Below are 71125 nucleotides of genomic sequence, written 5' to 3' on the forward strand. Positions count from 1 at the left end.
AAGCAGTAATGGAGAAGACCATGTCGCAGCATGGGAATCCATTCAGAAAATGTTCAGTAACAAAGGCAGAATACAAAATGGCATGTGCCCCCGATGCCAAGCCCGTACGCATGTCACCCTGTGGGCCGAGTCTGGAGGAGAACAAGCTTCCATGGGGAGCTTCCCACCACCTGAGAAAATCTCCAAACCTCCGCGACTCTCCCAGATTCTGATGGAACGAGGCACCACCCCGGCCTCACCCCAAGGGCCACAGAAAGACACGGGAAGAGCCAAGAGGTCACCCTCCTAAAGCAGTTTCAGAAAATAACCACATTCAAGATGGCGCCCCACAAACACGCCCCCACATCCCAGGACACACCCGCTTGGCGAGGGGTGTGCAGTCTCCACATTCCGGCGGTGACTGCCCCCAGCAGGGGATGAGTGGGGGCAAATGTGGTTCACACCCAAGGCCTAATTCCGATTCCAAGAGGAGCAGACAGAGGGATTGACAGGTGGCACTGCCTGAGGCCCCAAAATCTCAAAAGCAGAGAGGGTCCTGCCTTCCCTTCAAACAAGACTTGTTGGTTCCCTCAGAAACATCCACAGAGCACCCAGAGCCTGCCCAGCCTCAGCAGAGCGTGGGCCTCTCTGAAATGGTCTTTGTCGGGCTGTTAAGGTCCACCTTTCCCTCCGGGTGACAGCGTGGCCACACTGCCCACCTGCCTCACCCCTAGCACAGCGGCTGGATGACCAAGGGTGAGCACCAGCAGCCCCCAGAGCCTGGCCTGGGAGGACTTGCTATTTACTGCATTTTTGCACCATTTCCAAGTTTCACACATCTTATCCTAAAGCCGAATACATAAAAGACTTTTTAATGAGGACAGCTCTGACTAGAGTGGGTATCAGAGCCCCCTCAGTCAGACAGGCACCAATGCCCACCCCAATAGTTTCAGAAACATCTCTGGGGACACAGTGGGAAACCACTGCAGATCAGAGAGTGTGCAGGCCGCCGAGTTAGGGACCTGCTTTGAATAAAACGCACACAATTCCCAATGGTTTATCCTGTCACTGGGTAATCCTCAGAACCTAAGACCTGGGGGAAAATTGCTCCTGACATTTTTCTTCCATGTCAGGGAGACTCTCCCAGACTGGGTCACACCTTTACTGGGCGGGAATGAATTTCTCAGGGATGCTATTAGGCAAAAGGTCGTTTCCTGTACTCTTTTAAGGAATTTCTGACTCCCTTCCGTTGCTCCAGGGCTTGGGGATTCCTGGCTCCCACGTCCCCATGGAGGTCGTTAGTGGGGTCCTGTTAGGAAGCAGGCAGGAGCGTCGGTGGCTGAAGACCCTGCAGACGGAGCTACCATGATGTCAGCCAGGCTGCGGCTGTGGAGAGAAGAGAAAACCACTGGGAAAAGAAGCTGACCAGGACCGAAGCACAATCAGCTACTACTTCCAGCAAAGAACCCCGATATTCAGCCTCAAAGCCTCACATTGGCCCTTCATCACCTGGAAACACCACCATTCACGAAAGTGTGGAGAGAGACAAGAGGAGCTCCTTGGTTCTGAAGAACTGAGTAGTGTCGGGGATGGGGCCTCGCTCCAAGAGCCACAGAGACTCAATGCAGCATCACTTCACAGGAGTCCTGAGGGGCCCTGGGCTAATGCGAAGCGAGCCCCGCATGTTCTCTTACACTTAGAAAATAAAGAGAATCACTTTTAATTACAAGAGCAATTCATTGATTGTTTTCTAGTCAGGGACAATATTTCATTCCCATATCGTGAAGATTCCACTCAGTTCTGGGCTAAATCAAGAAATACACAGGCCATCCACTGTTTTCTCAAGCAGGATGAGAGTATACAGCTCAGGGTCCTGGAGAGGTCCTGGCTCAGCCACCAAATCCCTAGATAACCTCGGTCAATCACCGCCCCCTCTCATGCCTCAGGATTTCCCCTCAGGAAATGGGGGGCCTGAAAAGCCAACCCCATACATCCCTTCCAATTCTGATCCCAAGCTTCTAAGTTGGCCATGACCTCTGCCTGTGGTTGAAATAGCACAAATTCCAAACGACTGGGGTTTGGTTTGCTGAGCCCCCCCAAAGGTCCAAAACTATAAGTGTCCTCTTGGGTCCACTGTTTTTGGTTATCTGTTTCTTCCAGAGGTTGAGAACAGGGGACTTGGTCTAACCAAGGCTGTGCAGGTACAGCTGTCACTAGAGGGAAAGTCATAGTTCCCCGAACACTTGGCTTTCAAACTTCTTAGAAGGTACGAAAAGTAGAAGAAGCTACAGTTTTGAGTCCCAACCTGCTTCCTACCAGCAAAGTTCCCCCAAAACACAGGTCCCCTTTGGAATACTGGTCTAAGGTTTTAGTTCCTCTCCCCACAAACCAGCACCCGAAGCTTGCATCAACAGCCACGGTAGAGAGAGATGTCGGACCACAGATGCTCTGGACTCCCTGCTTGGGGTCTGAAAATATGTCGGCTCCCTGGCCCTGTAAGCATGGCTGCCACACCCCAGGCAATATACAGGCCTCCATTCTCCCGCTCCATCCACACCACAGGACCCAGACACAGACACACATGACTCATGATGTCTTAAATCGCTCCTGTAAAACCGTGGCCTTGGCCCCCTTCTCTGAGGCTGCCAGGACACAGGAAACAGGGCTATAGTCGGGTTTGGCAGAACAGCTCCTAGCCACCCCTCTCCTCCTCAGAGAAGCAGGAGGCTGAGCACAGAGCTGGAACCAGGTCCCTTTCTGCATGGGCTCTTATTGGCCTTTGAAATTCTCCCCATCCCATCCACACCCTGCCTCAGAGCTCACTCCTTCACACGCCTTTCCACACTTAAGCTACTTAACTTTGCACTAACAACCTCCTCATTGCTGGGTTTCCAAAAGGCCTTGCAGAAATCCAGGGTGCAGGCCCTACCCACTTAGGGCCCACATTCTAGAGATGGCAGTTTTGGGGGAAGCAGTGACGGGGTGCCTCCACTGAATCCCTGCCTGCCAGGAAGCTGTTGCTTTTATTTTTAATTTTATTTAAAAGGCGGATACAGGGTACCCAAGACACCACAATAAAATGACATTAACTGTAAAATTACATTATTAATTCTTTAATCTCACTTGAGGCTTCAAGCTGTTGCTATGTCCAATTATCCGTATAACCACCTGTCAGAATCCCGGCGCTATTTAGCATTACCTCCAGGACAGCGGTGGGCCCGGTGGTCCGTCAGGTCTGCCAGACACTCGAAGTCCTGCTGACAGTGATCGCAGGTGTAAATTGACTCATCCTCCATGTCTTCATCGTCCTCATTTCTCTCCTCTTGACTTGTCACGCTGTTCCTGTCTTCCAGCGCACGGCTGGTTTTCCGATCACACTCCGGCTCTCCTTCCAGGCCTCCTGCCAACAGGAAGAATACAGTCCATGTCAGCTGACGGGGTCTTGGGAAAGGGTTTTAAAAGAATCGCCCAGCATTTATTAAGATACATTTAATTACTCTACCTCCCAGGGTCCATTATTCTTGACATCTCTCAGTATATTAATATATGGGGGTTTTTTGTAGCGTGTGGTGCCATAATTCTCAACTAGATTCTTTAATTCTTGTTGCAAATCTTCTAGGGGGATTTCCTGTCATCCTCCCCCTGCACATGGATGCTGGGGGTCGTGACCCATCACGGAGGTGAAAATGCCTTTGCATTTTGTCTCCTGAAAACCCAATTCTCGTACACACTTCTCCAGAGCCTCCATTAGCTGCTCCTAGTGCACCTAAATGTTTCGTTCCCCCCCAAAGCCTTGCAATTTAAGAGCAAGGGAAATCTCTTAGCCAAGTTCACCGTCCACACAGCACGCCTCCCAGTGTGGTGATGTTGACTCAGTTCTTTGCAAAGATGTCCTGATTCTGGAATCAACGAAGCACGTGGGTTTGTAAGACCACGGATAGTCAAAATCACAAGCTAAAATGCATCTGAGCCCTCACTCATGCCCTGGGATCAGCCTAGACGGTGAGAACCAGCTTTGGAATCACTCGACCAATTTCTGTAAAATAAATTACCTATTCTGCACATAGCACTATGCAGACAAGTGGCTAAACTGTACAGGGAAGTGCGTTAATGATCATGATAATGATGTCTTGCATTTCACGTAGTATGCCACACGCTTTTTCATAGCCCCAATTACATATGCATAGCCCCATTTCCCAGGCTTACACATCCTAGAGTTAAGAGGGGACTCAAGCAATCATGCGGTCCTGCCCCTGCTCACAGAGAGGGGCAGCCTTGTTATTCCCACTTCATAGGTAAGGCACCTGGCATCCAGGCAGGGGGACATGATCTCCCCAGCACCCGGCAGACGTTTAACTCGACATCCTAACTCCTGTCTACTGCACTTCCCTGCACAGCTGGGGGAAATGGAGCACAGCCTCAATCTGAGAGATTAATAGGACACATCAAGAACTTGTAAACCAACGTGCAAAAAAAGTATCATAAATATAACACAGAGAATATATTAGTAATCCCAATAAATGTCAGTGGATTAAACTTCCTCGTTAAAGTACAGAGACTTGAACTGGAAAATCCAAGTGCATGTTACGTTTTCCATGGTCTGTCCTGGAAAACAATCTACCCATCCAGAAATTAGCACTGATGTGAACTAAAGAGAGAAATCTCTGTTACGTGGAAAGACATTAATGCAAACATACACGCATATGTAAAGAGGTGTGTGTGCCTGCATACGTGCACACGTGTATGTCACATATAACAGTGCAGTTACAGCAAAAGCCTTCAGCCCACAACCTTTAAACCCCCAAGGACTAGTTGCCAAAGCAAGAAAGAGAAACGAAGCAAAGAATGCATTCGATTCGAGGTGGAAGCCACAGTCCTATAAATATTTCAATTTAGGAACAGATCATGTTATAAGGGCTCTATTTCTCCCATCTGCACAAAACACGCACTTGCAAGCACCCGACATCAAGAACCTGCGAACACAAATCAGCTCATCGGAGAGCCAGCTGCCGCCTTCCGTGGTGGGGAACGTGGCATGACACGCTGCTTGCAACTGCTCGGAGGCAGTAAAAATCAATGTTTCCATTTGTGGCCCATCAAAACATCTCTCTTCTTACCAATTAAGGGATGTACAATTTCTAGGTTCTTTTATTATCAGAACACGCCAACTCCTGGCAATACAGAAATCCCATTAAAAGCCAGGCAGCATATTTATCTCAGGAAATCTGATCGGCTGCTGCCGTGGCGACAAGAAATAGAAAGCAAAGAAATGAGAAATATCATTTGGAGCCTTCCATATTATAAGTCATCACACAACCACAGTTACACAGTCAAGCGCCCGTCTCTGAAATTCCTAGTTTACAGTCTCTTTCCTTAATAAAAAAAAATGTTCTGGGTGGGGGGAAGAACCGTCGTTCCAGCTTTATCTACTCCACGAACTCTCCAGATAATAAGCTACGTTCGGCACCACGCTTGTGCTACTTTACTTAACACACAATTTAATAGACATATTTAAATGATCCCCTTGTTACTTTTTTTTTTTTTTTTTTTTTGCCATATTTACTTGGCAGCACTTTCCATAATAGCTCATCTAATCCACGACTGGAACCACAAACATTACAATGCATTTGATCTCTTTGAATCTGGTATATCCTGTTGACTCAGGAGTAGATAAATCAGAATGTCAACTCTTGGGTTTTTATAAGGCAAAAACCCATAAAGTCATCCAAGAGTATAAATCTGTTTTAAGGAACTGTCACCTTCCCTGCCACTGTCTACTAATGGGAAGGCAAGAAGAGGGGAGGTGAGCAAAGGTGGGGGGCCGTCCCATCTTCTGAGGTCTCAGGGGGTCACACGGCCGGCCAGCCTGCCCCTTGGGAAGCCAGAGAGGGAAGACTGGTGGCATGAACAAGTTGGGGAGAAGGACCCCCGGAAGACCCAGTCCTGGAGGGGCCTTCTGCTGCGTCAGCAAATCAGGACCTCAAAACAGGAAGCCCTCCATCTGGCTCCGGCTTTATTCCCTGCAAGGCACTTTCATTGCCCCGCAGTCTCTGAACCTCACACAAGGGGAAAAGACTAAATAGTGCTATTTTTCCATTTGCAGATGAGGAAACTGAGGCTCTAGGGGGTCATCCAAAGCCAGGCGGGGGAGTTCTGACGTTAAGCAGCACGTCCTTCCCCCAGGCCTGGGGCCTGTTGGAGCCCTAAGCTCTCCAAGGCCCAGGAGGGGAGAGTTCTGAGGGTGCCATCCCCCTTGGGGATTTCCTCATTCCCAGGCCCTCCTAGTGCAGCTACTCGGGAAGCCCCTGGAGATTGGATGAATGGACCTTCCCTCCTCCGTGGACCCAGCTCTAGCTAGCCAGGGGAACCCCTGCCCATCCCAGGTCCTGCCTTCATTCAGCCCTGCGAGTCCTTGCCTGAGTGAGCACAGAGAAGGCAAGAGCTCGGAGACCACCACCAGCCCTGAGTCCCCAGCCCAAGTGCGGCCTCGAGTTTCTGACACTGTGACCCAAACGACAGGTGACCCACTGCTCTCTCCCACCACCACCACCACCCACCCACCCCCCCGGAAGAAGCAAAGTCAGCAGGCTGAGGAGCTCATTCTTCTCTGTGCAGGCCTCCAGGACTGGGAAGGACTTCCCGAAAACAGGCCCTGGAGCCCTTCCCTCCCTCCACTCCACCCCAGTCCTCCCGGGGGGCTGCCTGGAGCAATCAGAAACTGCACCCTGGAAAGGCTGGAGCTGAGCGGCTGTGAACAGGGCCTTCTCCCTGAGGGTCACCGAGCCCGTGGACAAAACTCCCCACATCCCCAGCCTCACACTCCCCACTGGACAACTCACAGCCTCATTGTGCTCCAACATGCACACCTCTGGACACACCGATGTGCACGTGGGCACTCCTTTGGCCAGGAGTCCACCAAGAGCGGCTAGCATTTACGGAGCACATGCCACATGCCAGGAACCTTCTGTGAGGACACTGGGGCAAAGCAAGGCCACCAACGGCAGGTTTCAAACACGGTTGTGTCTGACGCGTACCCACCCTGCTACACGGGCTCCCCACCGTAGACACTCGAGAAATTTTTGAGGAATCTGTAAACCCTTCACAATCACATGTAGGATCCTTGTCCTGGCCCCAAAGGTCCGGTAAGGGCCCTGCCGACCTCACTGACTTATCACTTACCCCACAGCCACACAGACTTTCTTTCAATCCCTTCCACTGCAAGTTTGTCCCACCAAGGGCTTCACAGTCTTGCTCCCCCGGGACTCTTCCCCCAGCTAACAGGGCCCCCAACAGGCCTGAGCGCCAATGTCACGTGGCTCCCAAGCACTCCTTCCCCACAGTGCCTTTCCCTTGGCCACCAGTGCCTTTGCCACAATGTTTCCTCACGCGTTCGTAGGTTAACTTTCTTCCTCCCCGCCTCTCTGTGGCACCTGCATTTTCCAAAGACAGCAGCAGCAACACCTCCCATCCCACGTGCTCTTCTGTAGCAAGACCCTGTGCTCACCCATCAGGAAGAGGGATCTAATTCCCCTCCACAATTACCCTCTTGGCCTGGCTGGCCGCAGCGAGTCCCTTGACATTAGAATGTAACAGAAGCAATGTTTGGGGATTTCTGAGGCTAGGTCAGAAGGATGGCAGCTTCCACAGGGTCTCCTGGTCTCTTGGGACACTACCTAGTAGAACCCGGCTGCCATACCACAAGAAGCCCAAGCCACATGGAGAGAGTGTAGTTGCTCCAGTGGACAGCTCCAGCAGAGCCCCCAGCTGTACCAACTGCCAGCCATGGGAGTGCGCCATCTTGGACACCCAACCCCGACGAGCCTTCAGATGACAGCAGATTCAACCCACTCGGCAACTACATGAGAAATGTCAAGTGGGACCCCCCAACCAAGTCCACTCAGCCCACAGAGCTGTGAAATAATAATCATTGCTTTAGGCCACTGAGTTTTGGGGTGGCTTGTTCTAGAGCAACAGACAGCTGGAATGCTCCCCTACCAGACCACAAGCTCCATGAGGCCGGGAGCTCTGTTTGTGCTCGGTACTGTCTCCCCAGCCCCTGGTACAGACAGACACACAGTGGGGGTCTCAGTCAATGTTCAATTGAATGAAAAGATTGGTTTCAAAGAAACATGTCTCTGAATATCAATACAGGAGCTGATAAGTATTATTAGGTTGAACCACACGAAGTTGCCATCTTCATGGGTCAAAGAAGTCAAATATTGGCCACCTCAAATAATTCAGCCTAACGTATGATGGGGCCCCTCTGTCCTGCAAGCTTCGTCCTCAAAGGAGGAAGAGGATATACCACGCTGGTGGACCCCACTACACCACACCCATACACCCCACAGTCCCTGAGCCCAAGATACGGGTCTGCGGAACTTTCTATGAGCAGAAAGAGGAGTAACAAAACCCTCTTGATTCACCGCTTTTCATTAGAAAGTGGTGCATTGCCCTACCCGAGGCCTATAAGCAGCCCCACTGAACCACTGCTCATGAGAAAGGGCTTTCATTCGAGATGATAATCCGAGAAGGCCAGTGGGACCCTACAGAAAGGGTGCGCTGCAAGAGACACGTAGCAAGAAAAGTGGGCCCTCCATCCTCTTGCGGGAAGAGATAGTAGAAACCGAGGCAGGGATAGAGGGAGGCAGCTTGGGCAGCCCCCCTCCCCACCCCCACACCCTGAGTGAAGCTGACCATAGTAGGGAGCACTTCCTGGCACCATTCTACACTCACATCCCATGCCCTCATCGTTGCCACCCTATGCACAAGGTACGGTCGGTATCCCCGCTCTGCAGATGGGGAGGCCAAGGCTCAGGACCACACACAAGTCACACACACCAGGAAGAGCAGAGGCTGGCCTCAAACCCAGGCCTCCTGACGACAGATCCTGACTCCTAACCACCGCATGGGAAGGCAAAAAGGGGATATCTGTGAAAGGGCCAAGTAAAGGACAGCTGGCTGAGCCCAGTGCCAGGAGAAAGGGAAAGGGGATCAGCCCCAGGGGGGTGAGGGCAGGCTGCCCGCAGGCTGCCAGGTCTGGGAACTGAACATTTCCTACCTTCCCAGCGAGGCTTCTGGAGCTCATGAGTCAGGGCTGGTGCGGCCTCACCACTCCCAAGGGCCAATGGAGGGAGGCTCAGTCTGCGAACACCAGGCAGGGTCTCCTCCCTCTGGCCCCAGCCTCCAGCCAGCAGGAGAGCCAACAGGTACCTCAGTGAGAAGGCCGCCCCTTCTCTTCCTGGGAGGGACCATGGGGGTCCCTCCCCTAGCTAGCAGGGAGCCCCAGGCACCCTGAGAACCAACCAGGGACCACTGGGGGTCCCACCTCTGGGGCCCCAGGACTGAGTACCTGCCCAGTGGAGGCAGGAAGCTGGGAGAGGCCCCGTAAGTCCAGTAAAGTGAAAACAAGGGCAGAGCTCGAGAGGCACGGGATATACGAGTGCCAAAAATCATCATGGTCATTCATTCTTTCCTCCATTCATCCCACAAACATGTATTGAGTACCCACTGAGTGCCAGACATAACATGCACACATTTGCTACAACTTACAGGACGCTCCCCAGTCTTATTCATCTTGGGGGCCTCAAAGCCCACACAAAACCTAGCACAGAACAGCGCTCAACAAATACGGGCTTGGTGAATGAGCAAAGGAATATATGAATCCACGAATGCCGAAAGGAAGGTACAGGTGGGAAGTGCCGGCAGCCAGGGCCAGCATCAGTTAGGGGCCCAGCTCCCAGTCTTCACTCCAGTACCCCCACCACACCCCATGAGTGACCTTGAGCAAGTCCCTTCCCCCGCCCGACACTGGTTTCTTATTGTCAGTAAAGAGCTTGATGCTGAGAGACAGGACAGGTGGAGGTGAGGCTTACCCGTATGGGTGGCCATGGATGCAATGATTACATGTGAGGCCAGGAGCCTTGTGGGGTCTGAAGAGCCCAGAGGAGGCTGGGGCTGGGCAGGCAGGAAGAAGCAAAGGGGCACGGCAAGGGTGCAGGGGAGCAGAGAGCAAAGCAGAAGCCAGAAACGGTGCCAGAGGACGGTGGGGAGTCAGGCGACTCAGCCCCCAGAGGACCAAAGAGTACCCTCCTCCGCCCCCCTCCACTTCTCCTCTCTCCCACGCGGACTCCAACACCATCCACCCCGCACACATCAGAATCACTGGACAGTGAACTCAAGGTGCGTCCAGGGCTCGGCCGGGGAGCCCGACGGTACAGGAAGCGCTGGGCACAGCAGCGCAGGGGTCCAGCGGGGCTGACGGGGTCAAGCTGCTGCAGACTCTCTTCAAGGGAGGACACACACCAGCGCAGACAGCCGGAGTCACTCCAGGGACTGTCGGGATGACAGACAAAGAACGGAAAGGAATCACAGACTGTGGAGCCGACCCGTCTAGGTTCAAATCCACATGCCACCACCTCCCAGCTGGGGGACCTTGGACAAGTCCCTTACCCTGTCGGAGAAAAATCTGAGGAAGGTCAATTATTGTAATGAGCTAATATCATACAAAGCCTGATACCACGCCCGCAATAAAACTTGAGAAAAGCGTAGCCACAATCACGGTCTTACTGGTGCTGTTACCATTCAAACCAGTGCATGTGGCATCATGACTTACACAGCAGCTGGAGACACAGGGGAGTTCTAGCGGAGACTCAGAGGCTCCTAAGGATGGAGAATGTGGCACAGGGCCACCCAAAGGCACAAGAATGTCCACACAGACAAGAAAAGGCCCTGGAGCAGGACAGGACAGTCCTGGGCTCAAGTCCAGGCCCCCCTTCACGCCCTGTGACCTTGAATAAGTAAAAAGCCCACCTCCTCCCGGAAACAGCGTGACCTCCGCCAGGTCTCTGTCCCAGCCAACCCCCGGGGCCGACAGTGTAGACATGTTTACAATTCGCAAGCCCGTTTTCCTGTGCACTCCCCCTGTATGTAGTTGGGGGGCTCCCCATAGAATTCCTAGTCTAGGAAGGTGTCTACCATTTCCAAAGCGTTTTTCCTAGAGCCACATTTTTCTTTAATAGAGAACGCATACTCCATCCTAACAGCCTGCCTAGTTCCTAAAAAAAGAGGGGTTTTACTAGCAGTGTGTTCCCCAGGGCCGAAGGGGGAGGAAGCACTTCCAGAACCTGGGCACTAGGTCGAACCCCTGGTTTCACCTGAGCTGGCTGTCTGGGCTCTGCCTGGAGAGAAGGACGCAGTCTCCGTGAGCACTTTCTCACGCACGCCTGGGCTGGGGGGATGGAGGCCGGGAGGGGCTGGGCCGGGGCTGGGCCAGGAGCCTGCCAACCCCAATTAGCCACTCTGCTTGTGCATCTAGTGCTGGCCCCAAATTCCACGAGGCAGCCACTATTTATCTTCAGATTTAAAGTATCTGCAGTGCAGACAGCGGGGTAACATTTAACACTCAGCCTAAAGGGTCCCCTTGGCAGAAGAGCTGTAGGCAAATATTTTAACACATAATTTGCTGTCCAAGTTCTGCTTCTTAAATAAGGAAGCAACTTCCGGATGGCTGTCTGGGGGGGCGGGGGGGGGCGCCTGTTGCTCCCCTGTCAGTGCTGACAGCTCTGTGAATGGAATTTCAAAGTCACGGTCAGTCAGACGCTGAACCTGACTCGGATGCACCGCACGAGCCTTGCGGGGATGCCCTACCCTGGCTGACGATGCAGGATCCAGTACTGGGCCTCCCTCTCCACAGGCCCATGGCTGAGCACAGAAATGACTAGACTCTTCCAGAGGGTGTCTTTAGTTGCCAGGAATTCTAGAACCTGAGCCCAGAATGATTAGCAGCATAGAGAATGGTAAGCACTTCCCTCAGACCGGACCTCGTAATTCATTGGCGGCATCCCTTACCCAGTGATCCGTGGCCCCACAAGGGAGATGTTACCGTTACACCCATTTTACAGAAGGCAAAACTGAGGTTCAAATGGGGGAGTGAGTGTCCCCTCCCCCATCACTCAGCCCATGAATGGACCAAAGCTCCCAACTCCAGTACCCTCTACTGTTATACAAATGAGTAGATCAGGTGGGGGAGACTGGCGCAGACAGACAGCCACCCAAGGGGGGTGGCCCCTGCCCAAATGCTCTATCTACATGGTCACCGTATGGAAAAGTGATGCCCAGTGCAGATCCATCAGCTGACTTCTGTTGGTTTGTTTGCTTGCTTTTAAGAAGGAAATCCATATTTTTATGTGACATCCCTGGATTTTTAAATGTTGCCTTCAAGTTTTAAGAAGCAAGACGTGGACCAAACAGCAGGCCTTGGAGGGCTGGATGCAGTCTGGGGGGCCCTTGCCATGAAGCATGGCCAGCAGGAGCCGCAGGCGCCCTGAGCCCAGGACGCTCTGCTCCTCCCTCACCGGACAGGAAGCCCGTTAGCTGCGCGGCAATGGAAACGTCCCTTCTTTGGAGACTTAGAACGTGAGTTCAAGTCCACTCCCGTGTGACCTTGGTGGCTTACACTTCTGGGCCTCGCTCTCCTCACCTAAAAAATGAGGATGATATCACCTCCTCCTGCTCATGTCGCCCCAGGTCTCTGCCGCCCGGGGCCCCGGCGGGCAGCAAGCTCCCCCAAGAGCTGGAACACAAACGCCGCACACATCAAGTCAGTCAACAAACGTTTACTGAGCGCCTACTGCGCGCCAGCCCTTATTCTCGGTGCCGTCCGTGCAGCAAAGACCAAAAGCACAGCTGCTGAACCGGGTGGGGCTGACATTCTATCAACAGCACCTTGCCCTTCGGGGGTCCACACCTGCAGGACGCATGCATGACGACCCTCCCAGAGGGTGTTCGAGTGCTGAGCCCAACCCCCAAGGCAGCTCCCAGATTCGAAGGGCAAGGGAAGGAGCAGAAAGAAAAGGTGGTAAGTGAGGAGGGAACGAGAGAGGGATGGAGCAGGAAGGGGAGAAAAAGCAATCACAGGCACTCCCACCAAAAGGGGGGGGATTATATTTTTCCAGCAAGTCGTTAACAGTGTCACTCCTCCGAGCCTCACCATCTTAATAAAACTGATCTCGCCGCATGCAGTAATGAAGAGCGGTCGGACAAAGCCACCCTGGAACCATGAAAATTGTGCGCCCTGACCTCCTGAGGCTGTGACCACTCTGCCCTCTCCTCCCTGTCATGTTTGGTCTCCGACGGCTGCTGGGAAGGAGGAGATGGAGTAGCGGGGCCGGAGGTAGGCAGGAGAGGGAGGGCAGTGGGGCAGCGTGGGGAGCTCCATAAATCCAGCTAATTTGTGGCCAACGCCATGGCCTGGCGCTCCTAATTGCTCCCGGTCCTGGAGCAAGACTCAAGGCAAGGACGCTGAGGCACAAATCACCCCCTGGCGGCCAGGACAGAAAGAGGAGCCCCTTGTGGGGAAGAGAGGGGGGCAGGGAAGGGCTGTGTACCCCAAAGACTGCACCAGTGGCTGAGAGAGTGGCTCAGGGTCAAAGGCAAACAAAAGCAGTACAGATGGAGCCCAGAGCCCTGGGGCCAGGTGCACCTTAGTGACTCACCCCTGTGCCGGGGGCCGGCCCAAGGGCATCAAAGGAAGGCTACTCTGTCCGCTTTAGACTCTGGGACCCACAGGGCGGTGTTTTCTAGGAGTTCCACTGTAAAACCAGAACAGGTACAAAAGTTCCCCCAGCCAACACCCCCTCACCGTCCACGGCCCAGCTCAATGAACCTTCACCCCCACAAGGCCGGCCACTCGTGACCTCGGGACACTCCCTGGGCACCTCTCCTCCTTGCTCTGGTCACAACAGCCACGGCCCTTTCTTCACAGGACACCTGACCACCTCCTGTGTCGGTGAGCCGATCCCAGGCGGGCAAGGTCAACAACAGTCTTGCTCGCCTCGCTCCCCCTCCCCCCACCCAGCACCCAGCATAGGGCTGGGCACATAGCAGGTGCTCAATAAGTATTTGTGGAGTGAAGCCGTGAACAAAACCACCTGGAAGGGCCCTTCCTACTCTGACACTCAGAGATCCAGCCACAGGTCTGGGCATCTCTGGGGAGTGTCAAAAACGGGCACAAATCCAGGAAGAGGCCCCTGGTCCTGCCCGCCGCCCCAAGACGCAGAGGGTGGCAAGGATTCCCTGCCCCTGGTCCTCAGGAACCCCCCACCCTGGCTCCCGGGCTGCTACTGTAACCCAGAGGCTGCCGCCCGCCCCTCCCCTGTGACTCCTCAACCCCAGTCTCCCATCCGGGCCCAGGAGGCCAGGAGCCACAGTGGAAAAGCCGTGTAAAGCCTTTAAAAATTAACAAGTTTCTGGGCACGGAGACAGCCTGGTGTGCAGCGGCGTTCCAGGGAATACTAAAGCAGCGCCTGGAGAACGGGGAGCGTGTCTGATGGAGTGGTTCTCACCATGTTGTTGCTACTGAGGGAGAAGCCAAATGGTGGCACATTCAGCCTGCAAGCAGCCCGTTCCCACCAAACCCCCCCCGTCCAGGCCCCCCACTCTTCCAAGGGCCCATGCGAGCAGTGGGCTTCTCCAGGGGACCACGGAGGTCCCTCCCCGTTTAACCTCACCCACTCGCTAAGGCCTGCCAGCTTTCCACAGATTTCCCTGCAGCCCACAGAAGGGTGTCAAGTCCCACACGCAGGCTGTAAGACATTCCAGAAGTTTCCCAAAAAACCTAGATCCTAAGACAGCTGATAGAACAAAGCCAACGGCCCACACAACACGTGTGAGGGGCCAACCCTCAGGCAGGGCGCCCCCTTCCCAGGAGATGAATTTAAATGGGCAATGCGCTGGGCCTATACCCGCCAAAGCAGAGCAGAGCCTGCTTTCAGAGACACATTCCCACACAATGAGGAACGGAGAGACCTGGAGAGAATTAACCACAGATCAAAGGTCAAGTGGGCAACGCAAAGGAAACTTCCAGAACCACCCCAGGGGCCTGGCTGCCTCCTCCGCGACGGCCAATATCCGCATGATCTATGTGCACGCACACCCGCACCCCATCACCGCCCCCCGCTCATCCTCAAACTGTCACTTAACTCGGATTTCAAACTGCTTGCGATGTTCTTTAGTCAACATGAAGCAGAAACCTTTTATTAAATGCTGCTAATTTTTTATTGATCACACTGTGAATCATTTCATTTTCCATTACCGCAAATGTCTCCTATCAGGGCTCCACGATTATGCTTCTTTATTCCGTCTCAAGCAACTTGTCACTTTTAATCAGTTTTCAGTTTCAGTATCGCTCAAAAATTAGAAAGCGGGCTCTCTGTATCATGACTGCTTTTGTTTAAAAAAAAAAAAAGTTCCCATACAGGAAAGGTTATTATACTTGGAATAAATATACATGAATCAAATTCGAATGAAATTCCTCCCTGACTCTAACCAATTTTAGCATTAGCTTTTATAATTTTTTTAGGTTTATTTTCACGGGAAGACTGTTCATAATTATTGCTCGTGCTCTCCCAAAACACTTATGTTACTAAAGTGTGAAATGTCTTCTAACACAAAGACAGATCTCTGGGAAGTAATTACAGAAATGCATTCAGGGGCAATAATTCTATATTAGCTGTCAGCAGCAGACATCCTCTGAAAGGCACTTGTTATGAGGGAATTATTTGTGTTACCATTGAAGGCATGGCAGGCAGGCCCAAACTGAAAGACTGCGTCCGACCAGAAACACGGGCTTCCTCATCAAGGGTCAAATTAAGTTTAAATCATTACCTTGAAGCCAAGCAAACGCGTACCTGACTGTCTATTGTGGAGACGTTTTTGAGACGCACTCAAGCACAACGTGGCCTTCCCGTTCCCAGCGTGGTGCAATTACCCTGAGTCTCAAAAGGATTCTGCCAGGAGCTTGTCACAATAGGGAGAGAGGAGGTGGCAGGGTGTCTATTAAATGCTAACTCATGTCACCAAACAGAATTTTCAAGAATTATAAATTGCCGAGATGCCTCGCAGCTGACCCCCTCGCGTTAAGAAGAGCCCAGAATATTATCAGGAAAGCGCAAGAATTTGCATCAAAGGCAGGAAAGGACTCTCTGTGGGGAGCCCAAGGGGATGCAGCTGAGGGGATGGGGACCGGTGGACTATCTCCTTGCCCCGTGGAGGGTACAGGTGGGGTCTGGGCAGCTAGGCCGGTACCATCTGGGGCAGAGAAACAAGGCTACGATGAGGACAGGTGGAAGCGGCATTGGCAGGAACTAAGAAGATGGCCTGCATTGTTCTCTGACTTTTGTCCCTAAATGTAGGGGTGACCTTGGGCCAGTCCAGTCATCTCCCATCTCTGAGCCTGAGCCTCGCCACCTGTAAGAGCATCCTGCATCAAGCCTGTATCGAGGATACTAGATGAACAACTAGGAACAAAGAAGGGGCAGCGTTAGCCCCTCCTGCTCCAGGCCTGGTCCTCTCACCTGTAAAAGGGTAGGATTCATTCTAGGAGCCATTCAAGGAACCGCCTGGCCCCTGAGAGCCGGGAGAAAGCTTCAGGAGAAGAGCAGAGTATCTCCCCAGGTCCGACAGGTCCCATAGACACCTCTGGGAATCTACTGAGACCCCAAGAAGCCTCAGTTTCCCACCTTTAAAAAGCACACACAGATCACTGCCCTGGGTGGTACTCATAAATCAAAGAGGGAGACAGAGACATGAGGCTCTTTCATCTGCTCACTCACTGTTGTTCCAAAGAGACTGGCACTTTTTAAGACGGCTCAGGGCAAAAGGCAGGAGAACCACTTCCTCGAACAGCATGGGGCCGGGCTACCCTGGGCAGCGGCAGTGGTTAGCCCCCCGAGCATGGCCACCCACCCTGCCCTGCCCATTCTCCCTTGGAGGCTCACTGGGCGCTGGATGTTCCCCCCCCCCCCGAGTTCCAGGGTCAGGCCCACGACCCTGACCTGGCCAATCGGGGACAGACACATGACCCAAGCGGGGCTACTGAGACATCACAAAGCCATGGCATTTTCTGGAACCACGGGGAAAGGAGTCACCTAACGTGACAACGGGGAGAGCAGAGCTGATGGGTGGATGGGAAGAGGGGCCAAAGGTGTGTGTGCCATGCCCTTGGACCCAGTCACTCCGCGTCAAGTTTCTATGCTAGAAACTCCTGTACCTAAGTTCACTGTGAGGCTATCCACCTCGGAATGGTTGAGAATAGCCAAAGAATGAGACAGCATCTACATTCCCACGAAGAAGATGGATGATACAGCAAGGGCAGTACATTCACGGAGTGGACCCCATGCCACAATTAAACATGTATCAGCAAGGTCTCGTCTTCCGAACAAGACTGAGAGAGAAAGAAAGCGAGTTGCTTAAGATCAACTATGGTAAGTAAGTAAGTAAATAAACAAACAAAATAAAGATAAGCTATGATAATATGGTAAAAGATGACAACATTTACAGAAAGTTTAAAACATGCGCCAAGACCATTGATACACCATTCAGACGTTATTTCAAGAAGAAAGCCATACAGGGAAATGGTAAATGCCGAGCCCCAGACAGAGGGAGAAAAGCACAATTGGGAGCTCCATCGGTGACCCACAGTGTCCTGTCCCTCAAACAGAAGGGTACAGCCTGGGTGGTCATTACTTTCTTTTACGTATCTGAAATATGGTATAATAATTTAAAAAAAAACCTATTGCTGCAGAGTTGTTCAGATGGTGAATGAATTGGGGAATTTTTGATAGAGAAAGCTGGCAAAGAAGTCAATGCCATCCAGAGCTTTTGCAGACTGTAACACCCATGGCATTGTTCCCAGGTCGCGTGGCAGGTTAGTGGCAGTGCCGCAGCTAATCCTCAGGTGTGCGGGTCCTGCCTCAGCCCTCTGCTCTTTCCCTGCACCCAGGGTGATGCGGGCGGAGGACGGAGTTTCCAGCTTGAGGGAATAAATGGCACGTAAGGACTTGGTTCTCCCGGGGTGGGAACTTCTGTCTGTCTGATTCACTACAGAATCCCAGCACCTAGACCACCGCCCGACACATAGTAGGTGCACAATAACTATTTGCCAAGTGAATGAATGAATGAATGAACAAACGAACACAGGGCTGAATGAAATGTGTGCACCTTAAAGCAGACCCTCTTGGACTAGACCCGTTGGCTGGACAAACACCAAGTTAGTCATTTTTAAGCAAATGCAGATTTTTCCACCTTCATGTCAAAAAAACAAAACAAAAAAAAAATCAATGCTCCAACTCTGACTTCTCACCAATTTGCTGACCCTCCTATGGGGAGGCTGAACTTGTGAGTCACAGCTGAGTCTGGAAAACCACCTTTGGGGAGATGAGAATGGAAAACAGTCTAATTTAAGGAGGAGCCAGGTACTGCCTAAAATGCATCCCTGGCCCCCTTCCATGAGCACACATCGCATGGAAAAAATTACTCGAACTCTCTCTATAGGAGAGCGTCTGATGGCTGGGCCGACCAAAAGGAGCTGGTTGCTAAGAAATCACACCAGGCAACGTCAGATGATCGCTTGCTACAGTCAAGATACGGTCAGGGTCAGAGTTCAAAACCGTGTCTGGAAAGCTTTCCAGCAAAGCCCCTTTTCTGTGCAGGGAGAAGAGAAAACAAAGCCGTCTTGGCGGGCACCCACGGTGACCTCTGCCCTACAAGGTAGGTACTATTCCAGCCTCAGTTACAGATGGGGAAACTGAGACCCAGAGAGGAGAAGGTCACAGCTAGTGGGTGGCAGAGCAGGGATTCCAATTTCCAAGAGATGGGCGCTCCATCTGAGCACGCACAGGCTTCCCCCATGCCGGCTTCTGAGATCCCCTCGGTCAGCCCTCCCGTGCAGAACAGGCTGAACAGTGAAGTCTACGCCACGGCTTGACCAGCCTGTGGGGACAATGCTGTTTCCATATGGTCCAGATGCTGCCATCCCAGCTCCATTGCATTAAATTAAGAGACGAGGCAGGTGGATTGCCGCCTCCTTCTTAAGCCAAGGCACCCGCCAAAACGGTGACCCGTAGCACAAAGACCCACGGAAGACATGGACACCAGGGAGTGGGACCTCACAGAGACCTCAGCTAAGCTGGGCACAGGGACCCCAACGTGGAGGCAGGGAAGACCATACCCAGAAATGCCCCCAAGCTGGGGGGGTCTGCCCAGACGTTCCATAGGAACCCACATTCCCCAACCTCAGGGCTGATGCCAGGAGGGTATCAGCCCAGCCAGGGCTCCTACCGGCTTTCTTCCCAGAACCACTTCTGCATTTCTGAGTCTCCTTCCTTCCCACAAATAGGAAGCTTTGCTCTTATTTCTGATGACAAAGACAACAGCAACTGATGTCAGACAGATAAGCATCAAGAAAACAGTCACCATCCCCTGTGACCTCACCACCCAGAGGTCCGCGCGGTGACCACTCTGACGAAGAATGTATGCCGTTCACAGACACACGCGGCAACCACCTCGGAAGACCAGGATCCCGAGCCGCACGCTGCGTGTGACCTTCTTACATGCTGTCCCACTGAACCCCGCGCCACAGCCAGCTCCTCCAGGGACGGCTTTTAGAGTCTGCCTTTAAAGCTTCACCTAGAAGGAACCACGAAGGGTCCTGGCTCCTCATGAAATATGAACAAGTCCCAGTAAATGAACTGGGGGGGGGGGGGGATTTTTCTTAGAAAAGACTTCCTTGCTCTGCAAATCTGCAAATAGGTTCACCCCCGCGAGTTTGCATCAGAAGATTCTACAAGTGTGCACGGGTTTCTGGAGGTGCAGGTCAAAGGGCCACCTGGGTTGGCATCACCTGGAGGGAGGGCCTGTGAAAATGCAGATAACACACCAGCAGCCACTCTCCGAATATGGGGTTCAGAACTCTGTATTTTAAACAGGCGCAGTATGTCCGTAACTAAGGACTGTCCAAGTGTATTTAAAATGGAGCGGAAATAATACTGATTCTCCGATATAATTTCTCAATCACCATACTGGACCAGAAGGCCGATTCCCCACGAAAAGAACACTCTCTGGGCCTCAGCGCGGAGTCAGGTCTGCGGGACGGCACGGTCCCTGGGCTTGGCCTTCTTCTCTTCAAAACCTTCCAGGCCCCGCACTTCCCACTGCACCTGTGCAGGGGACAAGGGCCGGGCAGTGGACAGTGTGGGCAGCCAAGCTTGAAGGGAAGGCTGCCCTCAGCCCGTGACCCTGCAGAGGGGCCCGAGAGCCCCGTCCGGCTGTCACTCACACGTGCGCGCGTGCACACACACACACACACACACGCACACTCCGTTGCTCCGGGGGAGTCCAGCCGGGGCCTCTTCCTCACACCCACTGATCCCAGGAAAGACTAGCAAATGCCTACTCCGAGAATTCTCAGTTGGCAGCTTCCTCTCCTCTCCTCCACCAACCAGCAAAGAGGTTTTCCCTCTCCTAGGCATGAAACCGGGAAGATTCCTGGCTTTTGTCACTCACAGCTAAGCCCTGGGCCCAAGTCATTCCCACCCTCCAGGGGCCAAGCCAGGAGGAGTTTCCGGGAAGCTCCTCATTGTCCTGTCCTTGGAGGAGCCCAGGTGGGGGAAGTGAGCTGGATGTTTCTGGGAAGCGAGCTCCTCGGGGAGTCACCTTCCACTCTCTCTGCCAGCTGCCGGCCCTGAATCACAGAAGAACAGCGCCGGCACCCGCGGCCACAGGAAGAAGGCCGTGGACCCCAGGGCCAGCCTTCTGCTCCTCTCCAGCAGAGACTCATAGGACCATTTAAGATACATCCATTTATGCACAAAACATTTCCCAAGACCTATGATGTGCCAATGGTGTGTCACTGTCCTCAAACACAGCAGGGAAGGAGGAAGACATGCGCTCCATTGGGAGGAAGACGACAGAAAACAGAGACTCAAGCCCTTCCTCACGCGATGAGCCCTTTGAAGGAAATGAAGAAATGGGACGGGACAGGGAGAGGCCAGCTCTAGCGGAGTGAAGGGCCTTGCTGAGGGGGGCAGGAGCTGAGCTGCCAGGGATGAGAAGGAACCAGCCCCTCCATACATAGAGACGAGCATTCTGAGGCAAAGGAGCATGGAGCCCAAAGGGGCTGGCGGTGATAGAGAATCGGGTCCATTCCAAGAACCAAGAGGAGGCCGGTGTACCGAGAGTGCAGACTCAGGAGAGCAGCCCTAGGCCTGGGGAAGGCCCAGGACATGCCATCAAGTCCTAGATCAGACCGTGACTGGGAAAGAGCCCAGAACCAGTGCTAATATCTCGATTCGGGACAAACAGGAAACATCCAGACTGAAGACAGACCCTCCACGCTAGAATTCCACCTGACCCTGTCTCGTTGGCAAACATGTCACACATCAGAGTGCTGTGTTAACAGGACACACTCCGCGCAGGCTGTGAGGTCAGAGGTCGTTTCGAAACCCACCGTTACCACAGCCAGCTGAGTTTTCTGGCTTATCAAAGACAGGATTATACTGAAAACCATGCTGGCATTCCAAGGGTCAGGAGAGAAAGTGACAGCACCACACACCCATGGCCTCTGCTTACCAAGATAATGATGGGATCGGCCGCAAAAGCCCAGCTCTGCCAGGCCCGGGGGCGGCGGGTGCCTATCCAGGCAGGCCCCGGAGTCACGATCTTGGAACTCTTAAACTACTGACTTTAGCCTTGGAAAGATCAAAGCGCCACCCAAGGGGACACTGAAGGTTTCTGCAGCCCCTGGGGGCAGGGATCTTAGCCAAGACGCCACAGCAAGGAGTTGGCAAATGAAAAGCAATGGGCTCACCTCGGGACCCCTAGTCCTGCCCAGTCAAGCTCTCAGAGATCAAGCCCCTGAAGAAGAACGCAGGGCTGAGGGGCCACACCTGTGTGACAAAGCCACCCACTCTGGCCACGATGCATCAGCCTGGGAATCCAAGAACTTGGACCGCGTGGCAGTGATGCAGCCCAGGAGGGCACTTGAACCAGGTGGCCTGGTACGTCATCTGGCTTCCACGGACCCCAAGCCAACAATAGCATGCCAGGGGGGACCCCGGGATCAGGCCTGGAGGCGGGGGGCATTCAGCAGCCCCCCATGACGGAGCTGCAATGTTCTCTCCTGCCCGCACAGCCCGCTCTGGACTTCCAGCCTCAGCACCAGCTGTTTGACTGATTGAGGGGTCCAGGGGTTCCCACCTCTGACAATGGCAACATCACCAGAGAATTCTAGTCCTGGCTCTCTCTCTCTCTGAGCATCCTGTCTTTTGAAAAGAAGGGAGCAGGGAGGAAGGCAGGAAAACTGTCTACAGACACTGAGGCTCTGAGCAAGCAGGCTTGTCCTGGAGAATGACAGGCACAGAACCGGAACTTGTAGGGCTGACTAGGTTGAGAACCTGTGTCAACTCATCTCGAGGCCAGAGCACATGCGTTTCACCGTAGAGGAGGCAGCCCTGTGCCACAGTTCACGAGCTGTGTAACTGCAGCTATATAACCTCTCCGAACCTCAGTTTCTTCCTCTGTAAAATGGGAGAACAACAGTTCGGAAGGTGTGGTGAGGATGATGGGAGAGAGCTCTGGGCCTCAGCCGCTCCACAGTTCATAACTGTGGGCCTACTGGGCCATGCCAGGCAGTGTCCTTGGGCTGGGGACACAGCAGTCAACAGCACCAACAAAATCCACTAGGTAACCAGGGCAAGAATCTCAGGTGGAGATAAATGCAAAGTGGAGAACTGAAACAGGGCCGATGGGGTAGCAAGTGATGACAGGCCAAGAGGCAACTTCCCCATGGGCGTGACAAAGGCCTCTGGGGACCGGTATTTGAGTAAATGCTTACATGGCACAAAGAAGCCAGGCAATGGAAAGGGAGGAGGCCACAGCAAGTGCCAAGGTCCTGGGGCTAGCAAGCTGGGAGGCTCAAGGAACAGAAAGGTCAGCATGAGTGGGTGAGGGCCAGGTCCAGCAGGGTTATATATATAAAGACAGAGCAAGAGTTTGGTTTAATACCTCCTCCCTGTCCAAACAGGACAGCAATACTGCACACCGCACCCCATCACCCTAACTACTCGTAGTTTCCAGAAGCACTCACAACCTTATGCATTTGTTTATTGTCTCCTGACACTCAATCCAATGTAAGCCCCAGGACGGCAGGAATCTCCACCCGGGGTCATTGAGCAATCCTTACTGCCTGGCCTAGAGGAGGGTCTCAACAATGTCAGTTTAATTAAGTCATTATTGGCACTCAGTAAGTGCTCAATAAATATGCTGATTGAGGCTGCTACGAGGGCCCCAGCTGCTTTGCAAGGAGATGAGCTTCTCATCCCTGGAGGCATTCAAGCAGAGCCTGGAAGAACACATGTTGGGGACCCTTGGCACCAGGAGGGGCTTGGATGGTGGAGTCTCTAGGTTCTCTCCCCTTCCAAGAGCTGCCAGATCTGCCCTCTGCCCAGTGCCCGGGAGCAGCCAGGTCCTGTTGCCGTGAGACAGCCAGAGACAGACATCGTCTGAGTGGCTGGGACGCACGTGAAAGAGCTTGGGCAGCACCCTGATTTCTGGATCACCCAAGGTTTACTAGCACCATCGAGTGCAGCCCCATATGCTGCTTAATGAGAGAGAGAATTATTATGGCAGCCAGGATGAGAAGGAAAGAAAAACTTTCTTTTCCCAACATTGTGCACTGAGTGCCAGGCAGAATGGACTTAAATTCTCCCTCAAAGGCCACCCCCTCCACCGCGCCGTCCCGGGGAAGGGCGCTTCCTGCAGACAATTGGAACTTGGCCTGTAGGGTTCGACTTCCCTTGTGTCAACTAATTTCTGACTCGGGGTTTTCAGCTATTTATTTCTAGAACAATACGCTCACTAAAACAGCCGTCCAGTGAGGCAGTCTTCCTGGCGGTGACAGCGCGCTCTCCCCCTGCTTTTCTCCTCGGCAGGAGGGGGAGGGAGGTGTGAAAAGCCATCTGAAAGAGGTGGGTAGAAGTGGTCAAGCCTGCCCCCCTCCCAGGGCAAGTCTCATTTTTGGCTCTCTGGAGCCAGCCAGCCGGAATGCAAGTGAGCACCCCAGAAGGGTCTTGGAGACCCAAGATTTCGGGGCAGGCAAGTGGCAATGGGGGAAAAAGGGGTTTGGCCCCCACAAGGAGCTCTTCCTCCACACAGTAATTAACCGAGGCTCCCAACACCCTTCCTTGGCTCGCCCGCCTGCTTGTCCCCTCTCTAATATTTTTCTAATTTGCGTTGCCGCTTCCTGCTTCCTCCAAGCCACCTTAATTGGAAACTCTGTAGTTCACACGGAAAGTTCCTCTCTGCTCTCTGAGGACACCTATCGAGGGTAGAACCGGGCTCTTCACAATAATTCTTACCAGACACGGCTAATAATGACCCTCTTTCACTAATGAAAAAAACACACACATGCACACATTGTGGCTGCTGTAATTAAGCTTGTGACGAGTTGAGTTGGAGGGAAATTAGATTTATTTACATGCTGTTCTGTCGCTGATGAAGCGCTAGCTATCGGGAAGACTTCTAATTAACCCTCGTTTAGAGGGTGTGCTCTTTTGTGTCTCATTCCTTCCCTTTGTAAATTGCAGTTGCTTAAAAAATAATAAAAATAATAATTAGCCGTTCTTAGAGTTGAGTTCTCTCCTGCAACTCGGTTTAGTCCTCGAGTTGCGTTGCCCAGATGCCGACGGTCATAAAATGCCTGAAAGCCTCCAGTTCTGAGCTACGGTCCCATCAATTCACGCCGCCAATGAGTGTGGCCGAAGGGCCTGCCACCGGCCAGGCCCTGTCCTAGGCACCCAGCCAGTGGAAAGCGGAGCGAGAGCCAGCCCTGCCTCCGAAGAGATTAGGACGGTCAGCAAGGAACCGGGTGAATGGCCAGTTGAGGCGGAAGTGATGGCCAGGCTGGAAGTAGGCTGCATTCAGCGTTGGTGGGAAGCACTGGGGGAGCGGGGGCGCACTGAAGGGTTTGTAAGGGAGGGAGGAAAAGCAAATGCAAGATTTAAGCAAGATCAGGGCAGAGCCCACAGAGGCGACTGGAAGGTCTCAATGTCCGGGGTTTTCAGAACAGATTTGCTGTCCATGGCTGACTGCCTCCTCCGTCTGTGTGTGCACAGCTGTGTCTGGGAAAAAAGCAGGCCCAGGATGCCACGGCTATGAGCACACAGGTCCAGGGCTAGGTGTTCTCCTCCTGGGAGCCCGGCATTCTTCAAACCTGGTGCCCAGGAGGCAGTGGGCATCGGACGGCGGTGCCCATCCCCAGTTACCACAGCCCCTGGGGTCTGAGAGGCTGCAAACGCAGGACACCCACCAACTCAATGCCAGCTTGTTCTGGGGGGGAGGGGGCAGTCATTGCATTAGACAGATGCACAGCCACAAGGTTGCTCAGTTTCAGAAATGTTGGATTCCGACAAAATGCACATCTTAGAAGCAAAACAACACAAGATGATCAAGTCTTAGGAGGACAGCCAGCCTCGGGGAGGCCAGACCCTGCGTGAAATCTACAGAATCAGGCAAGCTCCCCGCGTCCCGTAGATGGCCAAGGCAAGGAGCATCCGAGCCGTCACAGCCGAATCTATGGCGCTGCCGTCTCTCAGGGTCACCTTCCCCGCCAGCCGTATGGCTCGAGTGGTCCCAGCTCATCCCATAAGGCACCGAGGAAAGCCTCCAGTTGGAAGGGAGGTGGTCACACCAGTCACCGCCTCCCAGGGCACCGCCAGGCCAGGGAATCTGATGCGGGAAAGGGGGCGCGGGCAGGATGGGCACACGGGGACAACACCCATCTTGAGTCTGGATGCTTGCGAGCGCCTCTGGTGACAACGGGGGATGTGGGGAGGGTGGACATGCACACAAACAGGCTTCAGAAGCCACATCCACAGTGCCCCGTGATTATTTGAGGTTTCTCCTAAAGCACGTGGGACTTTTTAAAAGCCTATGTCCTGCTTAAAGAACGCACAGCTCTAGACTCCAGAGGAAGGCCGCAGAGACGTCTCATCCCGTGTCCCCACACACAAGAAACAACATGACATTTGCCCTTAGACTGTGTAACACCGGGCCAGGCATACGTGGTCCCTTGAGAAGAGGGGCCCGATCCAGAGCGCTGCGCCCTCCATGCCAAAGACAAAACAGATGTTCCATCAATGTGCGTGGTCCGTGAGGCCAAAGATTTCCAATCTCACAAATCCTATTTTTCTCGCCTTTGACTATTATATTGGGGATTCCATGGGTTTCTAACGCTTGCCACTCACTCAACTTAATAACTGGCTATATTAATATCTCCCCTATTCTCCTTCCACTTACTCTCGCTTGGGAATTAATGAACTTGTAGCAAAGGGAATCCTCTAACACGCTCACATAATCACGGCCGCCTCCCCTGCCCCAGGGAAGGGGCTTCATATATGCCTGTGAGGTGAACAAGAAGACCAGCCCCGCCAGCTCCGGCTAAGAGGGTGGCATTGTCGTCCACTTGCTTGAAGCAAGTTTCCAGGACAGCAGGAGCCCCTGAGTGTGAAAGACTGCACGGCCCCCACCAAAGGGTAACGCTGTTTAATTACCCAGCGTTTTAAAATCACCATGTCCCAATCGCCTAGAACTCATCTGCCAGTAACTTCTAGAATTCGACACATTTCTGCAGGTTACTGGGGCTCCTGGGAACTTGAACCAAGCCAGACATGTGGCCACCTGCCTGTGGATCCCCCCCCTTGGGTGGAGGGGTGAGGAGCCCAACTCAGCGAGAAACACCCCCTTGCCATCCATTCTAAAGAAGAACGGCCTCGAAGACACACACGTGCACCCTGGACAGCCAAAAAAGCAAACTCAGGTTTACCTGTCACAGCAGGGAGATTAATTTCCCAAAATGCTCTGAAGGGGAAATACGTCACAAACGACAAGTCAGAGAAAGGATCATGTACAGCTCAGAAAACGCATCAGCTCCTCCCCTCCGCGCCGTCGGTCCCTTCCAGCCACCATCACCCTGGTTCAGGACTGGGCCACCTCTTCCCCCAACGACTGTACAGCCTCACTGGCCCTCCAGCCACTTGTCAAACCCTGAGCGGATGCCTCCTGTGTGTTAAGCGCTAGAATGTCCTTCTTGTCCCACCTTCACCTGCCAACAGTGGAAAATGGTTTATCCAAGAACCTCCATGTCAGAACAATCCGCTTCAGGGATTTGTTTTAAAGGATTTTTAAAATAATCATCCTTTAAAAAAAATATGTTACTCCCTCATACTCCTTAAAGAATGACACTCCAAGACTAAAGTATAACGGCAAGGAACGCACGTATGGGTGACAGAACTTTAAAGAAATGCAAAGAAGTGATTGCCATAAAAGTCAGGCGAGTGGTTCCTTCTGGAAGGAGGAAGGGGGCCATGACTGGATGGGGCTCCTGGGGTAGATGGCAAAGTTCCATCTCCAGACCCAACTTAGAAGAACTCCCTCAGTCCTAAACTGAGGCATCTGTAGCTGTTTTCATTTTACAAAAAAACAGTTCGCCCCTTAGCCCTGTTCTCGTTCACTGTGCTGAGCCTATAAAGAGAGATTTCTGGGGACACCTGGGTGGCTCAGTCGGTTAGGTGTCTGCCTTCAGCCCACGTCATGATCCCAGGGTCCTGGGATCGAGTCCCACATCAGACTCCCTGCCCAGCAAGGAGTCTGCGTCTCCCTCTGCCTGCCACTCCCCCTGCTTGTGTGCTCTTTCTCCCACGCGCACGCTCTCTCTGACAAATAAATAAAATCTTTAAAAAAAAGTTTAAAAAAAAAAAATTAAGTCTCTAGTCAAATATTTAAAAAAGAGAGAGAGAGAGAGAGATTTCTGGTCACGGACGCCCCTACTGGGCTGTAAGCTCCATGCGGGCCCAGATCACATCCGACTTGCTTACACTACAAGCCCAGTGCCTCATGTTGCTGAATGAAGGAGTGAATGAATGAATGAGCCTTCCACAAGAGCTGTCCTCTCCAGACGACACTCCAGGGATCAGGGACCACATGTGCCCTACTTACCATGGAACCAGGCGTGCCGAAGCCAGGGCTCGGCACACAGAAGACCATCGATACATTTTCATAAAATAAGTCAGTGAAAGAAACCCAACTATGCCAGGTATGGGGACACAAAAACGACCAGGCCATGGTCTTCCCATCAAGGACCTCCTCATCTAGCAAGGAGAGGCACAAACCAGACCGTGTGATGGACGCAAAAGAGGAAAATGCACAGGGGGTGATGTAAGCACCATGAGGGGGAATCGGGAAGGGCTTCTCGGAAGAGAGGACGCGGAGCTGATTCTTGAAGGAAAAGCCAGAAAGTCCCTCCACTGGGAGGCAGGACAAGCACCTCCCGGGAGGCACTCGGGATCTCCCCAGCCCTCTCAACTTCTCCCCAAACCATCTGCCATATGTGCTACTTCTGCGACGAGTCATCTCCCGAAATTCCCCAAGTCGTGCCGTTACCACTCACCTCCCTTGAAGCGTGCATGTGCGTGTGCACACCCACACCCACACACACTGAGAAAGTGCCTCCCACATACAGTGTGACCTGAGACACATTACTTGTGCACATTTCCCAACCACTCTGTGAGGCCAGACTGGAGGACAGAGGCTCACAGGGGTCAAACAATTCACCTGAGACCAGGCTGGGAAAGCAGAGAAAAGAGGGACATAAGAACACCTGAATCCCACTTTCCATGCATGGGAGAGTGAGGGGCTCACAGCACCTCCCCATCCCACTGTCACTCAGAATGTCAAAACGACATTTCGGAGTCCCCCAATACCCTGCACTCTCAGGAACTGCGAGTACTGACCTCTGTTTCTTTTTTTTTTTTTTCTTTTTTTTTTTTTTAAGATTTTATTTACTAATTTGTCAGAAAGAGAGAGCAAAGCAGGGGGAGCAGCAGGCAGAGGGAGAAGCAGGCTCCCCACCAAGCAGAGAGCCCGACGCACGACTCGATCCCAGGACCCTGGAATCATGACCTGAGCCGAAGGCAGAACCGACTGAGCCACCCAGGCATCCCTGACCTCTGTTTCTTATCTTCCGCACCAGTTTGGAATGCTGGCAGGGCCAAGCCCAAGACTGGCCCTGGAACACATTCCTCTAATAATTTCGGAGGAAAGGAGCTCAGTAAAGACCCACAACCGCCCCCCCCCCACCTCTGAAATGAAAGCTTTGCTTCTGTGCTTCTTTTCATGTCCCTTTTCTACTGAGATTTAACTTAACTGCTGTAAAGGGCCCAAATCTCTTTCTTTTAGATTTTATTTTTAAGTAATCTCTACACCCAGCATGGGGCTTGAACTCACAACCCCGAGATCAAGAGTCTCATGTTCTACTGACCAAACCTGCCAGGCGCCCGCTTGAGGGGCTCCGATTTTAAGTGATGCCGGTGGCGAGTTTTTCCAGAACGTTCCCAGCACCCTCAGGCCCCATGTGCCCCTCCCAGCCATGCCCTCCAAGGGCAGTCACTGCCCAGACTCTACTCCCGGACGCGGCTTTGCACGACTCTGAGCGTCACACACAGGGTCGCACTCCGTCTGTCCTCTTTTCTGCCTGACTTCTCTGACTCAACCTTAGGTCTGGGAGATCCATCCCATCTCTGGGTGTGGCCGCAGGGAGCTCGTCTTCCTTGCTGTGTTCCTGTTTTTCTTTTCATTTTTGCTTTCCCAAAGGTCGAGTCCAATCCAATCCTTTTTTCCCATTGGTATCACTGAGTACGCACAGATATTAGATCACAGGACCCACTCATCCCGTGTTTCTGTTCCATCATTTGTGCGGTTGCTGGCGTGAGGCGTAAAGCATTTCTATTCCTGTGGTTGGCAACCAAACTTGACTGAGCACAGAGCCCCCTCTCCTCCTCCAAGAGCCTCTGCTGCTCGGGCTCGAGGGGCTGGACGGAGGCAGGGAAGGGGCTGTGTCTATGGGTCTCCCAATCCCAGGGCCCAACTGTGGCAGGAAGGAAACCGAGGGGAATTGTCTCAGCCAGAGCCTCACCACACCCTGGCCCAGGCCCAGCCTCAGAGAACCTAGAAGACATACCCGACAAGCCTTGGGCTCTGGCCACGGGGGTCCTTCACCCAAGTCAAGACAGGAAAGGACCACATGCCCCAGGTTCCTTCTCATTCCGCCGGCAGACAAAGCTCTACGTGAAGGGTTGTAAAATGGTGCAGCCACCGTGGGAAACAGCATGGAGGGTCCTCAGGACATCAAGCAACGCAGGCGTCCATCATCGGGTGAGTGGAGAACAAAATCTGGTCGGTCCATACAAGGGAGTATCATTCAGCCTTCAAAAGGAAGGACGTTCTAACACCTGCTTCACCACGGACGACCTCGAGGACGTGATGCCGAGTGACATGAGCCACTGACAACAGGACCGACCCTGTACGATTCCACTTCTGTGCGATATCTAGAGTGGTCGGATTTAAAGACCAAGTCGGATGGAGGCTTCAGGGGCTGGGGGACAGGGAAATGGGGAGTTGGTATTCAGTGGGGACAGAGTTTTAGTTGGGGGAAAATGAAGAGAGTTCTGGAGATAGATGGTGGTGTTGGTCACACAATAGTGTACACAGGCTTAGCACGCCCGAACGGTGCACCAGAAAATGGTGACGATGCACATTTTTTGTTAGATGCATCTTACCACAGTGTTTTTAAAGTTTTCATGGGAAAACATGTCAAATGCTGACAAAGGGTATAGCAGGCAGACGCAAGAGAAAGCAAAAGAGAAGTCATGATATTAATATAAGACAAAAATGCAATTCATGGCCAAATACTGTTAAGTAAGAATAGTTTCAGGATTTTTTTTTTTTAGAGAGGGAGCGATGGGGTGGCAAGGGCAGAGGGAGAGGGAGAGAATCTTAAGCAGGCTCTGCCCAGCTCGGCGCCCAACTCGGGACTCGATCTCACAACCCTAAGATCATGACCTGAGCCAAAATCAAGAGTCAGATGCTTAACCGACTGAGCCACCCAGGCGCCCCTCAGAATTTTTTTTTTTTTAAGTGAGGTTTGCAGCCATGGTTAAGTCCAAAAAGAGAGCAAGATGAAGAAGAGAGCAGAATCTCCAACCGGGGGGTGCCTGGGTGGCTCAGTCGTTGGGCGTCTGCCTTCGGCTCAGGGCGTGACCCTCACATTCCGGGATCGAGCCCCACATCAGGCTCCTCCACTGGGAGCCTGCTTCTTCCTCTCCCACTCCCCCTGCTTGTGTTCCCCTCTCGCTGGCTGTATCTCTGTCAAATACATAAAAAATAAAATCTTTAACAAAAAAAAAAAAAAAAAGAATCTCCAACCGGAGAGAAAAAGGACAGTACCAGGCTCCTGTCTTCTCTCTTGCTTGCTCCCCACATCCCAGCCAGAGAAAGCAAGACTTGAGGCGGGCAAGAAAACACGCCAGCTTCCATCAGACACAGCAAGACCTGATGTGGAGTCAGTGAGACGCCCTCCTTTGGACAAGGTCATCCTCACTTCTCTCAAGCCTTGGAACCTTCAGAGCAAGACCCAGGCTCTGAATGACACCCCCTCCTTTGGCTTCTTTAAAAGGAGGTTTTGTCCCCGGAAGGACCCAGGACCCTCAAAACACTGCAGGTCTGAGCCTGACTCATGGGGAGGCTGCCAGCCTCCAATCGAGGACACTTCTGGAACGAACACAGATTCCTCTGCTTCTTAGCAGTAAGAGAAGCAGCCCCTGGCACGGCATAGTTAAGCCCCCTCCCTCAGAGCCCAGGCTCGTTATGGCACTCCCCCCACCTCACAGCAGTGCTAGGAGCGAGGGGCCACAGCTCCATTTTACAGAGGGGAAAACCAAGCCTTAGGGAAGTTAAGGAACTAAGCTGAGGTCCCAAGCAGGAAGCAGAGCTGGGATTCACTGTGGGATCTGACAGCCCACTTCTTAACCGTCAGATGATTGTGTCCTTCCAAGACATTCAAACAACCTGGGGGACTTCACAGGCTGGAAACCAGAATTCAGAGTGGGCCGAGGCTGAATCTGGTACACCGAGACCAAACCACCCCTTAGCAATACTATCGATTCACACGGACGGTTTTTGAGTTTTCAAATCAGGTCTAAGAATCCATTTGACCCAACAGATCAGTGAGGAGCTAGGAGAGGACCTGTTGTCCTCCATGATGGGTACGAGACGCTCTGAGGAATGACCAGAGAGGCGCGTGAACAATCAAAAGTCACACAGCAAGTTCCCAGGGAACCAGGCCTCATCTGGAGATAGTCACCCCACTAGGCCCCCCCAGGAAGGCCCCTCAGACACAACATTCCGGCGGGCACCGGGATACAGATGGAATTCTCTGAAGTCCAGGCAGCCTTTCTGCCAGGCCACCGCATGCTGCCTGCCTGCCAGTCTGAGGCGCTGCCCTCCGTTTTTCATTGCTAATTAATTTGGATGGAGATGTCTTTAAACCGAGACTTACGTCGGGTCCTCCCCACTGTCTGTGAACCAATTTCATTACAACAGAAACCGTGTTGCCAAAATGAGAAATCCCCTCCTTTTCAGGCCTGTGCCCTTGAAGGCATCTTATTAGAAAAGACCATTTCTTAATTAACATTTTTGATCTTTAATCCATTACACATCCCTCTAATCCTGTACGGAGGTGCGGCTGGCCCACTTCCGCGGGCTGGCTCTGGGCTGCGCGAGGCTGGCAATTTGAGCGCTGAGGGCTCGCTCACAGCTGGACTCCGCTGCGGACAGTCTGCTGCTCCCAGACACCACCTCTGGTCCAGCCGCGGGTGCCGTTCCCGAGCGGGAGCTAGGGAGGGGGGCCTGGCGCAGACACCCCCAGATGGGCCAGTCTGCAGACGAGAGTTCATTTCATTAACCCCTGAACCCCATCTCTTCTCGCCCCAGAACGGTTTCTAGCAAAGGCTGTTTTCGCAGCTCTGGCTCCTGCCAAGCGTGAGGGCTGCCAGGCTGGTCTTCCTTCCCATTTGCACGAATCTCAAGCAACCCGACCACATCTACACAAAGAGCTGGTCCCATCAAGGTCAGAGGGCCCCACTTCGGAAAGCTTCGGACCTGCCCGCTGACTCCCTCCTTCCTGAAAGACTTTCTTCATTCGGTTTTGGGGGTCCCGTCTTGCCCTCAATGCTGATGCCTCTCTGGACAAAGACCTCAACTCTCTCCTGCCTGAGCTCACTCCCAGCAATAAGTGCCAGCGACACACTCGAGACCCAAATACGTCCCCGGGCCCCTCCTCCCCTAGCACCAGACCATACATTCAAGGCCCACTCAGCCTCCAAGAGGCACCCCTAACTCATGGCCAAAACCGAGCCCTTGAGCACCACGCCCACCATCGTATCAGAGCTCCTCCCGGGGCACCCAGAGGCCCAGCTGCTCACCTGCAGCCACCCTTGGCCTTGGAGCCTCGGAGTCACCCTCGCTTCCTCTCCCTTCCTCACCCCGACATCCAACCAGCAACACATTCTGTGGGACCTACCTCCAAAAGAAATTCCTAATCCGATGTCTTCTCACCTCCTGGCCTGGGTCCCAGCTCCCATCATCTCCCACCTGGGCGAGGGTTTTGGTCCCCCTCCCTCTTGCCCACACGCAACTGAAGGGATCCCTTCTGCCCTTCTGCCCCAGCCTCCCATCAACTCAGAGTAAAATCCAGTGTCCACCAAGACTCAAGGCCTCCCTGTCTCCCTCCCACTCCACCCTGACCTCCCCTCCCCTTCCTCACCTCCCTGGCCTCACCTCCTCCCCCCACCCCTCTGGCCTCACCTCTTGCCCCTCTTTCCCTGGCTCACTCTACACCAGCCACAGGGACGTTCCTTCTGTCCTTCACCAGGCCCAGCCCATGCCCACAGTGGAGAACATCTGGAATGCTGCTCCCACCCTTCGGCATGGTTCATACCCTCTCTTGCTCAAGCGCCCCTCTTGGGCAAAGAGGCCTCTCTGCCCACCCTCCAGATGCCCCCTCCTCCCCACCACCCCATCACTCTCTAACCGACCACCCTGCTGGTCACGTCCCAGAGAAACACATTCTATATTTGTTCAGACTTTGCTGGCATCACGCCCCGCACGAGAACGCCGGCGCCGTGCACATCAGGGACTCTGTTGGCCCTGTTCACCACCTAGGACAGTGCCCAGCACTTGTTAGGTGCTCAGCCACACCTGTGACTGGAAGAATGCAAGCTGTCGGGATCCGGCCGGTGGGGACGCAGGCTCCCAGCCCATCACCGGCTGTCACAGGGCGGTCCTGCAACACCAACACTGATGCTCATCCAGCAGCAACTGGGAAGGTGGGTAGACATTCAATAGGACTTCCCGGTGCCGTACATTCTGAGAAACTGCCCATCATTGAATACAGCAGAGACTGAGCCCCGCACTGGATTACTAGGGAGGGGAAGGAGGGAGGGAGAAACAGCGGTCCACAGTGGCAAGGGAGGTGGAGCCTGTGAACAGTTAAGGAACAGGGACAGGCCGGCACTTGGTCCTTCAGAGACTCCGAAGGACAGGACGGGGTTTCGTGGAAATGGGAGGCACATACGCGAAGGCTGCACAGAGGGCAAGGATGGGGCTGGGCTGGGAAGGACTCTGGCATGGGGTGGGGGCATTCCAGGAGGGGGACACAGCCCAAGCGGAGACGTGGGCTGGAATGAGGATGGAGAGCACAGGACAAAACTCCTGCAAGGGCCACTTTGGGACTTGGGGAGCCCCCCGCCCATGCCCTGACTCTTGAGGTACATGTACTAGTGAGACCCCACCAGGAACCCCCTGCCTCAGGGCACCGGGACCTCCCAAGGCTGCTGGTGGCCCCCGAGCCTAGCCAGCCTCAGAGCTGGGCCCAGAGCACGGGGCTCCGGACTCCTGGTCTAGTGCTCCTGCCGGCACCACTATCTAGGCTCGCTCTTTGCCCACTGCTCCAGCTACCAGCCCAGACCTTGACCTGAGCCCTGAAGGCCACTGTGCTGCAAAGCCTGAGGTCAAGGGCCCTTCCCCCCAGCAGCACTAGGTCAAGGTGCTCTGTCCACACCCCCAGGCCGAAGATAGAGGGGTGCCGCCGGAGGAGCCATGGGGCTGGGTGTGGAGGAGCTGACAGGCCAATATCCTCGACACCAGACAGGCTCCTTTTAGGGAAACTCTGCCTCAGCCAGAACAGGCATCCCCCAGGGGGTCTGCCCCAGGATCTGGGCTGGGGGTGGTGCCAGGAGGAGCCCCACGGAGAACACCTATGACGGGGACCATTCAGCACCCGCCACACACCCCTGCCCTTGCACGTGGACCCACACACCACCCTTCACGAATCTGTGCATCAGGTCCCAGTGTGGGGTCCAGTGTGCGGTGGGGCCAGGGGGGGCATGCCAGGTTCTAAAGTCAGCCTATGAGGCAATAATGTCACTGCCCTGAGATTCGGTGGCCGTGGCTTGGGATACACACATGAGGATAACAGCCATGAGGTGCCTGGCTCCTACGTCGGGCGTGAGGGAGGAAGACATACATCTTAGAACCCCAGAGTCGCAGGGGCGCCTGAGGGGCCGCACACACCCATGGCCCCTGAGGGAGCAGCGGCGTCTCACCCACCTCTCACGCTCACTCAGGCAGCCCCTGCCACTGCAACTGGAAACTCGCTTCAAATTGTTATTGCCTTCTTTATTCAGGCAAATGTGCATCTTAATTGGGAGAAGTTGAATGAACTAGTAATGACCCATAATAAGTCTGCACACAGGCTGTCAACAAGGTAGAGAGGTGGGCTTAGGTGCACCGTGCTGCAGACTTGCTGTGTGACTCTGGGCAAGACTCCTACCCTCTCTGAGGCACAATGGCTACATATGGGAAATAGGCCTGAGAACACTACCTGTGGTCAAATGCTACTTCAGGGGTTCAGAGAGATCATGCCTGCGGAAATATCCACTGGAGGGAGGTGAGAGGACACGGTGACAAGCACACAGGCCTTGGGGACAGAACGAGCCAAATTCAAATCCTAGCCAGGCACCGGTCTCTGGAGGAGAGCACGCACAAACTCCAGGCCAGAGCCACAGGGACACGTGGCAGCCGGCCACCAAAACGACTCTTCCCTAAGGGGTGGGTCCTCGGCAGCCCCGCCCCAAGACCCTTGGGGTCCCCAGGCTCCATGGCTTTGCAAGAGTCAGGGGCTCTGGCTGGAATCCCAGGCTGGCCGTCTCTTTCTCTCTCCACATTTGGGGAAGGCATTTCCTCCTTCTCGGGGCCTGCGGGTCAGGTTTCCACCCAGATGGAAAGTCCCACCCAGGGGCCCCCAAAGGAGAACTCACCATGGAAACTCCATGGGGTGCCTGCCAGACACAGGGGCAAGTGGCCACTGGCGGGCCTTCCTGGGGCCAAGCCCACAGTCCTGCCAGCCGGAGAGGGAAGGGCCAGGAGGGGGCTCCAGCTGGACTTCAGAGCTCAGGCCCAGAACAATGTTCATACATACAAAGAGCGGGTAAGTCTGAGTGAGTCTGGGTACGCGGATATGCATGTATCTACAGAGAGACCCCAAATGAGCCCCAGCCCCCAGTCCTCCTAACACCCGCCCCCCACCGGTGGCCAGATTCTATTCAAATAAGATGAATAAATACAAAATCCTAAGAAAGGGAACAAAGGATGGGGACTGCTGAGTGGAACCCCGGCAGCAAGTCCACAAACCACGGCCACAGTACAGTCTGGGCAGAGGGACCACGGTGGGTGACGCGTCTCCCGAGCCACTGAACTCAAAACCTAAGGATGCAAACAGAGCTTCCCAAACTGTGTCCCAAGACTGCAAGAGCGGGGGTGCCTGGGCGGCTCAGTCGGTTGAGCATCTGACTCTCGGTTCCGGCTCAGGTCTTGGTCTCGGGGTTGTGAGACAGAGCCCCGCTTCAGGCTCCAACCTCGGGGATGTCTGCTTGGGATTCTCACCCTCTGAGCCTCCCCCAGAGAGCACGCACACCCTCTCTCGCTCTCTCTCTCTCGCTCTCTCTCTCTCACTCTCTCTCTCAAATAAAATCAATAAATCTTTTAAAAAAAAAAAAGACTTCATGAGCTGGGGATAGGTGGTCCTCAAAAACAGGTAGGGGCTAGTTTCTGAAGTCAAAAGTTTGAGGAGCCCCCCACCCCGAAGACTGCCCGCAACCATGGGCACGTCAAGGAATCTTCAAGGTCCTGCACTGAAGAACCCCACTCAATTGCATCGAACCAGGCACTCAGGCCAGTAACCTGAGCAGCTGTCCCAGGATGCTGCCTGGCTTTGCCCAGCCCCCTCCTGGCGGCACCGCATGTCAGCTCGCGGCCGCGGTGTGCACTCAGGCCCCGAGCATTCTTCCGGGGTCAATTTAAGAGAGAACTCTAGGAAAGTTGTTTCTGTATTGTGTGCCAAATTGTTACTGAGACAGTGGCTGCTGTTTGTTCAATGATTAATGAGGCTCCGCACAGTAAATTCCTCAGCATTGAGTGCCAGGGAAAAACATTTGTCCGTCCCCAGTGCGTCAATCAGAAAGAGGCGGCCAAGCTGCCCTTCATCTGATTTCTCTTTTGGCCTGAGCTGCCAGGAAGCTCCCCTGCACGGTGACCCCTACCTGAGGCTTTGGGCATAATTAGTTCTTTCATCTATTTTTTTCATGCACTGACCTTCGGGCCACCTCACCTTGTTTCATTAATAATACCCAGAGCCGGCGTTGAGGAGTGCTTGCTGTCTGCTGGGCACCGCGCTGAGCACATGACATCTACGTTCTCATTCATCCTTGCAAGGGTGCCACATGCTAGGGCTTCGGTATCCCCACTTTACAGAGTGGGAGACTGAGTCCTGAGAAGGTGAATAACTTAGTCAAGTGCAACCTCACAGCTAAGAAGTGAAGGGTGCTGCTTTGTGTCCTCATTCTAGAATGTGAGCCCTGGAGAGCCCAGACACTGCTGCATCCTTGGGGCCTAGTATGGCCCAAACAGACACCTGCTAATTAGGTGCTGAACAAATGGGTGGGGGACCCAGCACTGAGACAAAGGTCTGTTTGCTTCAAAATCCATGCTGTGATTCCAGGTTTGGGGTTTTTTTAGTCTTTAGGGCTTGGCCAAGCTAACCCTGACCTTAGCCTTAAACATAACCCCAACCCTAACCTTAGGCTGAAACATACCTCTAACTACAGTAGTAAATCTCAGCCAGCTTCTAGCACAAGCCCAGATGAATTAATTAACATTAACAACCAATACAAAGCTCCCTGCCTGGCCTCGTCCTTGGTTCTGGGGCGAGCCCTCTGGCCACAAAGGCTAGGGGTGGCAGAAACTCGGCTTCCAGCGCAGATGGTGGGAGCATGTGGGGTCTGCAGCAGGGAGAGGTCAGCAGAGCCGGGGGTCGGGTTTCCCCTCCTGGGAGGCCCGGGCAGACCTGAGCAGGGCAGGCCCAGCCACGCAGGCCTGGAGCAGCAGCCCGTGCCGGCCCCCTGCTCCCAGAAGCGGCTACTCTGGCCTAGGAGGGCCAGCCCAGCGGGTGGGGAGGAGATGCCCTGCCCCTCTTCCTGCCCATTTGCGGCTGGCGAGGAGCCCCGCAGCCAGCACAGGAAATAACAGGGGCCCCCAGAGGCCGCCCATGCAGGCCCTGCTCCGAGGCCGCCCAGGGAGGGAAGGAGGCCATTGTCGCTCTTTGTTTCGGTTTCCTCAGCATTGCCTGGGCTCCAAGAGGCCCCTGGGAGCTAACAAAGCTTCCCCCCAACCCGCAGCTGTCCAGCCTCCCTCAGCCCGACCCTGGGGACAGGCCCACCAGGCCCCTGGACTCTTAAAGTGGCAGGTGCAGGGTGGAAATGAAGTCATGTCCAAGTCGGGGCTGGGGGGGTGCCTGTGGGCCAGAGCGGGCCAGGCGAGTAGACAGATGGGCACTGGGGTCCGTGTCTACACGCGGGTCAGCCCAGCACCGGGCCCAACAGCAGGGGTTTGAATCTTTGGACGGAACGTATGTCTAAGGCACCGAGGGTACAACAAAGAAACCAAAGACAAGAAACGCAAGCAAGCAGAGAGCACAAAGACAACCTGAGCATCTCGAACAGCCGCACGGTCCCCATCCTTGAAGAGACACAGCCCAGAAGCAGGATTTTCTGCTCGTTCGCAAGCCTAGGGGCGTGCTGCGTGCGTGTGCATGTGTCTCTCTGTACACGTTTTAAGCGTGCGCACATGTACACTGTGTACGTGTGAGCACATGTTCCTGCACTCATATGCGTGTGCGTGTGTGTGCACGCGTACTTGTGTCTGAGCATGTGTGTGCGTGCTGGGGCACATGGGAGGTGCGGAGCCACATATATGAATGTGTGTGGACCGGGGGGGGTGGAGGAGTAACATGTGAATATATGTGTCTGTACACATGTGTTGCAGGTAAAGGTGTGTGTGCAAGCGTGTGCGTGTGAAGGTGTGTGTGCATGTGGCTGTGAGCACGTGAACGTGTGTGTTGTGCACACACGCACCTGCACCCACAATGGTTGGGGAGTCCACACGTCGCTATCGAAGAGCAGGTCAGGCTTGCGCCCACCAGCAGTCACTCGCTCCTACCCTGGCCCTGGGAGCCCTCTCCCCACGGTATGTCACTACAGTGACCCCATTAGGGCTCTTAGCACATCCCCTCGTGTGTCCCCACAAGCACACAGTACATCTCCACGGAGTCCTGGTCACTGAATTAACCATGACAGAAGGCGGCCCTGGACTCAGATAAAACCAACCCAGGCTCCAATCCCTGCTCTGTCCCACAAGCTCTGAAAGCCTACACCAGGCTCTCAACCCCTCTGAGCCTCAGTGGCTCCTCTGTGAGACGGAGATGGTGGCACTTCCTACTGGCTGTGGCTAAGGAGGGTTAAATGAGACCCTGTGTGCTGGAGCCCAGCCTCAATGCCTGGCACCACTGACTAATAGCTAGATGGTTATTATTTTTATTGTTACTGTCACTACAGCTGCTGGTAGCCGTAGCTGGCTGCTGAAGATACAATAGTGAGCAAAACGGGCACTGCCCCTGCCTCCCCAAGCTTGAGGGGTTTGCAAAGTGTTTAGCTGTAAGAAGCAGAGAAGCAGAAGCAAAAAAGTGTCCTATTTACTGGATTCAGTATCCCTCTAATGTATTAACCAAGTATGGCCAGCAGCCATCAATTAAAGCAATCGACCACAACGAAGGAGAAAAGAATTATCAGTGTGGGCAAAATAATGGTTTTTCAAGCCAGACAGGCATCAGTTAGCCAGGTTCAGACTAATACACACATGGACTGGTGTGTGTGTGTGTGTGTGTGTGTGTGTGTGTGTGTGTGTGTGTGACGCCTGCCTGCACACTCAAGGATTTTAGGAAAATATCAGCTGAGAAGACAGCAGCCTAACCCCCATGGGCCACCCACAGCCTACAGCAGGACACTGGCTGATGCTGTGCTGGCCATCCCCGACCCAGGAGCTGGGCTCTGCAGAGTGCCCGCCCAGGAAGCCAGGAGCAGCCAGGCAGCATGACTGGGCTGACCTTGGCCATTTCCTACTGGGCACTGACCCACGGCTGCACAGTTGGTGCGTCAAGCCCTGCCCAGGGAAGGAGCCTGATCATATGACATCCTCACAGCCTTTGCCTTTCAGCGCAGACCCTGCCCACCAACCCCCGGATCAGTACCCAGCCCCACCAAAGCCGTCTCCACGTAGGAAACGAGCAATGCCCCACCAACCAGGGTCAGCATGAGTGAGGATTCAGTCCTAACCCAGCCCTGCCCACTGTGGTAATGGCTAGAGACTACCAGTCAAGACGTTGGGGCAGGGGGCCTGTGGGCATCTGAGCTTCCTCTGTCACCCCCACAGATCCAAGCTCGGAGCTAAGCTCGGGTCCAAGCTTCCAGCAATGTGCTCTCAATAGCAAGTACGAGCACCAGGCACCACCCTGGAAGGCTAAGGCGAACCCACGTGGATTCCCTCATATAATCCTCGCAACGGCCTACGAAGACAATTATTCCCATTTTAGGTGAGTAAACGGAAGCACAGAGAAGTTACATAACTTACTCAAGGCCTCACAGAGCTGCTAAGTATCTGGACCTCAAACCCAATTCTGGCTCTTAAAGGGAACAAATATCTGGCCCTGGACTACCAAGGGCAAATACGGACAAAGACGCAGAGGTGAAGTTCTCCACCTTAGCAAACATCGGCCAGGCACCTGCCAGGCACCAAGCCAGGGCTAGGCTCTGGGAGATCAGAGAATCATACATGCTCATTGCCCGAAGGAGGAAGCAGACAGCAAGAAAGGAAGGTCATAACCAAGTGAAAGGCAGTGAAGGCCAGGATCAGGGCTGTCCTCAGGGCTGAAGGGCACAAAGGAAGGTGCAGTAATTATGACGGGGCTATCATGGCACACTTCTTGGAAGAGGTGTCATTCAGGCTGAGCTTCGAAGGATGAGCTCCATAGGCATGAGCTGCCTGGCTGAGAGCAAAAGTCAAGGGGAGTGGGCAAGAGGGCTTAACTCATCAAGCCCTCTAAGTCTTCACTACTCGTGGTGGCATGTGGTCCAGCAGCAGCACCACTACCCTGGAGCTCGTTAGAAATGCTGAATCTCAGGCCCCACCCAGACCTACTGAGTCAGAATTCACATTTCAATGAGATCACCAGATTTGCACGCACATTCAAGTGTGAGCCCGGCTGGCGTTAACCACACCTGGGCAACATGGGGAGACGTCCCCAAAGTCACGAGGAGCAATGTCATCCTCGTGCCTACATGCTCACACCCACATTCGCGCCTGACTGCGGCCCTGGTGTAGAGCCAGGCTTCACGTCACCGAAGAACTGCTGGTTTCCACCGTCCACCAGTGGGGTCCTCAGGACTTAGGGAAGGGCTGACCCCACAGAGACTCCTCCCTGACCTCAGGGAGCACCGAAGCCTGGAGAAACTAGGACCAGCTCCTCCCTCCTTAAAATCCTCATGACTACTGCCCCCGGAAAGGCCCGGCACACCAGGAGAGGAGAGGGGGACCCAGCGCTCGCTGAGGTGGACAGCCCCAAATCTACGGGGCTGGGAGCAAGGGTACGACAGTGGAGCAGTTGCTGGGTGTGCCACGCCACAGGGAACAGACAAACGACACAGAGTCCCTACCTCGGAGAAAGCCCAAGTCCACACAAGAGGTGAAAACCAGCAGGACGAGCCCCACTCGGTGGTTTCACGCCAGCGAAGCCATCAGCCAGGCTGCGGGGAGACGAGGGGGCTGAAGAGAGACACCACACACGCTCCTTCACACACACCCCAGGTACCGGCACCCACACGCACACACGTGCACGGGCTCTGCACACACGTGTTCACGGCAGATAAGACACAGAGGAAGCGATTAGAGGGTAGCCCGGCAGGGGTCCCTGGCTGGTCCAGAGCCAGAGGAAAGGGTGGGCAGGAAACACCACATCCGCCTCAGAGAACAGGTCCCAGTCAACCCCCGGGGGCCCAGGAAGCAGTACAGAGGGGTGCAAAGGCCCTGGGGTCCCCAGGGGTCTGAGTCAGGGCTGTAGCACCTGGGCTCACACGACACACACACGTACGCACGCACGCACACATGCACATACACGAGTACATGCCTCCGTGTGCACGCAGGGCACAGATGCCCCACACTCCATGGACTGCTCACCATGGTAACAGAGTGGCCACCTCTCAGCTCCAGTCACCCCCCGAAGGTTTCTAGGCCTCCTGCGCTGGGGGAAGCGGCTCTAACAAAGGCGCAGGCCCGCTGGCCTGGCCGGGGGTCCGAGGCGCAGACCAGCCGGCGCATGCCTGCCACGCTCCCCTGGTGAGCTCGGGGCCACCGCGTCTTCCTGCCCGGCCTGCCTGGTTCCACTTAGCACAACTCCCCACAGACGCCCCGGCCGAGCTAATGAGAAACTCCCCAGCTGGCCCCACATAAAAACGCATTTCATAAGTCTTTAAAATGCTGGGAAATTATACATCTATTTAGACCTTTTCTGCTCCTTTAAAATGTCCCCTGGTCCACATTGAGAGGATGACTGGGTTGGGGGCTCCGGCTCAAGAGGTGGACAGCTGGAGCCAAAGGAAGCCCGGGCCTTCCGTCACTGGCCGTGGCAGCTTGGCCAGAGGGGCCGGGACACACTTGCGGATGAACCCAGGAAGGAGGGTCACTCAGGAAAGAATTCAAGTGAGGGACCCTGGCGAGGGGCGGGGAGAAAGAGGGGGTCCAAGTTACTCCAGCCCGGATTTGGAGGTTGAAAGAGAAAGTCAGAAGGTGCTGGGAGCCCCTAAGAAAAACTCCAAAGGAGAAAAAGAGCACCTACTACACAAAGGTCCTAGTCATTGTACTATTTATAAGAGCCAAAAATGAAAAGTAGTCCAAATGCCCAACAGGGGAGGGGCAGCTAGGAAAGTGAATGCCCATCTACCCAATGGCCCTGACGAGGCTTCTGAGACAGAAGGATGTGTGGGCCCGGGGCTTACGTGAAGCTCGGGTCTCATGGGGGTGGGAGCTACGCGGATTCCACCAGCGGATTTCATCTAGGTAAGTTTGTTTATACAGGACGGAGCTGGGAAAGGGGCCGAGAGAAACAGAAAGGGCAGGAGTGCAGAAGCGCAAGGTTGTAGGTGGAGTTTCTATGAAGGAGTTGAAATAATAAACACGCACTCTAAGAAAACACAAGTGGGGTGGGGAGACAGCTCCGAGAAGGTTCAGAAGTACAGGCTGGGCTGCATGCAGAGGCCTCGACTCCCTGCGTGAAAGGCCCAGTTTTCCAGACATTTCCGTGCACTCCACTGTCAGAACCTCCGGGTGCAGGACTGCAGGGGTGGGGAGGAGACTGCTGCCTTTGTCAGGAGTAGGGACCCTGACCTCTCTCCCTAACCCACTGCTTACCCAGAGGCAGAATGAAAGGGAAAGGAAAGGCCTCCAGCACCCCTCTCTATGGGGCCCCCAGGATACCAACCACCTACACGCTACTTAAATTTCCCACCCGAGCAGGTCCCTGTGCCCGCAGCCCAATTACCAGCCTCCCCTGCAAACTGCACCCATGCCCAACACCCAGGTACAGTCATAAGCAGAGGGCACAGTGGGGAGGCAGTCTGGGGCCGGGCACGTGGGTATCCCCATGGACAGCCTGGCCCGAGGTGTTTTCCCGGCCTTCAAAACATGCACCTCCTCTCCTTCCGGGCAGAGGAGTCAGACTCTTTCACCTGGCCCAGGAGGGACTGGGCACACAGCGGAGTCCCTCACCAAGCCTCTGGATTCCCTCTACAACGAAGAGTCTGGACAACATCCTCACAGGCAGCTCTGCCGTTTACAGTTTTGGTGCTATGTTCATGCATGAGCTGCCCGGGTTCCAATCCTGGCTCTGCCACTTCCTGGTTGTGTGACTTTAAAACAAGTCACTAGCATCTCTGTGCCTCAATTTCTCTACATGAACCAAGAAGGAGGACCAGCTCCCAGAACTAGTTTGTAAATGAAATGGATGTTTCCATTAACCAGGACAATGAGACCCGTCAGGTGGCAGGAAGGCCCAAAATGCCAATCACACCAACAGGGTCTCAGGCGATCAGAAACAACTAATTTACATCGAGCATTTCTCTCCAATCCCAAGTGTGTCTGTCACCAGAAATAAACCTGGCTAACCTGCCCAGGCACTGACAATGAGTGTACATCAACAGACTAACCGTTTGTCATCTCCCGACCACCCCGCAGACCCTCCTCCCACTGCATCCCCCAGCTTGCTCCAGAGCTGCCATGTTGGAAGGAAGCCCAACCTGTCCTAAACCCAGCCTGGAAAGGTGAGAGGTTCCAGTGACACTGCGATCAGACAGTTATACGAAGATGAGTTCCCGTCAGCACCCGATCAAACTTGGTGATCAGAAAAAGAGAGGCAAAGCTCAGTTTGGTTGGATTGGTTCGCAGAAAACCCACATTGTAGGCTCACGATCATCCTGATGGCTGCCACTTGGAGAACACATTCCAAAGGGCTTGAAGGAAGAGAGAAGAAGCATTGAAGGGACGACAGGCCTCCTCCCTGTGCTAGGCTGGCCAAGAGAGAGGGGAAGTTGGTGGGAGGGCAGGGGGACAGAGAGGCCCCCTGGGACGGCCACACTTAGCAACCTCTTAACTGGTGGCCAGGCCGAAACCAGCTGGCAGAAGGCCTCTCTGTGACCTGAACAAGGATTTTTTTTTTTTTAAATATGAGTTGTCCAAAATGATACACCCCTTCATTTTTAGGAAGGCTAAAATAAAAATTTTTTTAATTTTTAAAGAGGGAAAATAACAACTGTTGGTGAGGATATGGAGAAACTGGAACTCCCACACATTACTGGTGGGAGCGTGAAATGATGCAGCTGCTGTGGGGGACAGTTTGGCAGCACCTCGAAAAGTCACCACACGACCCAGCAATTCCGCTCCTAGGTGTGTGCCCCCCAAAGCTGACAACAAGTATTCGAGCAAAAACTGGCACACAGAGATTCACAGCAGCATATTCACGACAGCGGAAAGGGGAAAATAACCCAAACGTCTGTTAACAGATGAACAGATACACAAAATGTGGTCTATTCATACAGTAGAACACTACTCAGCCATAACAAAAAATGCAGGACAGGGGCGCCTGGGTAGCGCAGTGGTTAAGCATCTGCCTTCGGCTCAGGGCATGATCCCAGCGTTCTGGGTTCGAGCCCCACATCAGGCTCCTCCACTAAGAGCCTGCTTCTCCCTCTCCCACTCCCCCTGCTTGTGTTCCATCTCTCACTGGCTGTCTCTCTCTGTCAAATAAATAAATAAAATCTTTAAAAAAAAACAAAAAAAATGTAGGACTGGTACAGGCTACCATTTGGATAAACCTTGAAAAGATTCGGCTACACAAGGGGCATCTGGGTGGCTCAGTGGGTTGGGCATCCAACTCCCGGTTTCTGCTCAGGTCACGATCTCTGGATCCTGGGATCGAGCCCCGTGTCGGGCTCCCTACTCAGTGGGGAGTCTGCTTCTCTGCCTCTCTCTCCCTCTCCCTCTTCCCACACTCACACACTCTCTCTCTCTCCCTCTAAAATAAATAAATAAATCTTTAAAAAAATATTAGGCTACATGAAAGAAACTGGTCAATAAACACTGCATGTTCTATGATCCCATTCTATAGAGAAAGTAGATTCGTGGTTGCTTAAGGGCTGGGAGTGATGGAAGGATAGAAGGTGATGCCTAAGGGGTATAGGGCTCCTTTTTGAGGTCATGAAAATGTTCTCGGTTGACTACGGAGATGGTGATACATATCTCTGAATATACTCAAATCCACTGAATTGTGCATTCTATGTGAATGCATTGCGTGATATATAAACTGTATCTCAATAAAGCTACCTTAAAAGAATATGAGTTGCTACATTTTTTAAATCTGATGATTTCCCACAAAAATCCAGCTATCTGGTCTCTCTTTTAAAAACTCAGATGGGGGCACCTGGGTGGCACAGTGGGTTAAGCATCTGCCTTCAGCTCAGGTCATGATCCCAGGGTCCTGGATCGAGTCCCACATTGGGCTCCCCGCTCAGCGGAGAGCCTGCTTCTCCCTCTACCCTTCCCCCCTGCTCATGATCTCTCTCTCTCTCTCACTCTCTCTCTCTCAAATAAATTATTTTTTTAATAATAATTATAATAAATAAATAAATAAATAAATAAATAAATAAATAAATAAATAAGAACTCAGATGATCTGGCAGCTCTGGGGCAGGTCCCTGGCACAGTCTGTCCCTTAGCAGGGCCTGTGTTACACTTGACCACAGACCCTCCCCAGCCTGCCCCCTCACCTGGGCCACAGGCCAGCCTCAGGACAGGGAGGACCTCAATGGGGCTCTCACAAAGGACTTTCCCATCTCTAAGGCATTCAAACCCATGAACCCCCCTGAAATCACAGGTAAAACATTCCCATTGGATGCTCAAAGGCATCTGTGGCTCAAAACAGAATTATGCTTCAATTTTCTCCTTATAAGCTATCGTCCTCCTCCTCCCCCTCTCATGGGTAAGAAAAACCAGGATCCAGCGGGGAATGATTTAAAACCCTACCCCTACGACGCACCCCACACCTAGGCTCTGAGTGCCGTGCTCCGTCCCGGGGCTCCGCTCTCAGGAGCTCAGTATCTGCTGGCCGAGGGGCAGGAGGGGGCCGGCGTGCCCTCCTCCCGTGAAGCCCCAGCCCGGCCTGAGTATAGTGCTGTGAGCTGGTCTCCCTGGCCGGCCAGGCCGGCCTCTCCATCACTGTCAGCGCCCTGACACGAGGGCACAGACTGAGCAGGCCAGGTTCTTCCTGGGGGTGGTGACCACAGGGTCCCCCCGGGCAGGGGAGGCTGGAGGAGGCCAGAGGTGAGCAGGGGGCACACAGTGCATTCTGTTTCTTTATTGGAGTTCTCCATCACACTCCCACAGCCAGGGCAAAGCGGGCGAGGGGGAAGGGCGCCGCACAATGCTCGCAGCCCGGCCGCTGGGCCCCCACTGGAAAGGAGCTGCCCCGTGCCCCGCAGCCCTGCGCGCCTCCTGGTAAAACACTCTCAGCCCACCCTGCTCGCCTCACCCTGGATTCCTTTGATCTGATTAACCAAAGACCCTCTGTGGCCGGGACCTCTAGGAACCCTCCCGAAGCCCCCACGATGCCACACTGTCAGGTTCGGCCCCACTGCCCACCTCTGGTGCCAGGCAGTGCAGAGGCGAAACCACAGGACCTGGCCGCAGGCGGACATGGGTTCGAGTTCCTTCTCCACAGCTTGCCGGCCGGGGACCGCGGCTCGGCTATACAGCTCTGAGCCTCCTCCCGCCATCCGCCAAATGAAGACGGCAATTCTCAGCCACAGTGCCAAGGGCGGCTCGGGGAGGCTTTGTTCCCCCATAATCTTCCTTGGCACCTGCCCCCATTCTCTGATGCGGCCAACTGACATTTTCTCAGCTTAATGAAAAGCGCTATACTAAAGCAGCTTTAACCAGGCCTCTGGCCCTGTGCGCCACCAGACGGCTGCCCCTAAGCCAGCCCATGGAGAGACTCTGGACCTGCTGTCGGAAAGAGCACCCACCTCACAGGGCTGTCAGGAAGGCTCGACGAGAGACCGCAGGTAAAGCGTTCGCGCCATGCCTGGCACAGACCAAGTCAACGCTCAATAATGTGACATCACCCTCATCCAGGACTGCCTCCCAAACTGATTTTGTCCCATCACCCAGGATTTGCACCATCTCATAAGCGCCATGCTCAGAGAATCCAAGCTGACTTTAATAGCCCAAGCCCAACAAAACTGGGAAGGAAAATTTATCACATGCACACGCTGTAAAAAAAAAATCATCAGAAATGGGCCAAAGAAGACCAAACAATCCATGGCTTGGCTGCGGATTATCCAATGCCCGGGATGCTGTGCCCTCCCTTTCCCCATCTCTGAGCAGACATTCCAAAGCTGACTGGCACCATGGAGTCCCCGAGGGCTGGAGGGGACTCGCAAAGAGTCATGTTCCTCCTCCTGCACACGCGTACGGGGCATGCTCGGCTCTTGGCTGGAAACTGGCGTATCCCACAACCTCTGCGATGCCCAGCTGCCCCGGAGAGGCCCTGAGGCTGGCCACTCCACGACGGCAGCAGAGAACCCAGACCGGCAGGGCCCCCGCACGGCCCCTTGGCATTGCAGACCAAGAGACCATTCCCCACCTTAGGGATGCAGCCTGGGATCCTGATGCCCCCTGCGTCGGGCTGTCCCCCCACCACAACCGATGCCACTGCCCTCCTTGCACCCCACTGCTGTTCCTGTCTGTCCTCCCTGCCTCCAGCACCACTGGCAAAGCAGCAAGGTAGCAGGACCTTATACGGACACCACGCTGGGTGCTTTCCTGTGGGGGTCTAGCAGCCGGGCTGCAAGCTTTGCTTTTCCTGGTTCAGGGGTTTAGAGCACCGTGGGGATCCCTTTCAGAGTTGGCAGAAGCCTGAGCACATGCACCCCCATATGGGTCAGGATCCCTGGAGGAGACATGGAGCTTTATAATCTCACTGTGTTTCCACCAACCACGGGGAGTGCATCTCCCTTGCATGGAAAGAGACAGGACAGGGGCTATGCAGTCCCTTCCTCCAACCTACCCAGTGTGGAACCCAAGGTTTGTCCTAAGCCTGGACTCTTCTGAAAATGTCAGCACCACCCCCTCATTCTGGCTTCAGACAACACCTCTCCTGTAGAGGGAGCCCCTGTCACCAAGGGCCAGGCACCTGCAGATACAACAGTGCCCAAACCTGAGTCCGCCAGGACCCAACCAGGACCCTTCAGACTCTCCAAGCAGTATCCCCAGGGTGCTGGAAAGAGCACTGGACAAGGAGTCCAAGAACCCAGGTGCCAGTGCTAGCTCTCCACTCCCCTTCTGTCCAATCTATACCAGGATTTCCCAAATTTCAGCCATTTGCAAACAATCTTCATGATTTTTGCTGAACCCAGGCATTAGGTACCATTACTTAAAACTGTCAACACAATTTTCTCACTTAAATGACTTCAGCATCATTGTAAGTCACGAACAGCCATAAAATCACAAATCCAATGTATAACCATTCAAGCGTTAAATGTTCATATGCCTGATGCCTCACACCCCATTTCTGGAACTACTGACCCAGAGCAAAGCTCCCTCCGTGCCTCAGTTTCCCCAGCTAGAAGACAAGGAAGCTGGACTAAATTATTTCCTCAGCGTCTCCTCAGGCCCAGAATTCATCCAGACCAGCCTGGCTCCAGCTCCCCCAGGAAACCAGAACCAGCTGGTCAGGATCTTGGGACAGGAACGAGGCCAGAGAGGCTATACCTGCTGGACTGGGCGCCATGGCCATTGCCCAGAGAGGTGCTGGCTGGATGCAGAGCGAGCAGAGAGTCATGCCCTCCACTCAGGAGCTCCCAAAGACCCCAAAGCCAGCTCTAATCCCAAGTTCCACAGCTCCAAATTACAGGAGCTTTACAGTTAGAAAAACTTTATCCCTTCACTCCTTTTTAGAGCTGGGGAAACTGAGGCACAGAGAAGCTTACACAAGGACAGAAGGGAGCCAAAAACCCAAGTCCCCTGACTGCCAAGTCACCCACATCACCCGATGGGGGCCACACACCCCACAAGTCTGAACTTCCCCTATTACCTCCCCCTAGAGGCATAAGCTCGGGTTGCCAGCCTGGGAGTGCAGTGCAGCCCATCTGGGAGGGAAGTCTGGGGACTGTGATTTCGACTGGAGTTTAAACATCCTATTAAAGTGGGTTTTATGCAATTAGACTGGAATGAATGTGCAGTGAGGCCCATAGCAGGGAGCTTCAAAGCCTGGGTAGTGGGGGTATCGTGGCCCATCTGAATGCGCCCACAAGAAGGAAACGTGGTCCCCCAGGAGAATAGGGCATATTAGTCTCCGTATGTAATAGATTTTATTGACCATATGGAACTGATATAAAAATCGTGTTGCACGGGGTAGTCTGGCCTGGAGACAGGAATGTGACATGAAGAATATGAGTTCCATAACCAGCTGGGTGGCTTCCTGAGTTCCTGAGCCCACCCCCAGGACCCCCAGCAACTCCCCCAGCAGCCCCCGGGCATTTACCTGATGCCGTCACGGAGGAATCCCAGGCCAGCGAGAAGTCCGAGGCCTCCCCCTCTTCAACTGAAAGAGAGAACAGAGATGGGCCTGTGAGTTTTGAAGCTATACAAACAGGCCATCAGGGTGGGGAACAGGGCAAGGAAGAAGCATCATTTGTGGGGGTCCTTATAATACCCACGATCAGCAGCAAGGGGGTAAAGCCTACAAAGAGGCCTTTGTTGGTTTCATGGAGATGTAAAATAATCAGAATAAAATCTGAATAGCGAGTAAGTGCAGGATCAGCATGGTTTCCCCATCTCTGGGTCCCTAGCAGACATTACAAATCAATCACAGCACTGCCTAGAGCCAGATGCAGCATCAGGATCTTACTCTACACGGTGCTACAGCCGATCACTATCTATAATCAGAGTTTCTGCTTGAGATGAAGCCATTTGCCACTCGCAGGAAGACAACAGAGCTCAGACCTCTCCCTGATCCCGCAGACATCCTCCTCCTCCCAAAAGCCCCTTACACCACCACAGACATGTGAGGGCTTATTTGTGAAACAAATAAGATCCCTCGCAGAGGTTGGAGGAGCATGGGGTGCTGTTGCACACACTGAGAGACCTGGCCCACAGACAGACCTCAGGATATGCTAAGGTCCTGTGGTCAGCAGTCACGGGCTGGTAACATCAGAAAGCAACTCACCTCTCCACCCCACCCCTGAGCCCACAGAACGAGGCTGGGTAGGGATGGGGGCGCTGCCACCCCATACCCCAGCATGTAAGACCAGGCTGGTGGAGATGGAGGCCAAGCGCTAAGGGAGCACGGGAGAAACTCTATTCGGCATAATAAAGCTCTTGTCCTGGAATTAATCCCAGTCTGGGGCATGTAATAATATTAAAGCTGGGTTATGGACTCTGTAAAATGGAACTTTGTTTAAGCCAAAAATGTGCATACACAGTATTTTTCAGATTTAACGGGCTCTGAAGTTCCACACATGTGCAGGCTGAAGCTACCGGGTCCCGCCCGTTCCCTCTGCACCGTCGCTGACCTCCATGGGCACACACAGTGAGCCAGGCGTGGTACTGGGTACTTTCCAGGCAATACTGCATGTAGTCCTCATCAACAGACTCCCAGAGAGGCCAAGAGACATGCCTGAGGTCTCACACAGCTACAGGGAGTACGTGCAGAGTTTGGGCTAAAACCCACAAGTGTATCTAAATGGCAGACCGATGCATACTGAAACCACTGTATACAGAGGCACAGAAGATGCTGTCCAGAATCGTAGCAGCTCAGGACTGATAAGCAGCAACCCCAGCCCACCCCCCGGACGGCAGGTCCACAAGTATGCTGGGCAGCCGAGCAGTGAGAGGAACACACAGGCTAGGCTATGAGCCTGGATTTGAATCCTGATTCTGCCTCTTCAGCAAACTGTTGAACCTCTAGGCTTCAGTTTTGCCATCTCAAAGAGGGAGAATGGTGCCTAAGCCATACGGTGGCAGAGAGGCTTGCACGGGGCGATGGAGGCTGGAGCAGGGGCTCAGGCACTCAGGCGGGTTTGGCGCCAGGGCTGGAACAGCTCTGGGAATTAACAAGTCCGGCTCTGCAGGGCGCGGCCCCCTTGATCACGTATCTGTCCCACTCTCGCTCCCCAGCCAGAGCCTCCCAGACCGCGTGCAAGAGGGGACATCCACGACAAGGAGCAACAGGCCAAGGAATGCTAACGGAGCGTTCGCTCTTTCCCAAGTTCGCGCGCTGAGAGTAGACACACAGAATCCGGACAATGAAACACTGGGGCGGGGCCGAGGCTCTTGCTCTACTCAGCGAGTTACAGCCGGGGTGGGTTTTCAAACACGCAGCTTTATAAATATGAATCAAGACCTCGCACCAGACGAAACGGATCTTACTCGCTAAGCTGATTCCAACCAGACAGCCTCCAAGACCCGGGCGGATGATGTTTCCGGCGATCCGAAGCCAGCCGTGCGTGAAAGGAGCGGCTGTTAACGGCGTCCACCGCCACACCTGAACATCCGTTTCCTTCGCGTTTCACCGTTTACTTACTCTAAGATCTAGGCATTTTGCTTCCATTAAGAAGCCGTTTCCAGTTTGTAAGGTTACCATGCAGCGATTCTGTTGGTCACCTTCAACAAGGTCTGCGTGGGTCCCTACAGGTACCATGTCGATCACGGGCACCATGACAATGCTTGACCCCAGTTCTCTCTTCGTCCACAGCGTACTCTGGATATCAGGACTAACAGCACCATGCTCTCTGGATGAGAAGTGTGAGCTTCCAGATATGAAGGTCTGGAGGATGTCCCCAAAATGCCAAATCCTTCCCTCCCTAAGATCTGGCTTCCACCATCGTGGGAAGGCTGAAGACATCTGCTGTGTTGGAGCTCTTGGGAGGATTCCAGGATCTCTTCCCAAGCCTGCAGAGGTGGCAAGAGGAGAGCGACCCAGAGCAGGCCAGTGGGGGAAGTTCAAAGTGGCGGACGTCACCATAGGCAAGCGGCCGCACCACACCCCGGCATCTCCAGACCCACATCTCTCACAGTGAGGAGCCCATGGGCCAACCCACCTGGTACCTGGGGGCATGAAAGCACTTTCCTACAACCGCTAGCATCCACTCCCCTAGCACCACCCCCCACATTTCATTTATCAAGGGTGTAAACACACCATCCTCTATGCATTCCTGATGAGACAAAGCCGTGCCCTTGCCCCGCTGCCACCCCGCAAGGCTCTGTGCTCCCTGACACCATGAACGTGCAGATGCTCTCCTTCCCTCCAGCTGAACCGTTACTCTTCTGTCCAGACTGGTCTCTTCAACAGCCAGATAGCCGGCAGGGGCAAGCAGGCACTGAGGAAGGAAGGCCTTCCCGACAGCCAGAGCCAGGCACTTGCTGGGCGGCCTGAATCCACAGTGGCAGCGGGCACTCTCTGGGGGCCTGAGCCATCCCTGGGCGGAATTCTGCCTCAGGGGCACAATGGACACCAAGGGTCGAGCATCTCAGAGAAAACTCTATCAGCACTGTGGCCTGTATAAATAACACCCAAATGGAGGAGTGAGATGCTTTCTGGAGACTTCCCCAGACTCTACCTCTAACTTTTTAACTTAAAGGTGTTTGGCACCACTAAAGCCAAGACACACCCTCACCCTGTCCCATCCCTAGGGGAACACAGGGACACCTGCTCCTATGAATGATGGCCATTTGCAAGGGCAGGGTGGGTGCACAAGGCCAGTGTGCCCACAAGGGGAGGGGGTGTGGGCACAAGTGTGCAAGCATGGGGAGAGCGCGCAGTGAGTATGAACACACAGGGTCGGGGTGCAGCAGCGAGGACGTACACGCAAAGGAGGGGCAGGGCCTGTGTTCCCACTGGCGAGTGCACCGAGTGCATTAACCACGGCTTTTAGGGTGTGTTAAGAAGGATTCTGAAGCTCTATCAGGGCTTCAGACAGATCAGAACTCTGTGTTCTCTCTCTGCTCTGGGATCACAAGTCGTGGATACCTGCTTGACCCACAGCTCGTGAGCCTCACCAGACACTGTCTCCCCAACTCAGCAGCAGGCTCGTAAGAGACGATAATGCTCCTACTCTGGAAAGGCCCGTTGCCTGCCCCTGGGCACCGGGATGGCCTTGCCATCAACGACATGCCAGTGAGACCCAAAGACTGGGTGCTGGGCCTCTGGACTTGGGAAACCCAGCAGCATGGGGCACGTGGCGCCAGGTGACCACCTGTGAAAGCCACCTCCCCAGTGCCACTTGCTCCGGCGGGGGGAGGGGGTGGTCAAGGTCAGACAGGACCTGGGTTGGCAGACAGGGTGCAGGTCAGAGGTAGGAAAGCTCCGGGACAAGTTCTAAGGCAGACAGTGTCAGGAGGTGAACGAGAGATGAATAGAGGCACGTACTGACCCGAGGGCCAGAGGAAGCCCCCAGCAAGGTCAGCAGGGCCCAGGAACCCCCTTCCCTACTCCCAAAGCCACACCAGGCCAGTTGCTCAGCCTGGCATCAAGGATCTGAGAAGCCCCTGCCCCTGGATGTAAGCCTCCAGACATGTGAACAGATAGGCATTTTTCTGGGAAAAGGATCCATGGTTTTCATCGAAAAGATCTAGAACACCACCACCACCCCCTGCCTGCCAAAGAAAGGTTTAAGAACCACTAAATGATTGGCTTTTATTTTGAGAGTATTCTCAGCTGGTGTTCCCAGAGTCTTAGGGGACCTCTCCGTGTTTTATTGGCCTTGGCCCCACTGATCATTCCACCCTTAGGGAAAGGCTGGGCCCACACTGGTCTGAAAGAGGCTCCCTAGAGGCATCCCTGTCCCAGTGGAGGTGGTGAGCCATGCAAGAGGCACATGACTGCCTCTCCTGGGCTCATCCTTAAAGAAACCCTCTCACTTATACCAAGCCAGGGCCAAGGAAGGTCAAGGATATACCTAGAGCCCAGATTCTCCTTCCAAGCATGAAATGGAGTGTCACTATTCCCAACTTTTAGTACTAAGAAATCTCAAGGAGTGAAAAGGTGTAAAGCAAGGAGGACTGTTGTGAATGGTTGAGTGGGTTGTGCACTGCAAAAGGAGCCCAGCAGAGGTAGTGAGAGAGGGCTGAAATTTAGCCCACACTCTGTCCACTAAACAGTGTGTCCTGGTGCAGGGCTATGAATGCCTAGAGCAAGATGTAACCAACTTTTGCCCAAAGGCATAGCCAGCCTTTTGCCTAACTCACACATTTATGCTGTAAAGTGTAGCCTATGACCATCTCTGGCATCAGGCCTCAGGGCAAAATAATCAGGGTCAAGTGCAAACAAACCCAACCAGTAGGCCTACGCTCTCCGGGGTCCTTTCAGGCAGGGATGGGTTCTGGGGAGCGGGTTGAGTTGGGCGGAGTGATGGCATGAGAACACAAAGGCTCTCCGGAGCCGAAGCTAAAACCACCCCAAGACCCCCTCATGGCAGCCCCCTCAGCACCAAGCTCAGACCCTCCGAGGAGCCAAGATCTCATAACAGGGTCACATCACGACCCATTTATTTAGCTCTCTTGATTTCCCAACCACTTGCCAAAAAAGAGAGTAAACTAACAATTGAAATGGCTCGTTAAGACCACCTGCCTTTTCTCCAGAGAGCCCAGCCCAACAGAAAGGACGAGGACTCTGCACCCCCTCTCCTCAGGCGTCTGCACCTCACCACCAGGAGGGTGAGTCTAGGAATTAAAGAGATCTCTGTTTTGGACAACATGGCTCCTAACCAGACTTCTTCCCCCTGATCTAGTGCTTTAAACAAAAGGCAGCGTGTGCCGATGTGGGACACAAAGCTGTTGCACAGACCCATCAGGAGAGTGTGGGTGGGGCTCCAAGTGGGCGGCTTCGTAATCAAAATTTACAGCAATCTTGGCAAGGCTTGACTTTCCCCTTGAACACTGGCACTAGACGGAGCACCTACGAAAAGATGCAGCTTTGCTGGGAATTATTCATAAATCGTCCCCCTGGCCCATCCTGGGCAGAGCGGTGAGAAGCCTGGAGCTTGCTCAGCCATTGCCTTCCTTTTCTCTCCCTTGCCTTGCTTAGCAAGAAAACAGTGAGAACAGAAAGACATCCAGTAATAGTCCAAGAACTCCAAAAAAGAAGCTGGTCCATCCATACTGGGAAGGTGAACCTTCCAGAAGTCACCCACCAGAGCTCGTCTAGCAGGACAGATGGACTAGATGAGGGTACCCAGAGAGGAGCTGTAAAATGGAGGAGTTCAGGTAGGGGGTCCTAAAATAGGGTTCCCCAGGACTATTCTCCAGCTTTGCTACTTTTAGGCCAGTAGGTCTGGGACAAGATGCTTGATCCACTCTGACCTTCATTTTCCTCCTCTGTGAAATGGGCATACTATGAGTACCCCCCAGACGGGAGGGTCCAGAGGACTGAATGGAATGAGCTGGTATTCCTAACGCACACAGCCCAAGGTAAACAGGCAATCAACATCAGCATTCTCTCCCCCAGGTTCCCGGCTGACCACTACGGTCTCACTGCACTTGTGACGACAGGACGGCTCCAACAGTGAGATCAGTTTTCCCGTGAGATTCACCCACCCCACCCCCAGGCAGGGCCCAGTGACAGCTCTGCATCCTTTGGCATCACCACCTCCTAGCCCCTGCCACAGTGCAGAGACAGTGTCCCTAAATGTGGAACCCTCTGGTGGTCATAGCCAGGGGGCTCAGCCTCTGTGCCAGCTCATCTCCCCTCCCTTTCCGACCCCCCACCATCACCTCACACCACACATCCCAAAAGAAAGGGCTGGGAGACATCTGTGGAAGGAACAGGAGCGCCAATCCCAGCAGAATCTAGATTTGGAATAACCTTGCAGAAATGGGGTTCCTCTCTTCCACTCTTCCCTAAAAAATGAACATGATGACAGTGATGATGTGAAAAATAGGGTGATGGATGTGACGCACTTCAAGTGTGCTGGAAGGATGAGAGAAATGGGTTCTCACTGGACCCGAGATAGAATACATGCGGTAAACCAAGCCCAGCTCTCAATCCCGCATCCGTGGCAGACATCACTAATCGATCAGGGCTCTCTTTCTCACTACACATGGATGCAGCTTCAAAAGCCTCAACAAAATGGGCTAAAATCTATTGGCCTTCTCCACCCTGGTCCATACAGCTTCCCCTGCCTCAAGTACCTATGCATGGCACACGCTCACTGCACACATTCACACACACACCTTCCTCTACACTTGGATGTATGTCCAACTGGAGCAGATCTGGGCCAGGGCAAGGATTGCTCTCCCCTGGGGAAAGCCAACGTCCACTGAGCCCCTGTGGCACCAGGCACCATGCCGAGCATCCCACCTACTGGCTCCCGCTCCACCCCCCAGCCTCCCCCTGAGAAAGTCTTCAAAATCCCCACTTTTTTGATGAGGCAGTGGGGCCTCGGGGAGCCAGAACATCTGTTCAGAAGCCCGCTCCTGGGCTCCCAAGGCCAGTGGGGATGTTTCCAAGTGTGGCTTCAGCGCAGAGCCATGAACACCCAGCTATGCACCCCTCGCCCTGCCTGCTGCAGCCCAGCCACGGGGCAGGAAAAGAGGAAACTGAATGTCACAGAAACACCAAAGTGTCCACTTTCGTCGATAACGGAATCAGGAACAGAGAAGCAACGATCATAGCACAAGGCCAGGCACCCAAGCGAATTATAACAGCTCTTTTCTCATTTTATTGAAAGAGTACCCCAAAGCTGTGTCGGAGGAGGCGCAAGGCCCGGGGAGGTCAGGAGCCTCCAGGGACTGGTGTGCTGCCACAGCCTGCCCTGCTGGGCCTCTCCCAAGTGGGTGAGGAGGCAGACAGAGGTCAGCATGACCCGGGGTCCCTCAAAGCTCCCCCCCCTCGCACTCTTAACCAGAATCACCTGGTATCAGAGGGCTTTTACAGATGCTCCCTCAGCGGCTGCCTGAAAGTCAAAGCCTTTACTGACCCATTTCACAGAAGGGGAAATAAAGTCCCAGAGAAGGGAAATAGCTCACCCAGGAGGCGGCGGTGATAACAGAAGCAGACCTGGAACCAAGTACCCTAGCTTCCATGCCGTGGAGCCGCACACACAAAGCTCCCTGCGGCCGGTGTTCCTGAGCCCTCGCCAGGCACCAAGCCCTGCGGCTTCTCTGAACGTAGTCCCTAGACCACGTGGAAGCTTGTCAGAAACGCAGCCTCTCGGGTCGCCTGGGTGGCTCAGTCGGTAGAGCATCTGACTCTTGGTTTCGGCTCCGGCCACGATCTCAGGGTGGTGAGATCAAGTCCTCTGTTGGGCTCCGCGCTCGGAGGGGTATCTGCTTGAGATTCTCCGTCTCCCTCCGCCCCTCCCCCCGCCCGCGCAAGCGCACTTGCCCTCTCTCACTCCTGCCCCTCCCCCTGCTCGCGCGTGCGCACGTGCATTCTCTCGCTCTCCCTAAAATAAATGAATAGATAAATAAATAAACTTGAAAAAAAGAAAAAAAGAAAGAAAAGCAAACTCTTAAAAGCAGAACCTCTCGGGGTGGGGCCCAGCAGGTGATTCTCATGCACGCTGGGGCTTGAGAACCAACTGGCCTACCCAATCCTGCGAGTACATTTATTAACCCCATTTTACAGATAAGAACACTAAGACCACGCGACTTGCCCCAAGATCGCAGAGCTAGGACAGCGTGAAGCTGGGACTGGGATTTTTTTTTTTTTTTAAGATTTTTTATTTATTTATTTGACAAGAGAGAGAGACAGCCAGCGAGAGAGAGAACACAAGCAGAGGGAGTGGGAGAGGAAGCAGCAGGCTCCCAGCAGAGCAGGGACCCCGATGCAGGACTCGATCCCAGGACTCTGGGATCATGCCCTGAGCCCAAGGCAGACACTTAACGACTGAGCCACCCAGGTGTCCCTGGGACTGCGATTCTTAACCCCTTTGTTTCACGTCTGCCTTCAACAAACAAGCTCTGGCCCCAGACCGAGTGGGTCAGCCAACGAAAGAAAGACTCTGATTCTCGCCCCAGTGATTCAGATTTACAGAAGATTCCCTACGTTCCTTCCTGTGCCAGCACCAGGGGAACCTAAGAAGAGAATTCATCCTCCGGGGTCTCCCCACACACACAGGCTCCTTGGGGTGTCAAGGGGAAACCATGGGAGACAGCGGTGTGATGGCCAATGTTTCACAGGTGGTGCAGCTAGAAAGGGCGCTTGTTAGGATCTGCTTTCTGTAGTGTAAATACTCCCACCCATTGGCCAATGTCAAGGTCCCAAACGGGGCACCACTGAACACGGATCTGGGAAGACATGTGCCCAGTTAGCACATAAGGTACCTGCCACGGGAGGTGCAGGGAGGGAAGGGCCGGGGGCCGGGGAATGGAGCCAGCCCTGGAAGCCACAGGAAGCCACGGGGAGCCCACACCTCATGCCACTGCACCTCCGGGTTCTCCCCACCACCACTCCCCCCAGCCCTGCCCAGTCTCTGCCCGCTTAGGGTCCCAGGTACATCAGAAACCCAGAACTCACTCAGAGTTGCCTTTTTCTTATTGTTTCCTAGATTAAGCATCTTTTCCTTTTATAAAAGTCTCTGACACAAGTAATCCATGTACAATGTAGAAAACCAGCAAATACATGTGAGTTAAAATTGAGAAATGAAAAGTACAGCTTTCTGGGTATAAATACGTTGTTACAGCTTCCCAGAAAGTTGTAACAACATGTATCACTGAACACAGACTGCTCTGGAACCTGCTTTTCGGTAACTCAGCCGTTACCGATCAACATCTTTTCACATAAAAACCATGCATGGCCACTGTCACCATTGATGGCAGCCCTGCCATAGGAGGCTCCGGGGGTGAGCGGAGCCAGTGCCCCGGCGCTGGGCGCCCAGGCTACTCCCAGTCACTACCATAAGAGAAGCCGTGTTGCCGGAGACATCCACACACCTCACCCATGGCCACAAGCTTGGACAGTGATTTTTCTCAAGATTGCCCAGGCAAAGAGTTTGCTGATTTTTAAGACATAACATCCAATGCATACTTGGCCTTTCCCTCCTTTTACTAAGTACTGAGGACCTCGAGTGACCAAGGACTCAGAAGTAGGTACTAGGAGAAAGATGAAAAAGGAACTTTGACTTTGACCTTCAACCCTTAGACTGTGGGCTCCCCATTGATAAGCGTTACCATGGTTGTGCCCAGGGGACAGGGCGGGGAGGGGGGGTACCTAAGAGCTGAGTGAATAAGTAAATGAACAACTAAGCATGGGATGATGGAGGGTGCTGACTGAATCCCAGTCTCAGAGTGAGGCAGAAACAGGCGGAAGGAGTGGGGACCCAGGGCGCACATAGAAAGGAGGGGTGGGAGCCTGGGAAGGTGACCAACAGGCCCCTGGATGGCAGGGACCACCCGCCACCTACAGCCCCAGCCTGGAGCTCTGAGGCCCTCAGTCAGGGCCCCAGAGAAGGCTCAGGGTGGGGGGACCAGCCAAGGGCCGGGGTGAGTTTCTACTTTCACCGCAGATAAAATTCTGATTTCCTTTTACACGAACACACAAATCCCATTTCAGGAAGAATGATAAAAATCACAGACAAGAATCTTAGAAGTCTTTGGGTCTCTTTTTTAACATAAGTAAAAAGTTTCCCACTCCCAGATGAAATTCAGGAAATTCAAATCAGATTGCATTTGCCAGAGCAAAGAAATAGAAATGGGAGGTTGTGGGGGACACGGAATCTGAGGCAGCCCCACGCGGCCCAGCCCAGCCCTCCTTTGGGTTCTGACTGCGGGGACACTTGGACACAGGCCCAGGGCTGCAGGCTTCTCGTCCAAGCCCCCAGGGTCAGCCTGACGACCAGCCGCAGAGCCACCCTTCTTGCCTGGTCAGAAACACTCCTCTGGAAATCTCTCCCCCACCCCCGGGCCCCGGACTCAGGTTAGCCCCCATCTGCAGCAAGTTGCGGGCAGAGCAAGATACCTGAAGATCAACCCCTGTCGTCTGCTGTGGTGCACTGTGGCCTGCGTGAGATAGGGACCCTCTCTGCGCACAGCCATCCTGCAAGGTCGCCCGCGCGATCAAGTGAGAAGCTGTTATAATGTGTCTGCTCCAGAGTCTAACACCAGGGAGCCAGGCAGAAGGAAACCATGACACGCTGCCCCCACCCATACTCTCAGCCCCTTTAGGGAGACCCTCTACACCTCCTCTTTCTCCCACCCTCCACTTCGCTTGACACAAGACTACACACGTCGGTGACGCAAGAGACAGCACTCCTGCTCATCACACACATTATCACATGTATGTGTAAATCCTCCCAACGGCCCCGTGAAGGGCCTGGATGATGGTGCCCATTTTACAGATGGGGAAACCAGGGCCTACATGAATTTTTTCAACTGGGCTAAATTATATAAGCAATGGGAGGCAGGGCTCCTATTTGAAGCCAGGTCTACGCGGCTCCCAGAGCTCACGCACCAACCACCAGCCCCACCTGCCTCTCCCAGCCTGTGCTGAACAAAGAGTGCTTGATAGACTGAGTTTCCCAGGACAGCCACAGCTGATGGGCCAGAAGCTCGGGGTTGACATGACTCCTCTTTTTGGAAGCCCCCAGAGCTGGGTCTATGTGGTCAGCATAGGGTGTGCCAGCCCGGGTGGATCCCACACTCTCCCTGGGCTTGCGGTGTGCCCCGGGGCACTTCCCAGTCTCAGTCCTTCATCTATAAAGTGGGATTGGGGACGCCCGGCTGGCTCCCTCAGAAGAGCATGTGACTTTTGACCTCGGGGTCGTGAGTTCGAGCCCCACGTTGGGTCTAAAAAATAAATAAATAAAACTTTTAAAAAAAATAAAGTGGGAGTCATAAAATCATCTGTTTTGAAGGCAAAGTGAAGTAACACATGTAAAGAGCTTAGCCCAGTGCCTGGCACATAGTGAACAACACTAAATAGGATTATTGCTCCCAGTAAATCTGTTCAGGATTGGGGGGGGAGGGGGTTCCTGCAAATTCCCTTTCTGGAGAACTGCCTGCCTGGGCCTTAACACTTGGAGGGCCTCAGGCCTCCCAGGCTGTCCTCCTGTTTAATCCCCTCTCCCTGAGGTTAATCTCCTCGTTCATATATGTATTTCATTTCATACAGTCACCCCTGAGCAATCTCGTTAACCAGGAACACGCAGCCTATAAATGTGGATTTATGACTGGGTCTGGTTCCCGCTTCCTGCGTCCGTGGCAACACTGGGTACTTGGCCACCAGCCGTCCAACTTTGGTGGAAGGTGACATAGCCAAGGGCACACTCTGCCATGCACCGAGGGGCCATCGCCACGTCCCATACAAAGGGGTGGATGGAAGTGGCCCACTGAGTGCTAGGAACCTGCAGGTGGGCACTGGAACCACGGGGGTCAGGGAACATAGCGTGGGGTCCTGGCCCCTCGCTCAGGACAGCACCCACTCACATCTGTCCACTGCTTGAGATGGGAAGGAAGGCGTGGATGCAACCAGAATCCCACTCTCTTGCCTTTTTTCCAACATCGTTTGAAGAAAAGCATCATAGAGTGGAAACTAATATTTTTTTACGACCCCTTAACAACTTCTCCTCTGTGCTAACATACTGTAAATAAGTGTCACTACCTTGTTATACATGTGGTTTATCTTAAACACACGCAAAGAGGAAACTGAGTCTCTTATTGAAAACTGATGTGCATGTGCACGTGTGTGTGTGTGTAAGTGTTTTCATCTGGTTTCGGATGCAGACCAGCTCTCCATCTCCTCCTTCGTTTCAAAAGCCCCAAGCCTTCCACAGGAATGAACTGTAATGACCGTTCCATTTTCAAACATTTGGTAATTCCGCACGGATGTCCCAGGGGTGGGGGCAATCATAATAAATACTTTACAGTTTCGGGAGTCAATACTTTTAATAAGTCTGATTTGGGAGGGGGACATTTCATTGGCACAGACGTGTCCCCCAGCTCAGCCCCATCGCCCACGCATGGTGGTTAGAATGCATGTAGGGGCCTCAGGGGGCCTTCAGGGGGCCTGGTGTCTCCACCGGGCAGCTGGCCCCACCAGGGCAGGACTGACATCACCGGCCCCGCCTGACGTTCCTGAGAATATGACCGACAAGATGGGTGCGGTGGGAATCTTCCTGGGCACGCAGGACACCCTGAGCGGTGACCGGCACATCTGCGGCCCAGTCCCCAGGGCTGGCCGGGCCTCCCCAGACCTCCCGGGAGCCTGGCCAGGAGCACACACACCTGCACTAAGAGTTATAGACTGCTTTTCTTTACCTCGGCTTCCCTCCTTTGCTTAAATACCTTCTCTTCTCGCCTCCGAAGGACACTGCCCATGAAATCGCACAACTAGTGTGCTACTTACAATTTTCCTAATAGATATTAGAATAAACATATCAAGTAACACTTGCCTAATGGAAAATAGAATAAACATATAAGTATGGGGTGACGGACAACCCTCGTTTGCCTACGGACCACCTGAGTCAAGGCAGGAATCGGGAATGTGGAATGTCACACTGCTCACTTCCTCCCAGCCCAGAGTTCCCATCCCTTGTCCTATATGGAACTCCGGGAAGCAGTCCAGCCCTCTTCAGTTCAGTGAGGGCTGAATGTCAGGTGACAGGGCTAGTGCTGAGCAGAGGTTGGCAGGGGACACGCCAACTACAGACTCTTCCCCCCGCATGTGGCTCATAGGCCCACCAAGACCTTGAGCAGAGGGATGGAAAATTCTGACAAGTCGGCCTGCGTCCCAAGTACGCCGGTCACCTCCCCGCACCAGGGCTGGGTGCTTGGGCCTCAGGGGCATGGGCCTCTTTCACAGGCTGCACTTCCATTGAGAGTACCAGGATGGGCCAGAGAAAAGCAGCTTCCGAAAGCCAAAGGGGGAGCCCCACTGAAGGCAAAGCCCCAAAGGGCCTGGCGGAAGGCAAGGGATGCAGCTGGAGACAAGCCCCCCACAGGACCCCCAGACCCAGGAATGGCACACAGCCCTGGAAGGAGGAGGCCATGTCCCTGGGTGGGGAGTACAGCAAGGCCTTCCTACCATCAATCACATCTGTCTCATCCCACAGCCCGGAGAGGCCCAGCGCTTGCCAGATGTGGGCCGCCCGTGGGGACAGAGTTCATTTTCCTCGCGTCCTGTGATAATACTTGGCTGTGTTTATTTAACTTTCTGCTTTGGATGGGCCAGGAAAATCAGTTTGGCTCCCTTCGATCAAAACATAGCAGCCCACACATCATGCGAGGACACCCACACAGAAGAAGCTCCCCCTACACCATCCGAGAAAACACATCTGGCCCGCTGCTGGCAGGGGCCGGCCCTGGGGCCCCGGGGGAGGCTGCTCGGTGCAGCGCGGGGCAGGCCGGGGCTCCCACACAGGCTCTCCCCCGGCGGGATCTCAGTCCCTCACCAGGCGCAGGGGCCTCAGGGAGAGGGCAGGTGGCACAGGTGTGGGTGGTGGAAGCAAACTGCACGCCCAGGCCCCCTGCCCCCGGAACTCCAGGAAGCTGACCAAAGGATGACAGGAGAGGACAGTCCATGAGGAAGGCTCCAAGGTCCAGGTCTGCATCCGGCACCTGCAAAACGTAGACACCTTCTTCCAGCAAGGCCCACAGCCCGGCTCCCCAGGGGAGAAGGTGGGGCTCTCTAGGTGGGTTTATAGAGCCAAGAAAAACCACTCATGCTCCCTGTTCTTATGGACTATATCTAGTGCCTCCGTTTAGCCCCATGGCACCTGAAGCATGGTCTGAAGGCTGGTGACAAGGACACCAGGGCTTTGGGCCTAGGGTGCCCGCCCAGGACTACAGGGCAGGGCAAACATGGGAGCTCACCCCTCTGTCAGGCGGCCACCAGCCGGCAGAACCCAGCCCTTTCCCGGGCCCACCTGTAACACCCCGGCCCACAGGCTACACCCCTTCTTTCCACCCTCCACTCCTTCCCTTCCCCAGAGGGCCCCCACAGGTCCAGGCCCTACCCACGCCTTACTCCCTGCAAACAGTACTCCTTGCCCCTCTTCAACCCTGGGATTGGGGTTGAAGGCCCACAGAAGCTCTGTCCACCCTTGGGAAGCAAACATGGGAAGGGGCCCACAGAGGCCCAGAGTGGTCTGGGGCCACATGGGCAGGAGAGTCCCGGGGACCTGGAGACTAGTCCAGAAGCAGAGACCCATCTCGTCCCCTTGCTCCCAGGCTCCTCACCCCATGGCAGACAGCCACGGAGGGGCTGCCTCTACAGCACGGAGCTCAGGTCTTTGGCCCCGCGTGCCTCAGTCTGCACTCTTCTCCATGCTTCCGCAGGGATACTCAGCAGTGGATTTGGCCCATAAGATTTCCCAGGCAGGAAACTTCAACAGCTAAGAGGGTCAGACTGACCCTGGCTTCGAAGCCTGGCTCCAACACTAACCCGCTGTGTGACACCGGGCATGCGGTGTCTCTCTCTGGGCCTCAATTTCTCAGAAGTCAAGTGGGACGATATGCACATCAACTCCTCAGAGGTACCTGGAGGAGGCGACGAGATGACGCGGAAGGAGACAGAGCAGGTGCCGGGTGCCCAGTGAGAGCCCCGCAGGCGGTGAAGCGGAGGGCGGCCGCGGTGCCAGTCTTGGCTCGAAAAACCTGCCAACGTCCTTCCACCAACGAAGCCCCTGGCGTGTGCGTGGAGCTTTCCTGCACTCAGCACACTCTCACACCCTGAAGCAGTCTCGTTTGCTGATGGGTCAGGGTGTTGGGTCGGGACGGCAACAATGCGTGTCCGTGTCACAGAGGAGAAGGCTGAGGCCCAAGGACCGAAGCACCTACAGCATCCCACACACGGGGGTCCAGGGGCTGGGCTCCTTCCCAGGCCCACCAGATCTCCCTTGTTGGTACTGATCACTGCCGATCCCACACCCCAGTCTGGGGGTGAGCAGGGCACAGGCAGGGCCCTGAGAAGCCTGTGCAGCCAGCACTTCCTACCGGGACGGACAGTCCGCAGCAGCGGGGGCCCCTCCGCGGACGGAGGCCCTGGAGGCCCCAGGGCACCACCGAGACTGGGAAACCCCTCTCGAGCCCAGCCCGGCCCTGCCAGAGAGAGGGATATACCCCGGCCGCACACTCTGGCCGGCAGGGCACCCACAAGACCAGAGGGCCAGGCCGAAACAGAAGCCTGCAGCCCCTCGTGGGGCTCATCCAGCCCCCCGAGGGCAGGACTCCAACTCTCCTGCCCAAGCTTGAGCTCCTGCAGGTGGTGCCCGTTGCCCCCTTGGGCCTGGCCCCCACCGACAGCACCCCCAGGACTGCAGCCTTCCTCATCAGGTTAAAAAGTGTTCTCTGGGGGGCGCCTGGGGGGCTCAGTCATTAAGCGTCTGCCTTCTGCTCGGGGCATGATCCCAGGGTCCTGGGATCAAGCCCCGCATCGGGCTCCCTACTCTGCTGGCAGTCTGCTTCTTCCTCTCCCACTCCCCCTGCTTGTGTTCCCTCTCTCACTGGCTGTCTTTCTCTCTGTCAAATAAATAAATAAAAATCTTAAAAAAAAAAAAAGTGTTCTCTGGAAACCAGAGGCCATTGAGAGCCATCCGCACCAGGCACAACCCCCAGGCAGGTGTCCCACCCCCAAACCTTCTAAAAGGCCGGCGGTGTCATGGAAAGAGACCAGGCATGGAGCCCAACGGCCCCGAACACAAGTCCTGCACCTCTGACTCAGTGTATGCATCTGTAAAATGGGAGAAAGAACAGTACGCGCTTGGCGTCACGCAGTTATAGTGCTGGATAAGGTCTGTATAGGCCTAAAGCACCCACAGACGCATTAAAGACCACACGATCCAGCAGAGTATCATCAGGGTGTCCCCAGGTGCCAGGCACCAGGCTAAGCATGTGGGGAGCGTCAGCTACATTAAACCTCGCAGCGCCTTTATGCCACCCGACAGGAGAAAGCCAGGGCTGGGGAACAGGAAATGACTTGCCCAAGGTGACACAGCCCCAGCTTGGGAAAGCCTGAGTAACCCAGCTCCGCCTCCAGAGGCAGCCGCCGCCATTCCAATTCCCGTCACTCTTGCTGTGGAGCGCGCCACCGTCGGAACAGCCTTCAGTCTTCCATCTGTGTCCAGGCCCTGGGCCCGGAGGACCCTGCCGCAGCTCGTGCATCTGCACCCCCACCTCCCAGGCAAGCACTCTCCTGCTCAGTACCTCTGCTACAGGTGCTCCCGTCACCTAAAGTGTCCCCCTCCGTATCGGAGGCCCCACCTGACCTCTGCTGTCCATTTCTGGGGAACAGACCCCTCCCCCTCCCTGGTCCCCGGCTCTGGGCAGCGAGCGCTGCAAGGCCAGGCCCCATCAGGCACCGCTATCAGCTGGTTAAAGCGAATTCATCCCAAGCCCCTCACTTTTTCACCTTTTTTAATCCCCCAGTGGGTAAAATTTTCAAATACGGGTGGGCACACAGAGAAAAATAAAACTGACCCATCATGCCCCACTTGGAAATGCTGGAGGTATTTTGAGGTATTTGGCCTTAAGGAACACTTTCCATGCATGACATCTTCCTTTTGTAACAGAAGGCGTGTCCTCACGTCCCCCAGGGTGTGCAGGGCAGCGCTGGAAAATCCAGCTGCAAGAAGCCCGTCGCCCCCCGGGGAGGTGGCCAAGAAGGGGCACCAGGATAATGGGGGGTCTTGAAACCACATCTTAGGAGGGAAAACGAAGGAACAGACGCTGTCGAGCCCAGAGGGGCAGGCTCAGGGCTGTCTTCAGGCATCTGAAAGGCTGTCATGGGGAAGAGGGACTGAGCTTGCTGTGTGGCCCCAAGGGGTCAAGCCGAGACCAACCAGTGGAAGTCACTACAGGGAGGAACAGACAGGATTCTATCAGCAGAGGCTACATGGGAAGGTGCACTCAGGAGGTAGTGAGGCTGCTGGCATGGGAGGGGGTGAAGCAGAGCCAGAGAGACCCTCCGGGAATTCAAGGCTCAGCTAGGAGGGGAGGCTGGAGTTGACCTTGACGGGCTCCTCTAGGCCAGGATCCCAAATGACCACAGGGGCACCAGAGATGAATAGGGAAGAGGGGGAGACAGTTGGGTTATAAATGACCCCACGCCCTGGCTCAGTGCAAGCTGCTGCCCGGAGTACGCTCAGCAGGGTCAGGTCTTCTGGATTTTCCCGGAAGGCCAGAGATCTGAATGTTTATATGAATCACTGCAATTTTTAAACAGGCCCAATAAACTTCTCACAGACCCGATATGGTCCGTGCACTGCCTGCTGGAGAACCCCGGTCTAACAAGGAACTCACAGGGCAAATGAGGCAACCAAAAGGAAAGGGGAGTCATTTCAGGGCCTGGAAGAGCAACCATCCCCGCAGGAACAGAACGGGTTAAGTGATGATTTGGCTCTCTGCTCCACTCCAAGACTGCAGCTGGCCTCCTAGGCCCCCGGGAGGCTCTGTCAGCTGCCCAGGCCCCCGCCCAACCTGCCTGCCTCAGCCACCCAGCCTGGAACCCTGGATCTGGGAACAGGACAGCTGCCCTGGGGCTGGCCGGCCACAGCCAGCCAGGGAGAGATTCCGTTCCCCGTACCCCGCTGAGAGCCATTTGCTCATCTGGGATGGATGCCACAGGGGCTGAGAAGCGGGCCTCTGTCTCTGCTCTCCTCTCCCACTTCCCCTGCAGCTCCAGGCCTAGGGGCAGGGAGACCTCCAGCAGCACGATCACTGAAATTGTGACAAGTGTGACCGTTCACTGAGCATGCACACCAAGCCGGGCTGGGTGTGCAACGCACGGTGGGCTCGTGTCACCCTCACTCACAGTCACCCTGCGGGGGCGTTTTTAACCGCCCTCACTCCACGACGGAGGAAACCTACGCTCAGAAAGGTTAAGACACTCCCCCACGGTCACACAGCCAACCAGTGGCAGAGCTGGGATTCAGACGTAGGTCTCTTGAGCTCTAAACCCCACACGCACCAGACCAAGGGGTCAGAGGGTCCCTGCTCCCAGGCATCCACGTACCGCCTCCACCTGCTTATGTCCCACAAGATCTAGGTACCTAGAGCCTGACCAGCCTATGAGAGGAGAGAGAGAGGCAGAGAGGGGGCAGGACCAACGTTCCTAGCACAGACTGGGGCACATCGGCCAGCAAATGTCAAGCCATTTCCCTCGGTTCCCCTCCTGTCCTACAGGGGTGTCCACTCCGGATGAGCAACGTCTTAGTGGAAATGGGGGAGCCCAGGCTTGAGGGCCACAGCAGGGGAAGACAAGCCCCCCCCCCCCAGGGCCCCAGGAGTAACCTCAAGCTTGTCCCACAGTCACAAAACAAGAGAGCGCTCCAGGCGCTCTGGCAGCTCCCCAGATCAGGAGCCCGGGACCTAGGACTGTGTTTTTCATCCTGAGCAATAATCCCTGGGAACCCTCAAGTTCGATGTGCTGCCTGTGACTTTTTCAAAAACACAGCAAAATAAACACGCAGATATTCAGAGCTCAGGCGCTGGTGTAAGGGTGGCCACTCCCGTTGCGCAGGGCCCGGGGACAGGGGACAGGCTCCAGGACGCGGGCCAGGTGGTTTCCGGACCCGATGCTGGTTCCGAGGAGGTGTCCAGTTTACAGAACTTCATCAAGCTGAGCACTTGTGGCTGGTACGTGAACCTTCCAGAACACAGAGCTAACGTACAAAGCACAGAAGCGGTGCTACACTAACTGCTTTGGAATCACACCGAACAGGTTAGAGAGCATGAAAAGGAGAGGAATTGTAGGAGGGGAAAGAAATATAGACATTTTTCATGTGTGCGCACATACACGGAATCGTTCTGGGACAAGAGACCAGTAACGCCAGGGGCCTCCGAGGAGGGGAAGTGGGTGGCTTGGGGTGTTTTGAGTTTTTGCCTTGTGTACCCATTAGCAATTCATTTTAAGGTTTTATGTGTTCTCCTAAAAATCCCTGCCACACCACCAGGGGTACACATGCTGCACTGGGGGAGCCGTGCCGGGTCACCCGCCCCTGGTCGGTCCCCTCCCCCGGTCTGGCCTCGCTAAGGCTGCAGCACTGTAGGGGAACCTCCTGTCCTTCCTGGCTCCCGTGTCCCTGTCTGCACAAGGAAGACGCTACACTGGGTTTCCCCAAAGGCCCTGCCCATCCCGATGCCCTGGAGGTCGAGACGGGGTGGACTCCGAGCCCACAGCCCCAAGCCAGCCGGACAGGCAATGGTCCGCTTCACCCCCAGCCCACCGTGTGCCCTGCCCCCAGGCTGCTGGAGTCTTCCGAGATGCTGGCAGGGCAGCACGACGGTCAGACAGCTGTGGTGCCCATCAGGTGCCCACCGACCCAGCCTCCGGTATCAGCCCCGGGCTTGTACCCGAGAGAGCCACTTCTCACCCACTTGAACCTGGATGGACTGTCAGGCAAAAATGCCTCCCCCCTCCCCTGGGACCCCGCCAGGCTAGAGGCTCACATCCTCCCAGACATTGATCCTGGAGCACAGCAGTGCAGGGATGGAGGAAGTGGGGGCTCTTGCATGGCTGGGGGGGGGTCCCTAAAGAGAAGAACCACTCCATCTGGCTGCCAAAGGTACCCAGGGTCCTGTTTCGCCTCCTAGTCATTCCATCAGCTCCCCCTTAACCTCCCACTACACTCCCTTTTGGCCTGAGTTGTCCGGAGTTCATTTCTGTCGTGAGGGACCACTGAGCCCTGACGGACAGGGAAGCAGCACAGTAGCTGAGCCCACAGGACGGTCCCCCATCGTGCCCCTACCCAGAAACCCACCCGGGGAAGCCCAGGCGCTCCCCAGGCAAGGGCCAAGGGGCCACACCGCTCTGACCCACAGAAACACCTTGGAAAGTTAGGAGGTGGACTCACACAGGCTTCCCCAAAGAAGCTGAAGGAAGAAAACAAACACCTCCTCACTCACGGACATTAGCAGGATTAGCTGGACCCCCGCCTCTTCCTCCCGGAAGCCCCGACAACTCAGGAAGCAACAACGCAAGGGAAAGCATGAGGCTGTGCCCTCCAGGGGCTGCGAGCTGGCTCGGAGAAGGCCCTGGGTCACCGTGGCAGCCTGGCCCTCCGCGGCCGTGGGACCTCAGACGGGGACAGTAACACCACCTTTCCAAGCACCACCTATGCACTGGATGTCATTAATCCACCTTCCCAAGGGGCTGCCCGCAGGGCAGATGAGGAGCCCAGCACGGGAGCCCTGCGAGTTATACTTAGCCTTGCCAACAATGGTGCGGGGTCTGGAGGGCAAACAGGGACGGCGGTGGGATTCTCTCTCTCGGGTATATATATACATATAAGTTTTTTCAAACACACAAAGGGGGAGAGCCTGTTTGGCTCAGTTGGTACAGGATGTGACTCTTGATCTCAGGGTCGTGAGGTCAAGCCCCACGGTGGGCGTGGAGCCTACTTTAAAACACACACACACACACACACACACACACATACACACAACTCACGGCCTGATGGCCACAGAGCACTGCCTCCCCTCTGCAGCCAGGCATCCCT

General features: G+C 54.5%; 1 protein-coding gene across 1 annotated transcript; it reads right to left on the reverse strand.

Moving 5' to 3' along the window:
• Positions 1–3066: 3066 nt before the first annotated feature.
• On the reverse strand, positions 3067–52395 carry LOC103673917 (zinc finger protein 423-like). Its single transcript, XM_040633084.1, has 4 exons — positions 52336–52395; positions 51269–51347; positions 50239–50298; positions 3067–3379 (listed from the first exon to the last, which is right to left on the reverse strand). Exons 1-4 carry the CDS (start codon positions 52393–52395, stop codon positions 3165–3167), a joined length of 414 nt encoding a protein of 137 aa, XP_040489018.1. The 3' UTR covers positions 3067–3164.
• Positions 52396–71125: the final 18730 nt, after the last annotated feature.

This window comes from Ursus maritimus, unplaced genomic scaffold (genome assembly GCF_017311325.1).
Source record: "Ursus maritimus isolate PB19 unplaced genomic scaffold, ASM1731132v1 scaffold_19, whole genome shotgun sequence".
NCBI lineage: Eukaryota > Metazoa > Chordata > Mammalia > Carnivora > Ursidae > Ursus > Ursus maritimus.

What these genes read in the sequence shown, in the direction of transcription:
- LOC103673917 (XM_040633084.1), bottom strand. Translation starts at nt 52,395, where the DNA reads ATGGTACCTGTAGGGACCCACGCAGACCTTGTTGAAGGTGACCAACAG. An exon ending in CACTGTGTGTGCCCATGGAG is followed by an intron (nt 50,299 to 51,268) that starts GTCAGCGACGGT and finishes TCTCTCTTTCAG; the next exon opens with TTGAAGAGGGGGAGGCCTCG. An exon ending in TTCCTCCGTGACGGCATCAG is followed by an intron (nt 3,380 to 50,238) that starts GTAAATGCCCGG and finishes TCCTGTTGGCAG; the next exon opens with GAGGCCTGGAAGGAGAGCCG.